A 55156-nucleotide genomic window follows, 5' to 3' on the forward strand; every position below is an offset into this window, starting at 1 on the left:
TAATTTTAAAAAGTTTCCTGGTTTCACCCGGAAACTACGTCTGACTGTTTACTTCCTCTACGTGGGTCCACCTGTCAAAATAATAGTATGAGTTACTTTTTACTATTCATATTTTATTCATATTTTCTAAATACATTTTAATTTAATCTATTATATAGATATAAGATAACAATCGACTAAATCCGAGTTGTCATCTCATGTTGAGTCATATATATCTGTTTTACATTGTTATGCGTAGGTTTATTTTGAAGGAGCAGAGCCGGATGTTTTATTGTCGCGGCTGCTAGGTGAAGAATGTCGTTTATCAGCTGTCCGGAAAAAAAGTTTGTTGTGAAATGGATTTTTGTGTCAGTGTAACTCTTCGATAGAGACAGAGACAAGGGCCATAGAGTTCCTAACAGTGAGGTATGTTTGTTTAATTCTTTATTTCATGAGCCGAACACCAACCTTGTTCGTTTACGACGTTTGTGTGTGGCTCGTTTGTTACATGCTGGAATAGCCTCTTAGCCTCTTAGCTAGCCACCAATGTTTGACTTGTCAAACGCGGTGTCTGCTGCACACACACGTTTTATAGGCCTTTTTAGTAAAGCAAAGACCATTTTGCAAGAAGAGTAGTGACGATCGTTGGTAAAACTATTGACACGGAAATGTTCCACAAATGAAGCAGTATTGTGTAGTTGGCAGTGAATCTGTCTAATTCCTTTGGTAAGCATCATGTGAACAATGCTTCCTCATTAGTGGCATATCTGCAAGCTCAGCTTTGTGCTGACATTTCCTCTGCAGTCGCTTTAGGTTTATGGTTCAGTCTCATGACTTTATCTGCGTGCATCATCATCATTCGTTTTTTTTTTTAACACGGCTAGTGGAGTTGTAGTTTGCAAAGCAGATGCTCACTTGAGATGAAAGTAATGATCAGTCAGTACAATGAGTCATTGCAAAAACACACGACTTTAGAAAACACGTGATAAATTACACACGGTGTGTTTTGAATTACCATGATACCAGCTACTTCCTTAACACACATCAGTTTGTTGAGGGTTAAATACGACTCATTGCTATGCAGGTGGGACTGATCTCAACCAGCTGCAGCAGAGAGGTTGGACCAGAACATGGCTTCACGCCAAACACAGTCTGTTTTGCACAAGTAAGCCTCATTCAACTTATTTCATCATAATGTCACAGTGATGTGTTTTAACTTTCACTTTAACTTTTATATTTCTTCTTTGCATTCACAGGTTCTGATTAACTCCTCCGCTCCTTTTTCTCTCATCTCTACCTTGTGAGTCTCCCTTATTCTGTCTGTGAAAATGGACGGCGCAGAACGTGTGTCGCCCAGTCTGAACTCCTCATATGTTCCAAATGCACCTGGTAACCACAACGTATCTGAGGATGAGGAGAGCGAGGACCAGAGTCCCTCTGCATCACTTCTGCCAAGACATTCCTCAGTGCCTCTGGCCGTACGCTACAGTCCACAGGACTCTTACTGTTTGGTGTACATGATCTTTTTTTTGTTGGGCATTGGCTCCCTGCTGCCGTGGAATTTCTTCATAACAGCCAAACATTACTGGCTTTACAAACTCAGTAACAAAACTCACAGCAACAATGCGGAGCAGCGTTCAGACCTCAGTGTGAGTTAAAAGAGTACTAAATACAAGTGTGCTATATATATTGTGCGTGTGTGAACACAGGAAGAAGCACATTTGTGCCATATCACGTCTTTCATTGAACTGTAAAAATACTGTGACAGATGTGAGCATAGTGTCCATTCACACAGAAATCCAGTGCAACACAATCGTACAATTAAATGTACTAAATTAGAGTTGGAGGATGTGAAAGATTCAAAGTAAAAAAAAAAAATTGATGGTTTTCAATATCTTTAACTGATACAGAAGTAATTCATGGTGACATACGGTGTGTTGTAATGGTTAAGCAACCAACAGTAAGTGTCTTTCCTCAGGATTTCAATTAATATTGACCTGTATTTGCTAAGACAAGAGAAACAACTGTTAAATCAGTTTGGATGAATTCTGGAGATGAATGTTTGCTTTGATTGAACTAAAAAATATAGCAAATGTATGTTGTTGTTTTTTTTACATTTCTACCATCTCCTTTCACTTCCTCTCACATCGTGTGAAACCCTATGTGAGTGTTACGTTCAAGCAAATGTTTTATCTTTTCTCTTTCAATTATTTTCAGGACTATTTTGAAAGTTATCTGTCCATTGCCTCCACCATTCCCTCTGTGCTGTGTCTGATCCTCAACTACATCCTAGTTAACAGGTTGAGTCCACATGCACACACACACACACACATACACATACACAAGCACAGTGAGAGCACACTTGTGTTTTTTTCTCGTGCCGACTTGCTCACTCTGTTAACTGTGATATGTCCTGTGTTTTATCTCAGGATGTTTTGATGTTGCAGTGACGTATTTGATTATATCTGCAGTATTATAATATGCATTACAGTAATATAATGTATCCTGTGACTTTAAAATCTGTGTGTCCATTTACATTCTGCCAATATTAGTCTGAAATAACTGAATTATTTGAACTCCTGCCTAAACCTAATGCATGCATTTTGTGGTGTTGATAGGTTGTCTTCAAATGTGCGGATTATTTCGTCACTCCTTGTGATCTTCTTGGTGTTTGTGGTGACCACGGTGCTGGTCAAGGTGGACACGTCAGATCAAACGGTGGAGTTTTTTGCTGTTACACTGGTCAGTGTGGCTGTCGTCAGTGGAGCCTCCAACCTCTTTTCTGGTAGTGTGTTTGGGATCAGTGGGCATTTTCCAATGAGGATCTCCCAGGCTCTGATAGCAGGTACCGTTCTCCTTAATGTTACTGTTTTCTTTTATTGTTTAATATATAATGTATTATTGTACAGATACGCCTTTTGTTGCCTTAAAATCCGAAAGTATGTACTGTTTAGCTGTATTCACTGTCTTAATGTAATGTAAACTTACATAACATCAACATTGTGAAGCACAGTATTGAATACATTTGCATATGAATTAAGTAGGACTAATACTGCTTTAAACACTGCATTTCCTTCTATATTTATTTTATGCCAGACCAGTATTGTGACATACACTCACTGGCCACTTTATTGGGTATACCTGTAAAATCTAATGCAGTCCAATGCTGCATCTCTGCCATTAATTCTACATTACAAGGTTATACTTTCTCAGTTTTTGCCAAAACTGTCACAAAAGTAATAATTCTACTATATGTTTATTATTAAAGTCATAGTGGGTGGTGTTTTACTGGAGCACACTATATTAGTAAGTTGGCCACCCTATTAAACATAATAAATGAGGGTAAGGATAAAGTAAGTTCATTGAATTAATGGGTTTTAACATGGATCTTACTAACCTAACATGTTAGAATTCTGCCTCTTGTTCATTGCAAAAGCATGATGAAAAAGCAATGAATAAGCAGAGACAGAAAATGAAGGAAGTCACAGGGCATGACTAACATTTCCAGGTCAGGTTTGGAAAACTTTTGCTACACATCACCCCACTCTCTCCATCAGGTTCTGGCAGTTCTCTGTTGTGTGTTCTAATAAAGTCACATTAAATATGGATTTATTAGTACATGTAACATATACAGTAGAATTAAACAGTGTGACATTTGGCAGCTTAACATGTTTTTCTTATTAACAATCTTCACAATAAACCAGTCACTTTGTGTTTGTGTCTCAGGCCAGGCCATGGGAGGCACGCTCAGTGCAATTGCATCAATAGTGGACCTGGCAGCAGCTAAGGATGTGACAGACAGTGCTCTGGCTTATTTCTTGACAGCTGATGTCTTCATCCTGCTCTGCCTTTTCACATATCTGCTGCTACCCAAGCTGGAATATTCAAGGTCAGTACTATCAGAGATATTCTGTTTACAAGATGGATACATTATGAAATGTAGGTGATTACATTTATAAAAAATCAACAGAACCAGGACACCATAGACTAAGACTTCTCTCCTCTTCTATTTTGCATACTACCCACTAGATGGTGTCAGTGACAGTCTAATAACATTACAGTTCAGAGGACAGGCTCAATTCGTGTTTTCAAAGTAGAGAAAATATTTCAAAAATTAGAGCTCAGTCTCACTGTCAAGATATTTAGAGATTATAGATGCATCTACTATTTTTAAACATGCTGAGTTCTGCTTTTCTTCTCTCTAGACACTACATGCCGACAGCAACATCTACCACTTCAGCAGTAATAAGCGAAGCTGGAGGCTCACAGAGTCGAGCCTCTGTGCCACCACTTAAGCCTATACTCAGGAAGACTTGGGTGCTGGGCCTGAGTGTCTTCTACGTCTTCTCTGTCTCTATCATGGTGTTCCCAGCAGTATCCTCAGGAATCCAGTCTGTAAACAAGGACAGTGGAAACCCATTGACAACAACTTACTTTGTGCCACTCACCAGTTTCCTCTTGTACAATGTAGCAGACTTCTGCGGCAGGCAGGCTACAGCGTGGCTGCAGGTCCCGGGCCCCACAAGCCGAGTCCTGCCTGCACTGGTTGTGTGTCGCTCCATCATGGTGCCACTTTTCATGTTCTGCAACTACCAACCAAGGAACCACCTTCACACAGTCCTGTTCACCCATGATGCGTATCCTGTGGTCTTTAACTGCCTTCTAGGCCTCTCTAATGGCTACCTAGGCACTCTACCAATGATTTATGGACCAAAGGTGGTACCTCGGGAGCTGGCAGAGGCCACAGGAGTTGTCATGTCCTTCTTCCTCACTCTGGGACTAGCTATGGGTTCTGCGTTCTCAGTGCTGATTGTGCACTGTATCTGATGAGGCTGCTAGACATAAACCAGTTATTTAAAGTAGTAGACAGTTGAGTCAGTGCGCCCCCTGCTGATGAATACCAGAGCCTCATCACTGTCATGCTACGTACACCTGTAAAACCTGTTTCAAGGAAATGTGCTGGTATTCTTGAAGAAAAAGCCTCAACTCTGGCATACCTCACATTGTGTTATGTTTACACCTCTGTGGCTTTGGGCTGAGTCTACCCAGACTTGGCCTCTACATAAGGAGGGGATTTTTTGGAGCATTTGCAATAAATGCAGTCTGTAAAGTATAATTGTATACTTGTTAAAACAAATACACTTTGTACAAGTTTTAGATTGGAAGGTGAAAATGTTTGGTACATATGGTGTAGGTGTTATTTTAGTTCAGTATTAATAAGCAGTTGGAAAAGACAAGTACATCTTGCTGAGGAACGAGTGGAAAAACTAATTTGATCAGTGAACATCTTGATTTGTCTGCTTTCTGTAAGCGCTAATCTTCATCAGACTAAACTGAAAATTTCCAGTAAGGTCACTTGTATGTCATTTTTTTGCACTTGAGCTGAAACTAAAAGTTTTAAAGGCTCTCTTATTTTACTTTTCTGCATACTAAACACATTCTCAAAAAAGGTCTTTACCTCCTCAGAACCTCAAATTCCCATAATAACTTGCTGAATTACTGATAACTTAAAGAATGCCCAGTCTTTTACATTTCTGAAAAACAGTTTAGTCATTTAGTATGACATAAGCACAATACTGACCTAACAGGTATTTTATCTAGACATACTGTAACAGCTCCTGGTCTGTAGAAATAGGAACCTTGTAACAAAGAGCCAGAACCGACATCAATTTTTACTCATCTAAATTAAATAATAAAACAGACTGTGGATTGGCATAATTGGGACAATTTTTAATTGTTAAAAATGTACAGATCAACTGACAATGGCTCAGGCCGTGAAGCAAACAAATCTTTTTGTACGTTGAAAACAGTGTTTTACAAACATTAAGAAGAGTGCAAAGAATGGGATGTAAGTGGAACGTAAACCCTCAGATTAATCTACTTACCTGCTCTTTAAAACAAAACATTTCTGCCTACAAAATAGTTCTTTATTTAGAAGATCAAATATATTGCTAAAAGTAATGCGGATCATTCTGTACATAAAGGTCTTCTGTCTGTATTCAGTTCCTCTGCAGAAGAGGAACTGAATATAGACCACAGCAACATCACAAAACATGTGAAATCTCAGTTCTTACATACACCACACCCAAGCAAGCAGGTTAGGCAAGTACAAAACTGCAAAGCGTGACACTGAAGCTCTGTGATATTTGCACATTTTAAATGAGTAATAGACTGAGCTGCAGGCCACTACACACTTATTTACTTCTCTCCTGCTGCCCTGAAAAAAGAAAAAAGTCCAGTCCCTTTCCATAATGACAATCAAAATATCAAAGTTAATTTAAACATAAATTGCAGTCATTTAATTCTATTTAATAAAAAGGAAAACAGGACAAATTAAAAGTGGGAAGCAGCACTACATTATTTTCTTTCGATTCCCTACAGGTCAGTTTTTGCAGATTGTCTTCCTCTATACCCACACATGGCGTCTGCAGTGCTCCACAGCCTGAAAGACACAAAAGGATAGGTCTCTCACAACAAATCTGAATCGCTTTTATTTAACGTAACTTTTATTATCAGTGTCAGTCTGTCTACACGGAACCATAAATTTGGAGAATCATTACAACCCTAAAGATTGTACTCTAAGACTACTCACATTGCACCGACTTGCTGTCTCCATGTTCTTGCACCAGAATGCAGGTCCCCAGCTGCACTGCTCTGTTCCAAGGAGCCTACGCACAGCTTCAGGGCAGGCTCCTAGTTTCTGTTACATACACATACAAACAAAGCTTAAGTACTAAACTGGGCTACAGACCTCTAGTGCATGTCACATTTCCTAGTTGCAGTCTATTATCAATTTACAGAAAAAGACTCAACTGACAGTAGCTGTTAAGTCAGAAACATTTTCTCTAAGGATCTCTAGGAGTAGGTGGGTAATTATTTATGGAACAATCATATGTCTTGACAACATGTTTCATTGTTACTAGGTAAATAAATCAGTTTGCTTTTTACCATACACACGAAGTCTGGGTCAAGCATCTGCAGCAGCAGCTGCACAAGCACCGGCTCATATTGTTCAATCATCTGGTCGCACTGTTGACACAGACGCACACAGGGGTTAATAAAAGGCAGTCACATGAGAATAGGTGAAAGTTAAGCTAAGAAGCTGCCACAACTTACTTCTGTCTGGAAAGCGTCAGGCAGGAAGTTGCACACTTTCCTCACAGCCTCCTCAATCTGAGCCTCAGTAGCATTCTTCTCCAGAATGCTGTCGATGTAAGTGACAGCCGCCTTGCACACTTCGCAGTACCCACCAGCTTTAAAGCGAGTCTGGTCAAGTGCAGCTGAAAAGAATGAAAGCAAATGAAAGCTTTATTACCCATGTGGAAATAAATACACCTATGGTAAATACACCATAGGTAGCACAACTTCCCAGCAGAACTAATTACAATTGAAACTGAGCAAATTATGTTCCAAGATTCTGGCAAGCGAGAGATCAAAGGTGACAATTGTTTTATTTTTTTCTCCCCAGAAACAAAAATGTTGAGCAAACATATCCACTTTGCATTGAAAAGTGAGAACTTACGGATATATGCACTCCTGGCTCCACTGCAGAGACCCAACACTGTGCAGACAGTCTTGGGGTCGGCCTCTTGCACCAGCAGTTCAATAATGGCCTCGCCATAGGTCTCAATCAGATCCTTACACTGGGCAGTTAGACTGGAAGGCAGAAATGTGCACACCTTCTCCACAGCATTCTTCACCTCCTCCTGAGACGAAGACAGATGGATCAGCTCGACATTGACAGTTTGGCATCATTTAGTTTTTATGACCATATTAAAAACACATATGCACACATCCTACCTCTGTTTCATGATCCTCCAACATAGTCTCCAGTTGTTTCATCACATACTCACAGATGGCACATGTTGGAGAATCACGAACACGCACCATTGGCTAGAAAACAAAGAGGTGATGTCAGAGGTCATGACAAGTACAATGCTGTGCCACATAACTGATTTTTATGCTATAGTACAATGAAGTGCTGTAGGAGTCAGCAAGTGCCCACTACAACTTACCTTTACAGATTTGTCAGCAGCAGGCTTCAGCTTGGTGGCAGGGAAAAGCTGGAGAGCAGGTACAGCTTTGGCAGCAGGTACCACCATGGCAGCCTCCAATGTCATCATGGGAATGGACTTTTTCATATCAGCACTACAGAAGCCACCCAAAGCGCAGATTTCCTTGGGTTGCTGAGGATTAAAACAGATAATTAGACATATACAGCCTATGGTTTGCAAGATTTGCCACATTGCATGCTGTTGGCATAAAACCACATTTCAAACCAATGTACTGTTCGGAAGCATTCCCACCCATGCAATATACTTTCTATGTTGCATCTAACACAGCCTTCTTTTCCCAGTGCCAAACACACATTCATATCGGCAAAATGTTTGTTTCTGCAGCTCTAAACTGTTTGTTAAAGAAAGAACAACCATGGAGTAGAATAAAGATTGTGCTTTTTATAGTGTTAAGACCAGTGTATCAGTGTACCAACATGTACAGTACACAGTAAGTCACAAGACCCAAGCACATATCATAACATCCAAGCGTACTTTAAATAACATAGCATTGTACGTGCATTTAATGGGAAAAACAGCAAAGAATGTGGCAATGTGGTCCTTTACTGCAGTGAACCAACAGGCACTTAAGTGTCAAGTCATTCGCCCAATGAGCCAAGTGCTCAAGTGAAGTAGTCTCACTGATGAGAGCTACAGTTCAGCTGAGTAGCGCTAGTGAAGTGGACAGCACAAGAAGCAGGAGCTAAGGGTTAAGAGGCTACAGGCTGAACACAGAGAGACCTACCTGTTCCTGAGAAGCAGCACACAAAACCCAGGGCAGGAGAAAACAGAGCAAGACAACATGAATGGAGAGAAAAGTAAAGAAGGAAAAACAGGCAAGAAAAAAAAAGAAAATAAAGAAGTAAGTGATTTAAAGATATGAATAAATTGCAGTCAGCAGAGCAGGTGATGACCTTTCAAAATGTACAAATTATCACAGTCATTAGTTTTGATGACCAGTTCATTTTTTTCCAGCATTCAAGTATAATCACCATTCACGTTAATGTGGATTACTAATAACCAAAACATAAAGAGGCTTTCTCACCATAGACATAAGCTGCTGGACAACAACGGGACCATACTGGCTGACATACTGCTTGCACTGCAAGGAAAACAAAAACTGTTAACATACATTTTGGGACATAAATATATGCACAAGTCCTCCATTTTGTGGGGCTCTCACCATATCAGCCATGCCTGGGCCCAGTTCGTCACACTTGCTCTCATAATTCGCTATGAGGGAGTCAACAAATGAGGAGTTGGCCTTAGCTTCCGCTTGAACAGAAGTAATAAAATTGATGCATTGCTGGCACACGTCACCACTTTCCTACAGAAAGAGACAAATAAAAAAAATATTTGTCAGAAACATGTGCTGCTGTTGGTCAAAGAAAATTTTTTTAAAGAACTAAACAGTATACCTGTTTTGGAGTTTCTTGTTTGGGGGCCTCTTCCTTGGGACTCTCCTGAGGATAGAGGAGCTCAGGCACATTGAGGAGGAAAGGAACCACTTGCTGGGAAAGGTCAACCTGGGGGATTTCATTGGACATAATCTGCTCCTGGGCTTGAACCTCAGCCAGGGCTGCCTGCTGAGACGTACACAGGCCCATGGCACCACAAGCCACACTAGGATCCTCCTTTTATTTAAAAACAAAAAATACACATTTTTAAGGTTAAGTTACCAGAATAATGGACACATTTTTTGTGATATTTAAATTAAAAAAAAAAAAAAAAAAAAGCTGCAAGTCCAAGTCGTGACCTCGCACACAGATAAATTATATTTGAAGTAATTAAATGACATTTATAGGCTCTGTGAAGAAACATTTGTTTGTCAAAGTTGATGTCAGCAGGTGAGAAAGAAAGAAACTACATCAAATGCTCTCCCAGTCACGAGGTTCAATATTACACAATGGCTGCTCTGTTCCCATTTAGACTTAGACTCACTTCCTCATCAATAGCCCTTATTCAGCTCACAGCCACTTCTGTTTTTTTTTTTTTTTTTTTTTAAACCAAGAGGCAGACAAAGAATTGAAATGTGTTAGATGAAGCTTAATGATAAATTAAAAAGCAAACCAAACATGAATTTGATTTCTGCTACACTTGTCTGTGGCTCATATCAAAGCACTGACATTAAACATTAAAAGACCCTGGAGTTTATCATACATCTACATTTAAACTGAAAAAAGGTTGAGATTTGGACAATGATGTTGACGGTGCTCACCAGTTCTCCAGTAAGGATTCCTATGATAATGGGGTAGTAGTTATCCACGATCTCCTTGCACTCTGCGGTCAAACCTTGGTCAGGGATCAGCTGGCAAGCCTTCTCCAGGTACCCAAGAACCTCAGACTGCAATAATGGAAATAACACCATCAACATCACTGTTGCAAATAAATGGACTGTAGTTGAAAGAACTCGTTTTTCTTAGCCAAGATATTTCCACATATAGGTATTTGTTTTCAAACTCACCTCAGTGGCATTATCCTTCAGAATCTGCTCAACCACCATCAACACCTCCTTGCACAAGTCACATGGCACAGTTTTCTGAAACCAGACACATTTATGCATGCATAGAAAGATTACACAAAGATGGCTTTTTATTTTTTTTAAAGACTGAAATGAAACAAAGCATTAATGAGACTTTCATGGGGGAAAAAAAAAAAAAAAAGCACTCTCACCATCTGGGGCTTGTTCCACACATTTTGCTGGCAGTGGGTCACAGCTCCACACAGAGATGCTGTCTTTACATTTTGGCACCAGTAGGGGGGGCCACGAGCACACTGCTCAGTGCCTAGCAGAGGAATTGCTACAGCTGCAAAGTGCATAAAAGTAAAATTTGTTACTTTTCAGGAAGCTTTGCTAAATTTATATCTGGTTATGTTACTACTGTTTGAAGAGGAAATTACACAACAAGCATAAGTTAAATGTATGTACAGATTAAAAGTTTCTTCCTCTTAGGAAGTTGAACAGCTATTGGTTTGTGGCTTGATCACTCTACAACAGACAGACAGACATTTTAAGTCATCTGAATCTCCAGACAGTCTAGTTTATCTGAAAGTGGAGCCTATGGTGTATCACAACTGTCATGTGAAGACCAGGAATTTCAAGGCGAACATACTTCCTCAAAACAAAGGAGGATGTTTTTTAAGATTTAACTTTCAACTGTGACACTGCATAACAGGTTTATCTTTTAATAACCCAGTGGAAAAAGAAGAGGTAAAAGGTCAACTCAAACAGTGTCAGCTGAGTTTTAAATATGTTTTGCTGATGACAGGCTATGCTGCATTTTTTTTTTTTTTTTTTACTGAATCATAACCGGTTGCCAAGTGTGATAAACATGAACAATGATCAGTTTTAATACAGATGTGCAGTCACCTGTCAGCCAAAGACAGGTTTTAATCATTTGTGTCTGGTCGTTCAAGCCTCTCTAAAACTGCAGAGTTAATGCTTGTTATAGGAGGAGGAATGTTTGCTCTGTGAAGCTAGAACTTGTTCAAACACTGACAACTTATAGGAAGATATCCTGCATAACTGCTTTATAAGTTGTAGCAGGGGAAAACACAATAAATCCTATTAGCTCAAATTGCTAAGTCGCATTACCATTTGCCTCTAAATCATTTTCCCACCATCAACCACCAAAACACAGCCTCAATACCAGGCAGAAAGCAACAGACCAGAAGAGACATCCATGGGGGTATTTGTTATTTACATATGATTTACACTTGCATACATGGGTGATTATTGGTTATTCACATAACATTTAGGGACAATGCAAAAAAGAGGTTCTTTAGTTCTCCAAATTACTGAAGTGGAAAAAGTGAGGTGGGAAATCACCTAATATTCTTGCAGTAACGTTTCCTGTTTTCTCTACTATATTCTTTTCCTTGCATTAAAAAACTGAAAGCAAATTAAAAAGGTGATTTTGAGATGAATGAGTCATTAACAGATGATAAAAACAAGTATAAACAGTTAACTCAGAACATGAACTGATTGGTATGCAAGCGCGTGAGCCAGCGGGCCCTTTGGTGATAACGGACGGGAATTGGCACAGCCGGTCAGCCTGAACTGACAAACATTCAATCACCCACCACTGTGAAACCCGCCCTGCTCACTCTTCATACCAACAGAGTTACAGGGCTGGCAGGGAACTCCCACGCTCCTGTTGAGTCACATGAGTCCAATAAGATAATAAGCCGTTTTCCACAGACTTCACCAATGAGGATGACAGGACAGGGCAGTAAACGCAGCATAATGTTTGCTGTACATTTGGTTTTATTTAAATGAGCTAAAGCAGAAAGAACAGGTTAGCAGTTTTACAAGAGGTCAGCCAAAAAGACGGGTTATTTTGGGCTCATTTTGTGAGGCCGGTTGTGAAACAGAAAAGCTCATCATATTTTGAGTGCATCAACATCACATGACGTAGTGAAGCACAAAGTGCTATAAACAGGATTCAGATTTCATTGTTCAGCAGCAGTAGGTGACCTGAAAAACAGTTTCAGTTTAGCAATCTACAAATTATTTTACTTAGCAAACAAAGATCAGCAGAAACGACCTGCTGAACAATGACTGCAGCAAACACATGCAACTATGTGGAAGTTAAAGTTTTAACTAGAAGACAAACTGACGATAGTGACTAAATCCACAAAGCACAAATGTCATGACTTTAGGGAATCAATATTGTCAGTGGACTCAAGAAACCACAGCTTCTCCCCCTGATAACAACCATTCAATTAACATCCATATTCCAAATGTCACAAGACCAAGCAGAGAGTGTGTATTGTGCATGCACATCATTGTGCATGCACATCATTGTACATGCACATCATTGTACATGCACATCATTACTTCAGCAAAAACAACGTCTGTTGATTTCAATGACCCAGTTTAATCTGGACACAAAGATAAGTCACCTAGACTATTAGTGGTTAAAGTACACATGACGAACAAACGACGGTGCGGGATTGATAGCTAAATAAATCCTGAGGAACAACAAGCGAAAACAAAACTTGAAAGTTAACGACATGTTACTGAAAAGCTGAAATGAAAGTTTCTAGTTGAGAGGATCTATCTAAACTTCCCTATTAAAAAAAACAAACCAAAGGTCAACAAAGGAGCGAGTACATGTGATGGTCAATGCATAGCAATGCTAATGTCAGGGTGTATCGGCACTAATTTAACGGATAACGCAAAACACGCTGAAATTTATAAACGAACTACAGCAGAAGTATCTATTACATAGTGTGCACATTGGTCTGTGTCTATACATGTTCAAAACAAATTTCGTCATGGCTGCTCTACATGGTACCTCCTGGAAGCTAAACTTACTGTAGTGTTTAGCTAGCTAACGAGCGTTAGCCGAGCCGTTGCTAACGAAAGTGAGGGCCAAACCTGACGCCTTTAAACCTCAAACACAGATTTATTTAAAGTAAAGTTTAATGAGGATATCCCGTAACTCGTAGTTGTAAAATAACAGAACAAGCTAAATTAAAATTAGCCGATGTTCTTCCTAAAGTTAACTTTGTCAAAACGTTTCCGCGTTGCTAAAACGCATTTCACGCTAACGCTAGCTTGTTACACAATCAACGAGCCTTTATTCAACTTAACAGTACCACCACGTACAACAGCACAAACACCAGTGTACTCCCAGTGTAAGGATTTTACCTGAAGACACGAAAAGCAGAGGTAGGAGCAGCATGACTCCGCTGTTTTCCGGCTCGTCTGGGTGTTGTTATTGTGGGAGAAACAGCCTCGTCAGTATCGAGCTCTGCAATGCAGACGGTGTGGCTGCTTGTTTCTTTTATGAAGTCTCTGTCAGCTGACTCCTCAAGACATGTGACTCTGACTCGGCCTTTGTGTGTCTGATGCGATCATTTAGTGAGGAGATCAAGAGGCGTTCAAAGGTGTTTTTGACTTTTAAATATAAACACACAACAGGCGTGTGACCCAAATAAGATAAGAGCGATTTTCGAAGGAAACATCTGGGTTAGTTATTTACAGCTTTATGTGTCAACACAAAACAAAAGGTTTATGTGCTGTTGCAGAGCAGTAGTTTCAGCAGTGTTTGGACAACACTTCTAAAGTCAATTTCATACAATAGCTACATTACACTTTATCAGAGTGAATACCAATTCCAATCTATTTCATTTAAACGGCTTCAAGTGACCCAATAAATATAAATGCAAGATGATTACTTTATGACTGGATTGAAATACAATTCCAGTCCAATAATAAAGATCAAAGATTAACAAAGATGAAATACCTGAAAAACAGTGGTAACTCTTCTTGATCTTGAAATCTTTGGATAAAGAACCAACTATGAACAAACACAAAAAAAGGAAGGGGAAGCATGTGTGATGTGTGATAATATAAACTAAATTAAAGGAAGATCCTGCTTCTGAACCCTTGTTTGTAAAGCTGGCCTAATTAAAATAATGCAAGGTTGTTTTTAACTTTAACTTTTCAAGTGACTGATTAAGGATGGATGGCTACCTTAACAATACTTAACCTTCAAATACACACAATTAAAATTCAACATTAAGTATTCAGTAAAATTCTGTTTAAAAATGGGGTATTCAGTTACAGATATATTTCTATGTATTAGTCCCATTACATTACTTTTAATTTCAACTTTGACAGTTTTAAAAAACTATTGACGACATGCAGACTGACACTGAAATGTCTAATCATTTAATTAAAATTCTCCATAAATGCATGATTACAGGGTGACTAAAATAAAGCATCTACAACTGAAGTAAAATAGCCATCACATTTTAAGCCTTAGCGTTATGTGTGCGAAAATGTGTCAACAAGATGTCAAAAAAAAAACAACCAAAAAAACATGCAAATATGATAGCAAAAAAGTTTATTATGACATAACATCCAAAGGCAGATCAACAACTTATGAAATGTTCATAGAGGGAGGCATCACACTGTACATCTTCTGGATATGAGCAGTGAAAACCTGTAAAGAAAAAGGAAACAACCATTACGTCAGGTTATGTTACAGCAGTCAGCAAAGCCAGCATAAAAGAAAAGATAAAGGACACTAACTGTATAAAAACAATTAAAGTCATTAGCCAAACTGTGGAGCCTGACTGATTCTGGATCACTGAAGATGGGTCATGAAATTTACCGTTTGAAATAATAAGGTTGACCTCTGGTGGACAAACTATTTAAAGGCAATTTATATTGTTGACTCCAATTTCTTGTGTCAACAGTGTCAGTATATTCATATAATGTCATGTGTCATAAATCAAGTAAAACAAGAGTTTGAGTGATGACAATGATACTGGTAGTTTTAATGTTGTGGTAAACAGAAGTCAGCATGTAAACAATTTTATGCTGGCCATCATTAACAGGTGTCAGAACACACAGTGTTGTTGTGTATGGAGTTTGAGGCCACAGACTGATCAGGCACATGCATGAATTTAGCCTTATCTGCAGCCTTAAATCCATAACCTTGGCACACAAGTGTGGATCAAAGCAGCACTCTTGCTCATACGCCAGTCGTGGGTTACATTCAACAGATACATTTGATTCACGCAAGGCCCTCCTTACATTCAGTCACTGCTGGGGGCCGCAGCAGGGTTTGCTGGAGACCTGGGCGTCCTTCTTCAGCACGGCGGGCCTCACGACGTCCACGTCACGGTGCAGGTGATCCAGTAAGCCTGTAAGGATGTTGGGCGCTGCGTAGAAATCGATCAGAAAGTAAGCCCCTCGGGTGTGTCTCTGGTTGTGTTTGGTTATCTTGTAGGGCAACAGTCTATCCCCAAGGTTCTCCAGGTTCCTCACCACCGCGCCCCGCTCCATCAAAGTCTCCATTGTCCGCCGGAGAGTCGCCGCAGTCTCCGGCCGCTGCATCGCCTTCAGGATTAGGGACAGCTCGTAACGAGGCATGCCGTCTCCGAGAAAAAACTCGATTCACACTTTTATTTGAGCTGACTCAAGGTGAATGTCAATGCATTAGTCAGTTCAAAGACGACCATGTTATGACATGTGGGACAGAAAAGGTCCTTGGTTATGACGTATAAAGCATGCGCCTGTATAATGACGACATGGTTAATACGAAAAATAAGACAAACCGACTATAAAATGTGGTGTCGAAACAGCAAAGTTATCAAATGTAATTATTTCAACGCTATAGTGATATAAATATATATCTATCTAATATATATCTTATTGTAAAAGGAACATTTTGAATGTTATGCGCCTGCGCGCATGCCCACAAGTTAGGGTCCTGGGCACTTCCGTCACTTTCTGAAGGAGCGTGGCGAAGATGGCGGCGCAAAAGTCGGTGCCAAGTGATCTTTACAAATGTGTCTATTCATTTCTGCTAGAGAACAAGTTCAGCAAGGCGGCTCAGCAGTTTCTGAAACAGACTAAAGTGGTAAGCGACTGTTGTTGTTTGTTGACGTGTTGTTTGTCTCCTGGTGCTGAGAGACACGGACTGCACGAGGAGTCCTAAGGCACAGCAGCCGGTGGAGTTAGCACGTGTAGCGGCACACGAGCAAGCTGTGTGTCAGCTGCCACTTGTTCAGTGTGACAAATAGTTATAACATTAACTATTAATAATAGTTAACAATACGTACTACATTGTTAATGGACGCCACAGTCTGCTGCGCATTGTAGCGAGATGCAGCCGTGTGTTAAATCGTCCCGTTACAGCCTCCTGAGGGTTGTTGGCTAACAGTTAAAGGTTCACGTGTTTCTCTACAGAATCCACAAGATCAAAATGAAGAAAGCCTCGTCAACATCTACAACTTCTGGGTCAAGTGAGTCATTTATTCATTCTATTTATTTCTTCTTTTTTTTTTGGTGGTTTATTTAGCATAAGTAAGAAAATGTGGGAAATCCAGCTCAAACATAACTTCTCAAAGGCGAAACTTTAAACTTGACTGATACCTGCTAACACTTGAACTGCTAACAATACGTGATACTCTGGTTTGTTAATCCTTGAAGTTGACTCCATATTCCCAAAATCCAAATAAAATTTATCCTAGTAGCTAAAGTATTCAATCACATTTATACTGATGCTGGTAATGAGTATTTTCCTTTTTAAAAGACATTTGTATAAGATAAGACACTTTAGCTGGCCAGTTTGTACCAGTGTTTATTCACTCTGCTAGCAGCTTCGCTACATTGTCGTTATTTGTGTTCATCTTGAGTAGAGAACAAATGGTATTCAAAAAATAAAATGTAAGCTGTCTATTTTACAAATGACACATTGTACTTTTTGGCTACAATCTCCTTTTAATATCACTATGGTTGTTCACAGGTCCCCTGAAGCTAAGAAACGAAAAGTGCCTGCTAGTCAGGCTGAAGCTACAAATGGTCCTTCAGCCAAGAAGGCAAAAACCAGTAAAGAGAGCTCCAGCAGTGAAGAGTCAAGCAGTGAGGATGAGAAACCAACTAAGGCAGCCCCTGCAGGTAATATCAATATGTTAATGTCTCAGTCTGAAATCTTCACTTCAGTTATTGGGGCATGCTTTTCTAAAATGTCTCTATAATCGATGTAATTTAGCTGCCAAGGTGGTGTCTGCTAAAGGTGCAGCAGCAGCAGCTGCTAAAGCTGCATCCAGCAGTAGTGAAGACTCCAGTGACTCTGAAGAGGAGAAAGCACCTGCAAAGGTAGAAGTAAACATCCAAATAATAAATGTATTAATTTTTTTATTGTTGTAAGGTTATGTTTTTAGCCTTATGCTCTTATTAAAATGTAGTTTCTGCCCTTAGGCTCCTGTGAAGCCTGCTGCTGCTGGCAGCACAAGGAAGAAAGACAGTAGCTCGAGCAGTGAAGAATCTGACTCTGAGGATGAGAAACCGGCTAAAGCTCCTGCATCAAGTGAGTTTATAGCCAGAAGTCAGTAATACTCATTCATGCAGCTGTCTTTAACTGTGACCTGTGTTAAAGTTGAACTCAAGATAAAAATGTGTTTTGTTTTGTTTTTTGTTTTTTTTTAATCTAATTTGCCTCTGATTAAAAGAAACTAAGCCAGGGACAGTCACACCCAAACCGGCTGTTCCCTCGAAAGGTGCAACTCAGAAAAAGCAGGAGAGCAGCAGTGAAGATAGTTCTTCAGATTCTGAAGAGGACAAACCAGCCAAGGTATTCTAAAGGGCCAAATGTTTTAATATAATTTTTGCCTTCATTTATGTAAGGTTTTGAATAATGTAGAGCAACTTCAATTAAAAACACACTGTAAGTGGATAAATGTGTAAAATAGTCTCTAACTGCTAATCTGTGTCCTGATAGGCTCCAGTCAAACCAGCCCCTGTCAAAGCAGCTGCCGCTGCAGAATCAAGTAGTGAAGACTCATCATCTGAAGATGAGGCTCCTCCCAGCAAAAAACCCAAACCAGGTGTGTTTTATACATCATATACATCTGCAGAAATACAACAGCTTCCACATACTACATAAGACAAAACTGCAATGTCTTGTTGTACTTGTAGTGGGTTCAGTGATCAGATTCACTGCTCAGTCAGTACTATGGGTAGTCCTTGTTCTGTGTTCTTTTCCTGTCCAGAACTACTCCGTGTTTTTCTGTTTTGTTTTGCCATCTCATCCAAAAAGAAAGTGAAAGCTTGCTTGCTTTTTGGTGTTGACGCATGGTCATAACTGTCCTCAATGTTTGTCCTGCCTGAAGAGAAGATGGGATCATCCGGTCCAATTTTTTCTGTTCTTAAATCAATTAAATGTTGTTTTTAATGATGCTGATCAGTTTCCTTTGTCTTGTAGGGGCATACAGTGCAGTTCCACCCCCTGCTTCAATCCAGAAAGGTCCAGCTGCACCAGCAGCAAACAAAAACAAGGGCAAGGACTCCTCAGAGAGCAGTGATGACAGCAGTGATGAAGAGGAAGAAAAGAAAATAGCTGGTAAGAGGTTGCCACCATTCTTATCGCGAACTGTCACTGTTTTTGAAGGCATGTCTAACAGCTTTGCAACCTTCACAGCAAAACCTGCACCAGTAAAGGCTGCTGCCGCCAAACCTGCTGCAAAGAAGCAAGAGTCTAGTTCTGAGAGCTCAGGTAACATTTAGGATTAAAATCTGTTGTTTTTTGCTTAACGTGTTAGGACGGTGAAATAATATTTTTGTGTGTTTCCAGATTCAAGCTCAGATGAAGAGGAGGTGCAGAAACCTGCAGTCAAAGCCACAGCAGCAAAAAAAACTCCAGTCAAACCTACCCCCGTCAAGGCTGCACCTGCTAAAGAGTCAGATGAAGACTCGAGTTCTGAGGAGGAAGCAGAGGTGAAAAAACCTGCAGCGAAGGTGACTCCAGCTAAGGCTGTCATAGCTAAAGCTCCACCTGCCAAAAAAGACTCATCAGCACCTGCAACTGCCAAGATTGCCCCAGCTAAAAAAGATGAGTCCTCAAGCTCTGGTAAGAGATGCCCAAAAAGAAAGTGAGCTCTGCATCTCTATTGTAAACCCCCTTGCTTTCAATTATTCATCTTTCTGCTTGTTTTTTTAGTTCATGCTGCGTCATACCATACACAGCATGAACTGTGTCATGTTTGGTGGTGAAGACGTTTTTGAAATGATTTTCTTTTATTTCAGATTCAGATAGCAGCTCTGAGGACGAGGCTCCAGCAAAACCCCCCACTAAAGCTGCAGCCCCAACTGCAGCTTCTAAAGCACCAGCCAAAACAGCAGAGAGCAGTTCTGAATCAGAGGACTCCTCTGATGAAGAAGAACCAACAAAGGCTAAGCCAGCAGCAACTAAACCAGCTGCATCAAAGCCTGCTACTCCTGCAGCTAAACCTGCAGCTAAACCTGCTGCTGCAGAAAGCAGCTCTGAGTCAGACTCCTCTTCTGAAGATGAAGAACCAGTCAAGGCAAAACCTGCAGCAGCTAAACCGGCTACCCCTGCATCAAAGCCTGCTACTCCTGCAGCTAAACCTGGTGCTAAACCTGCTGCTGCAGAAAGCAGCTCTGAGTCAGACTCATCTTCTGAAGATGAAGAACCAGTCAAGGCAAAACCTGCAGCAACCAAACCGGCTACCCCTGCATCAAAGCCTGCTACTCCTGCAGCTAAACCTGCTGCTGCAGAAAGCAGCTCTGAGTCGGACTCATCTTCTGAAGATGAAGAACCAGTCAAGGCAAAACCTGCAGCAGCTAAACCTGCAGCAACCAAACCGGCTACCCCTGCATCAAAGCCTGCTACTCCTGCAGCTAAACCTGCTGCTGCAGAAAGCAGCTCCGAGTCAGACTCATCTTCTGAAGATGAAGAACCAGTCAAGGCAAAACCTGCAGCAACCAAACCGGCTACCCCTGCATCAAAGCCTGCTACTCCCGCAGCTAAACCTGCAGCTAAACCTGCAGCTAAACCTGCTGCTGCAGAAAGCAGCTCCGAGTCAGACTCATCTTCTGAAGATGAAGAACCAGTTAAGGCAAAACCTGCAGCAACCAAACCGGCTACCCCTGCATCAAAGCCTGCTACTCCTGCCGCTAAACCTGCAGCTAAACCTGCTGCTGCAGAAAGTAGCTCTGATTCAGACAGCTCTTCTGAAGATGAAGAGCCATCAAAAGCCAAGCTGGCTGTAGCTAAACCTGCAGCGGCTAAACCTGCGACCTCTGCAAGTAAACCTGCAGCAGCAGAAAGCAGCACTGATTCAGACTCGTCTTCTGAGGATGAGGAAGAAGCAGTGAAGCCCAAACCAGCCACCCCAGCTTCAAAAGCCTCCACTCCTGCAGCAAAACCTGCGGCAGCAGCGAAGAGCAGCTCAGAGTCTGACAGTGACAGCTCTGAATCTGAGAATGAGGCAGTTAAACCTGCAGTCAAAAAAAAAGCTGCTACCCCTGCTGCAACAGCCAAGACAACCCCAGCAGCTAAATCTAAAGAAAGCAGCAGCTCCACAGACAGTTCATCAGATGAGGAGGAAGCACCACGCAAAGCTGCCACAGCACCCTCAACCCCGGCAACAAATAGTGAGTCTCATTTATGTCAAATTAAATATATTTGAGTGAACAGTGATTAGTAGGAAGGCCATGATTATCACATTTTGCGATGCCCAACACGTTTTGGTTTTTTTTTATTTTTTAATATGAGTGCATGTAACCGTTTCCACAATTAATGAAGGTTCCAATGGAAAGAGGAAAAATGACGAAGAATCGTCAGAAAGTGAAGAGGAGAAAACAGAAATCACAACACCAAAAAACAAGAAGGCAGCAACCACACCTCAGACTTTCCCCAAAGCCAATAAGAAGGTAAGAGACTGGAACTAAGTCATAAGCCTCTGTTTCACTGCCTGTTCAAGGCGGGAGTATTGTGCCATTTTTTTTCTAGCACCTCTTGACTTGGTGCTCAGTTTCTCCTTATTGTCTACCAACATAACGGGGACATTGTTGACTACTGGCACTAGCTGTAGTGATTGTCTGATTTGTCAGAGGGTCTGTGCAATGTTTTTTCTAGGTGTTATCAACACTGTGGTGGTGGTCAACATGTTAATGAGTACACTCAGATTTAGATTAGTAGCAAGCAATGTGTTAAGACATACTTTTGAGGAGAAACGGCAGGACTTGTAAAGGACTACTCCATCGTGCAAACAGATGGATAAAAATCAGCTAAACAAAGTGGTCTACTCCTTTTTTAGCCCAATTTTAGCTCGTGTTATGATTCTTAACTTGACCCCAACCTTGCCCAAACCTAACAAGGTGCCTCTGCCTATTCCTGACTTGAATGTTGTAGTGGTTCTTAAGAGTCTCTCTGTTTGTCTTCTACCTTGTATATTAAATGTCCCGGCTCAAACACCTGGATACCGGCATCTGTGTAAAAACGCCATGCTGCCAACTTTGAAAGTCTAGTGTAAATAAGCAAAGCTGTCACAAAGAAGCGTCAGCTTAACAGCAGTATGCCAGGGTGTCAACAGTAAATGTTTGGTTTTCTGAAACAAATCCAATCAAAAAATGTTGCTGGATTAAAGCGATTTAATTTAACTTGTCTTTCAGTCTGGCAACATACCATTCCGAAGAATAAGAGAGGAGGAGGTAAATGTGGATCCACGACTTGCAGACAACTCTTTCGACGCAAAGGTGAGTTCAGTAACTTTGAGCATCCTAACATTAAGAATGTATGGATGACAGAACATTGATCATGTTAATTTGACTTTCAATTCCAGTATGGAGCCAATGGGGACTGGGGACAGAAAGCTAACGATGTGCTCAAGTTCACAAAAGGCAAGTCATTCCGGCACGAAAAGACAAAGAAGAAGAGGGGAAGTTACCGCGGCGGAGCCATCTCCACTACAGTAAACTCTATCAAATTTGACAGTGATTAGAGACTTTCTCACTCTGGTCCCTCCCACCCTGAACTGTACTGTACCTGTGTGATCAGGACTCTCTCTCTCTGTGTATACAGTCGTCCCCACCCAGCAGCAGCACACTAACAAAGGAATGATCTGCAACTCTTTAGTTTTCTAACAGAGTATTGATTTGATCTCTGATCTGAAAGCATGAGTTAGTGGAGCTGTGGCAGTAGGAGACAGATGTTCCCAGCTGTACTGGTTGATGTTCATGTGACAAAAAATATACAGCGTATAGCCACTAGGTGGCTGCAGGCCACCTGTTGAAGGTAGAAGATGTAGAAAAATGCTTGTTTTTACTTTATTTTCAAATGACAAATGTCCTGAAATTCTTTTGTAACAAATTTTCATTTATCTATGTGAGACTGACAGCCATCCACCACGTGCTCTCTGATGTGTTTAAAAGGCTGATAATGGTTTTTAATCAATCATATGGTCTGTCAATTGTTTTTGTTTTGCTGCATTTGGATGTACAGGGGATGAGTGCTTGGGATTTTCCTCTTAATGTACTGTGTGTTAGGTTTATTCCATTTCAACATTTAGGACATTAGAATATTTTCTCATGATGTTTAAGCCAATTTACCTTTGAAACAGTTTGTGTTGGTGTTAGGATGCCCTGCAACTATCCCTCACTGCTCTTGTTGACGTAATTGAATTTATTTACAAACATAACTGAGAGCCATGTTTGTTTCAGTTATTTAATTTACTGTACGAATCTTTTTTCTTTTTTTTTTTACCAGTTCTTGTATCTGAAACTAAAGACCTAACAGATTAAATGTGTCTTCATTTAGAATAAGTACCCCTAGTCTCTAGTAGTATTCTACACAATTTAAGCTGCTTTGTGTATAATTTTATATTTACATATATCATTTTCAGTGGGCCTTTTCTGGAGCTAGCATAAGACTCTGTCCATTCACCAGGCTGCCCTGCTCTCTATGCTCCACTGAGCTGTTCAGGAACTATTCCATGTGAAATTTCAATAACATGAATTCTACATTTACAAGTCAAGCAGAATTCTGTAACTCCTCTGGTTTGAAGAGACGTTAAGAGTCTCACTCAAAAACCTTGTCATGGGAATATCTCTGCACTGCTGCAGAGTTTTTAATAAGTCTGTGACAGCACATTTTCACTTTAAGATAGCCATATTTCTATTTTCTAGAAAGCCAGATTGTTCCCTAAGTAATGGTCTTTATCCCTACAAATCCAAGAGAAATGCACTCGGCAGGAAAGACTCCCTTGTGAAATGAAAAAATGAGTCAGAAAATGTACATGAATATTTCGCCTACGCCTCTAGATGGCAGCCACACTGTAATCTTCAGCTGGAAAGGTGAACCTTGTAGTACTATACAGTTAATTTTAAATCATCGCTGAACAGTTTCTACCAGATATTCCACAGTTTTTGGCTTTCTGCTTTGAGCTGCGTTTAAAGTGACTAATGTTTGACTTTAATCAAGAAGTGAGGCTTGTTAGGTGGAGCGGTAACAGTACAGTAGAGCCACTGTGGCTCAGCGTGGCCCCACCTGTGGTGCGCCTTTTTTACATAACGGAAGTATCGTTCACACCTGGTTTAGGATATTGGCTAAAAGCCTTCCAGCCCATCGGCTGCCCGGTGGGTTTTATAGGTAGAAAAGCCAAATGGCTGCTCTGTGGGACTTCTAGTGTTAAAGGATGCCTCACCAGTGTAGCATTGCCCCTGGAAAACAAAAACACATTGAAAATAGGTCAAAATGCAGCAAAAGCTAAGATATCCTCACAAAGGCTGGATCGTACTCCTCCCAAATGTCCAATGCTAAGCAGCAACATGACTGATAGCACCACTATGACATCTCCAAGGTTATTTTCTCACTGTGGGTAGTTCTCTGTTCACCATGACAATGATGATTAATCCATATATATATATTCTGACTTGGCCTATTAATCTGTAAATCCAGTTATACTTTCACTGTTATTATCAGCTTGTAAAACCTGCCAGTCCGCAAGCAACTCTGCCTCAAAGACATTGAATCCTAAATGTCTCAAAACATGTTACAGCACTGCAGTGGTAAGTTTGAAATTATTTTAGCAGCTCCTGTCACTCGCTGTTCTTACAGTGTGGGGAGTTAAACCTGGTGGTTCCTGACAGTCACAGCAGCATCAGTGGAGAATACTTTTCCCCAGATGTCTTTAACTGAACATCTATTATTACTGCACATGCAGTAACTGGCAAGTACACACACAGTTTATTATTTTTGTATTAACTTATAATACACTCACTGCATTTAGTGTGAACACAAACCGTGTATACTTGAAGAACAGCACATACACAGAGCAAATGTTGTGCACATCTCTGTATTTGTGCATAAAGAACTGTTGACTTAAGTCTCCAAATATAGCCTCCACCCCAAGTCTGACAACTGTTAGCTACTGAGTGTGGCTTTACAGCTCAGCAAGCAGGGAAATCCGACAGAGCATGTGTGTTTGCTGCAGCACAGCTACTGTAGAGCTGCTCCTAGGTCATGTTTCAGTGCAGATGGACCTATTGTAGGGAGATATGATGCATTCTGAGGCAGTGTTGCTGCTTGGCTGCATGCTGTACTATACTCTATACTTCTATTAAATCCCTACAGGCCACGAAAACTTTTAAAACAAGGAGTTTTCTATGTTGATAGGGCTAAATTGTTAGTGTTGATAAGACAGCAGATACAATTTTGTATGCATAGAATAAGTTACTGTTGCTATTCAAATAAATCATAATCTGGTGATTCAGCATTTTTCTAAATGATGTTCCTTTAGAGGTTGAGCAAGATCACCTGCTTCTTAAGCTAAAGAGGCCATTTTTATGCCCAGTGGTTCAGCCTGAAAATGTGTTTCTCACAAAGCTGAGAACAAGGCTGCTTTCTGTTGACACAACAGCAGGAGCACAGGGTGTTATTTTACGTGCCTTTTGACTGTGATAGCAGAGTTAATTTCTGAAAAGAACTTGGCTGAGGAATACTGATGAGAGGCCCTGCAACCTAATCTCCTGTCTTGCCATCACTCCTCAGTACCACTGCCGTCTGTCAGTTGCAATGTGAGCAAGACAGCAAGCCAGCTTGTTTCAGGTCAGTGCAGTACAGTGTACGCGCTGAGGAGCTGCAGGACAATCCTTTAATGGGCAGCAGAAACCGAGGACTGTCCATCCCGTCAATTTCAATTAGGCAAAACTGCTGACTGCTCTTGCCCACACATAGGCACCACCCCCCCCACCCACAACACACACATTACCATCTTTTCTTGCAGTGGCACACACACTCTAAGCCACTGCATGCAATCAGCCGTGTATTTTGGTCTAAAAAATGTTACACTGCATTTCATTACAAATGACAAATGAGTCCTTGGAGTCTTATAGATTATTACTAATCCCGCACTGCGCTTTTCAGTCAAAGAGATAATTGGCGGGACAACAATCCAACTAACAAATCACATTTGTTTTACACCTCAATCTTACATTATTAAATCATCTTTAATAGAACTTTTTTTTTATACATCCGTTTTATATAAAGTATTTAAGTGAGCGGCAATGATTATAAGTGTACACACTGTGAGTTAAGACAAGCATTGTTGTTCTTTTACAGGACAAAGTAAGAGTAAACTAGCAGCTGGAGCTAGCAGCCTGAATGAAGAAGTGCTAACAAGATTACACACTTCTGCTCTCTGTCCCACTTGTCGCTACAGAACAGGCATAATGATATTGTAGCACTTATACAACTTGAAGGTCAAATAAGATTGGTTCCACATTTTGTCTTGCTTTTTGCAGTAAACATGTTAAATACAAATATAAAAGTGCTGTTTGTAGCGTTTAACAGAGGGTCACAGTGACCTGCTGACACGGCATTCCTCTACAGAATGTGGCAAAAATAAACATACAAACTTTTCTTGTATATTTTAAAATATACAAATATCCATGATGCCTTAGACAGGCACACCGGGGAAACCTTTAGTGACACAATAAGCTGCGTCAGCATGCTCCAGGCACTGTATTGATGGCCTGAAATACAGCAACATGCGTTAATGATTGACGATGCCCCTTAGAGCTGCAGTCCTAATGAGTTCATTGCATTAATTGTCCCTTTAATTTCTTGACACCTGTTGAATTGTTTTTGATGCTACTGGTGTTGTTACTTTGTTCGCACCCTTTTCTCTTCTCTCTGTTTACATGTTGCCTCTTGTCTCTATTGTGTCTTTGGTGTGGCAAAGTCCCAGGCGGTTTCCTGGGAACACTTCCACATGGCACGCACCAGCCGAGTGAAGCCCATGTCCTTAGGTTTCTCCAACCCACGCATTAGGCGCTGCTTCATGATGGCTATGAACTCCTTATTACTAAGCTCTCCATTTCCTGAAGAAGACACAAGGGGTGAGGAAAAGGGAGAGAGGGGTGACAGACAGGGGAGAGAGATGATGAGATAATACAGGAGGAATAAGTAAAAGGAGGAAAATACTTCTCTATTATTGACAATTTTCACATGAAGTTGAGTTCAATAAATATTTGTTAGTGGAGGCACACAGTAGAAAGGGCCTGCCAGTTTCTTACCATCACAGTCAAACAAAGCAAACACCACATCACAGACGTGATCCGACAGCTCCACCTTAGCCACCGTGCGAGCCACCTGCTTCATGGTAACTGAGAGACAGAGACAAGCACAGATAGAGAGATTGACCATTTGTACAGTTGCGAGTGGACACCTGAGCCAGCTCGTAAATGGCAAACGTGGAGGACATTGTGTGCCAGTCAGCCAAACTGCTTTGAATTGATTAGAGGCAGGGAGACTGATCTAGTAGACATAAGCAGGAGAGGAGGAGGAGCTGAAAACATCGGGGCAGAGAATGAGACTGGCAGAGAGGAATGAGAAAAAGATGGAGAGAGGATGAATGTATACAGAATATAGGAAGAGAGGAAAAAGACAAATAATTATGATTATAATTACAATTACAGTTATGCTCATTGAATTACAAGACTTCAAAGGCATACAAGTGGAGGACCAAAAGTAAATGGAAACAGAAGGACGCTGGTATGAAAAGAATTGTAGTTGAGTTATTTAAAAAAAAAAAGACAAGGTGCCGTTCCAGATAACCCACATACGATAAATCATCTTAAAAGTATGTGAAATCACCGGATTTGAGAGCAATGTGAAAAAGATTAAAGAATGGGGGGAAAGAGAAACAATATGGTGAATGGAAAGACAGAAAAACAAGTAGGAAGTAGGTTCCAATGCTTGACCAACAAGAGGATGGATATAATTTGACCAGGCACATGTCTGTCTGCTCTCCATGAGCCTAAATTAGCCTGATGCTCTTAATAACCACCACAACACACTGACACACACACACACACAGCTTGTCAATGTGCAGACATGCAGCTGAAACCATACATTAGGAACAAGCACCTCAGGGTAGACTGTGCTCTCCCTTAATGCAGCAGCTGCTTCATCAGTGAATGAGAATGAATAGAAGTACTGACAGAAAACATATAGCGGCCAACTGAAGGACTGACTCACTGCAACAAACGAAGGAAACATTGACTCATCAAACATTTATCATATTAAAAAAGGCTACAAGTCTTCATTGCTTGTGCTGCTCACACATTCAATTGATTTTCACTGTAGGGATCTGACAGACGAATGAGCTCAGTAAAAATTTATGTGTTGAGAAAGATAAAGGAAATAAGACTAATTTAAACACTGATTTGACAGTCAGTTATTAGTCTTCTTGATTAATCACTGTAGACACATTCTTCACAGAGAATACAGACAGTGGTTGACCCACAGTCAACTTTCCATCTGAAGTTGATTTGTGAGTCCTCCATCATCACACTGGATTCAAATAGCCGTCACACACATTTTAAAAGAAACAACGCGTGCATATAATCCAGCTTCTGTTTACTGTTCCATCTTTTTGTCTCTACACTTTACTTTTATTAATTACTGCCAATGCAAACAGAACATACAAAAATTGGAGCATCCCACTGACAAAACAAGGGATAGCTTTTAATTGTTCCCATGGGAAAGGCAGTGCAGTTGTTCACAGTGACTGGTGGACACAGTGCCTGTTTATCCAAAATGCATCTGGGTAGAGACTTTAACACCTTGGATTTATACAAAGGAGAAATGAAACAAAAAGGACCAGTAACAATGAGCTGTTAAATGAAGAGTGTTTAGTGACCGGCTGCACACCTCCAACTTCTGAGGAAGGTAGCCAACTTTACAGTGTCCTGCTGTTGTGTGGGACTAATGCTGCTCTGTGCAGCAAGAAATTGGAACACAGCTGTTCAGGGCACAAAGGGCAAAAGAACTGTTGACTGTTTTTTTTATTAAAACAATGCAAGATTTTTGGGTACTGGGACTGTAAACGTGCATACATCAGTCACTCTGCCGGTGTATTTCTGACAAAGAAAACAATTACATCATTATACTGGTTAAACTTCAGTTACCCACCATCCTGTAGTTACCACACCACTTCACAACTCAAACACGTCCTCCTGATAATTAGGAGGAGCAACCGTGCAATGATGGGACAACCCAGTCCCAACCCTTTTTATCTCCCTCCCCAAGTGTGTCAGTTGGTATCAGTAGACTGCTCTGTAAAGTAGGAAGTGCTCACAGACGTGTGTGAATGTTCGTGGTTGTTCCATTTAATCATGTGTTCCCCCGAAAGCCGGGAGGAGGCACTAGACGAATGAATGGATCAACAACTAGATGAGAAATAGCTGGGCTAGGATTAGGAGCGAAGCCAAAAAAAGAGAGATGTGTGAAGCTGATCTGGCTTGGTGGAGTGTTAACAGCTCTGAGACACAGAGAATAAAAGGGACAACTGTCTAAAGGGGAGTAATCAGGAGAAAAAAAGAATGTCAGAGAATAAAGGTGAATGTGGGTATACCTTTATCTATGGAGGCTCCAGCCATGTGGTAGAAACTCAGGGCTGTATCCACATCATTCACGTTCTTCAGGAAAGTAAAGAAATTCTCCACCTCCTCAAATGTGATACCCTGCACAAGAAAAAGGTGACCATTCAGAGTTTGAAAGGAACTTATCAATCAGCAGTTTTACTGCAATCCTGTGAAAAATCCACTAATAAGCCAAATACTGTCCAAAATTGATAAAAGTTCCACAATGACATTTTGGGAGAGCTCAGCTCAGCAATATAACACACATATCATATAAGGAAGTGGGCACAAGCAGTTAACACACACGGATGAACAGTACACTACAGGGGAACAGGTGGTCCAAGACACATATGTTCACACAACAACAGACAAGTAGTCACACAGCTGTCACACGGTTGATGAGCTCATTTGCTAAGAAAAGTGAGCAGCTGGTCTTAGGCAATAAATAACGCTTCTCATTTACGTTACAGGTAAGGCCAATGCTGAGAAACAGACAGCAGGATGGAAGAAGAGGGAGTAAACAGTGCAAGAGGGAAAGCGAGAGAGGAATGCTTACTGCAATTTAATTCCTTAGAGAAACACAACTGGCAGCACTCAGCTCATCTTTTTCCTCATGCCTGGGAGGAACGGCAGCTTCCCTGCTTTCTGTTTTCTTTTCTCTGCTAATTGCAGCATTTAACCATCAAACTTGCCTCATCATAGCTCAGTTTGACATCTATGGTGTTTTAATGTACACCAACAAGCTACTATGTGATGCTTGTGCTTGCTTAACTTTTTTTTTTTTTTTAAGGGCAGTATTGTGCTGCAACATCTCTGGGGATATAATAAAATATGCATGGGCGTAACTTCAGTCAACTGACTGATGGGGCTCATTACAGTGAAGCAAAACCAGCATGAAACCAAATTTCAAGTAAAGTGCTGAAAATAGGAAAGGAACAAGCACATACCGTAGTTGGACTCAAGTTACCTATTTCTTTACTTTTTTTTTTTTTTTAACATTTTTACATTTTTACCCTGTTAGTCCGTCCCAGTGGAGCCATGGTGCTTAAAGCAATGTGGCTTTTTGGTGAAACAGTGGCTGAGCAAAGGAAAAGTAAAACTCTTTTTTTATTAGAAACCTTGCACAGTGCACCTTGCTACACTAAACGGAATAAGAAATTGCTGATTGATAAAAAATGGGAACAAAAAGCCTGGAACAGAGTGCAAGGCTATAGTGCCACTAAAGGAGAAAAAGCTTATGGAAAAGATAGAGAGTTAGAGGACTAACTTATGTCTCCCTGCTGAGCACTGGCTGCTTTTTATCTGGTCACCACAAACAGAGATAGTGAAAGATAGAGAATTTAAGAAAGGCCGAGTCTCAGTAAGGCAGATAACATCAGGCTCTGAATGTGCTGTCCTCACCCAATGATGTATTACCTCTCATCCTGCCTCTCTCACACACTCACAATGTCCCAGAACCATCTCCTTTTCCCCTCAGGCACACACAGTCTGTCACATATTCTCGCATGTAGGACAATTAGTTAAAACATATCTAGCACCATAATTAACCAGAGTATCAATAAAGTATCTAAGAGTTTCATGCACGTCTTAATAAGGACAGACTGATTTATCTACCTGTGCATCCTTAAACATTTTCTTCAAGCCCTTTTGCATATGCTTGAGTTTTCGAGACTGGACGCCACTGTAGGCCAGAAGCATACCCCCAAACTGCCTCTCTGTGATTCTGCCATCCATAGGATCGTTCCTCTCAAACTGGAGGGAGGGAAGAGAGAGACAGATGAAAACTGACTGCTTACAAAGACTAGGAGGAGAACTGCTTCATTTTCAATAATGTGTAGAGCTGGCAGTGGTGACATTAGATTTGCATGTGTGTTTTAAAAGTGAGCCTTGGCAGTGTCGGGTCAATCCAGACAATTTACTGTATAAGTAAGTGAGGCTGCTTGACCTCTCAAAATGTTAATTTGTCACATTTGTGAGAGGAAGCTCATGAGTAAACCAGAATAAGCCTGGAGTAAAGATATGCTGTGGCCTGCCCATTCGTGCAACTGTGAAGTTTGTGCCTTTTCTGATGAGTTTTTGAATATTAGAGCATTGCTGTTAAACATGATATATGCCTTTAGTGAAGATAATTTCTGCATCTAGTACACCTATATGATTATCATGTGAAACCAGAGCAATTTCAGCTCTAGTGGGAAATTCATCAAACTAGGAATATTACATGAATTTCCAAAAAGGGAGACATGTAATAAAAATACATGGAGAAAAGGAGTTTCACACTGCCAGAAAAATGGCTACAGCTTGTGAAATATGGCACACGACAGGCCGCAACCTAAGAAATTAAAGAAAAAGAGCATACACATAAAGTAAGAATATCCATGTTAGAACAGTGTCAACTTCGTGGCGTCTGATTTCACTCTTGGGACATTTTGGTATAATTAAAACCTGACAGATAGTGCTTCTTTCTGCCAGATGCACTGATTCAAATCTTAATTCTTGGAACTGGATATAATGGCGCCCATTACAGTTCAGCCAGGCACGATTCACGCTAATTAAAAGAATAACCATATGCTCAACAACAGTGATCAGTTGCTGTAACTGTAGAGGCAGTGGAGGCAATAATATCTGCAGTTTTCGTTAATATTCAATCTTGTCTAATTCAATCTTGTCTAATAAACAGAATCTACAGACTCAACACACTCACTTATGCATATTTTAAACAAAATGAATTATTGTTGCACTTATTTTACATTATTTCATTGTAGTCATGGACCTCACAACAACAAATTTAAGAAGAAAAAGTTTAAACAAGGCCATTTCTGAGGTTTCAAAAGAATATCTTTTAGATCATCGTCAGCGGTGGAAACAACATATTTCCCATCCTCTGTTTGTCTTCTGTTGTATAATGAATCTTTCTCATCCTTTGAGTTGGAAAAAGGATAACTTTTAAGTGTATAAATAGCGATAATAGGTACAGAGGAGACTTATTATTACACAATATGACGGTAAACCAGTACATGACTATCCCCAATTGAACACTGTCTTCCTCTGATTAGTTACATTCTTCTTTCATTACCTCTAGTTTGAGCACATCATGCTGCAGTTTCCTCTGAAACTCAAGAAAACTGCCAATGGTGAGTTTCCCCTTCAGGTCTTCTCCGAAGAAGTAGGTGGTGAGAGCAGAGCTGCATCCTGCTGTCTTCAAGGTGTTTCCAGTTGTGGAGCGGTCGCGGTGTCGCATGCCCATACTGGTCTGGGAACGAATGATACTCTGGACCTGTGGAAATAGAGGGTGACATGTTAACTAGAATAAAGAGTTAGACTATTAACTTTCTGTACCATCTTTCTGCATCTATTTAATCAGACAATAAAAAAGCCTGTGAGATTTGTGTAAGATTAGCCTGATTTAGCAATTTACTTGATTGCTTCGCATTTCAAAGTAGTTAAATGTATTCACTTAGAAAATGAAGTGTAACCTTAGAGACCTCTATTAGAATAATACTGTATCTGCACTACTACATATAAAAAACCCCACTACATCCAGTGGTAGACTTCAACAATTCCAGGATATATCTTTATTGCCTGTCTTTGTGCATTACTGGTGACTGTATAGCAATAAGGAGCTAATACTGATAGAAAAGCATAGCTTAAACAAGTAGGGCTCTCTTTTAATATTCAGTTTTTTAAAGTGGCAGCGGTTTACGAGACGTGCTGCTGATCATAGCCTTACCTGTTCAAACTCCTCCAGGTCCACTTCTCCATCACCGTTAAGATCAAACATCTTGAAAGCAATTTCAAAGTTCCTTTGAGGAGCTGGACACAAACATACATACAGACATATTCACAAATCAATACAACAAAATATGAAAACAACACACCACACTAGATCAATCAAGACAAAAGCTGAAGAGCTCAATACTGACTCTGTTATTACATATCAAATGTGCAGCATATTCAGTCTTCATCTCACCCCCAAATGGTGCAACATGGGGAACTTCAGATATCTTTAATCTACCTGCTGCACTGTTTCTAAATACGTTCTGCACACCTTTTACAACAACAACTTTATTTTAATGGTCACCAGACCAGAATCAGAAAAAAGCACATACAGTCTAATGATTGAAGAAAAATAATGCATATATTTATACCATTATATTAAAGGTTTCTGGTTCATTAATGCCCTTTTATATCCTGGGTAATTATTCTGTCTTTTCTTTATTAACTTATCTAGCTCACTACTGATAAAATCAAAATAGTATTCAAAACAAAAGTAATATTTACTTTACACTAAATAAAACAATACATTATATATACAGTACTATTATATACCTACTAAAATAATTTATTGCTTCAACAATTCATCTCTATTAAGGGAATATTAAATATTAATCTTGTCTTATCTAACAAAGATTTCAGACTGCATGAAAGCAGTAAATACTGTATGTATCACTATGAGTCTGCTAGGCCATGTCCTCCTCTGTACTATTTTTGTGGCCGTGTTAAATGGATTGAAACCAACCATAAGGCATCCTGCCCTGTCTACTTAAAAATGTGTTGTCCTTGAGAACTTCCCCAGAGACTTTCTCCATATGAACGGATTATAATAAATGGCCAAGCTAAGCTGGGGATAAGAGTTTACAAGCCTTGGAGGAGGAAGTGCTTCATTTTCATAACCATGAACTCTGACATATTCTGAAATGTAAAATGTAGGCCCTATATAAACCATGAATGACAGACCCAGCTAAAACAAACAGATAACTTGGCAGATACACATTATTAACTCAGGACCAGAGATCAGACTCAATAAGTAGCATGTCCTGGCTAATGTGGTAATAGTGCAAAATTTCTCTCCTTTTCACTTTCCGTCTTAACTGAAACACCAAGAAAGTAAAGATCCCAGAACACAATGTAAAACAGTTGGTTTTGGGATTTTAAAACTTAGTCTGAATAAAAACTTTAGTATCCTGAGATTTTATTGTTAAAGGACAAGAAATATAAGCGCAGTGAGCAGTAAATACAGTTTAACAATGTTCTTACTGGACAGCACAGTAGTGAGGAAGATGTAGTCAGAGAAGGAGATAAGGCCACATTCTCCCAGTGTGTAAAATATGCTGTCCTCATCTGCAAACTTCTCCCTCTCCTGGGCGATCTTCTGCTCATTTAGACCAGGAAGAAAACAAAAATGAAAAGGTTACATTAAAAACATTTCATGTGGTTTAGCACAAGCTTTGTGACCTCTACAGCTGCCCCAGGTGTGGCTTTGTGAGTGTGTAAGCAATTGTGTGTGTGTGTGTATCTGAGAGCATACAGTAGATCAGAAACTGGCTAGGCTCAAACACAGAAACATACACACATACTGTACTTACAGACTCACAAATAGAGTCCCACTGCAGAAGGATGAAGTTGGTATGACTTTATAGACCGTTTATCACAATAACAGTCATGCAAGTGCTGCATACACATGAAGCCATACAAGTAGGTGAGCATGGTAGTGATGAACAATTAGTTTGTGATTAGTACAAAACACATTACCCACCAGAGGCTGTACTCACAGTGTGAAATTGACAAAAAGAGGGGAAACACCAAGAAAAACTGTAGTACAAACACACAAACTACACATTAACCATATCTGTAACACCATCCAAATGTATTAATTGTTAAAAACAACCTTACTTTTTTCTTTTAAAAGCACCAACGTTTTCCTGTTAGCATGTGTATATTCACAGCATTGCATGAAAGTGTGACTTAATCACATGCACACTACACACTTAGTGATAGAGACTTAAAAGACATTGTCCCACTAGTAGGGCTCTCCACTAAACAGAGTGGACAGACAGACAGAGCATGCCTAAGGAGCGGAGACTGGGCCACACTCAGCCCGTGAGGAGTTACCTCCGTCTGCTAGAGATCCGTTTCAGAGGAAGAGGAAGGAGGAGAAACAACTGTTAGAGAACAGCTTGGCCTCTGCTGTCTTTAGCAGGGCCTTGAACGACAAAGACACACACGTGCATTCATTTTGTTGCACACATGAGATCATACATATGCACACACACAAACAAAACATCTTGTTTAAAACAAGATAACTGGGGGGTACTGAAATTATGAATTCAATTATGTCTTCCGGTCTCTGCAGTCTCCAATTAAAATTTGCACACATCAACAATATCAGCCAAAACTTTGAAAGACAGTGATTTTCCCAAAATTCAAAATAGTGCAGCTGCACTAATAAGGCTTTAATAACATTCATTATCATTTCTACCTATTGTCTGTCTCGATTTTCCAACTTTCAAAAGAATGTCACTGCAAATGACTGCTGAGGGCACATAACAAATGAATGCCGTTCCATAGTCTTGCTTCAAAGGGACAGATTAACTGGGGAAAACACATCTGAATACAAATTTTTAGTGGCATCCCTCCAAAAAGTATAAAATTTAGATTATTTCCTGTTGAAGCAACTCCCTCCTTGTGAGACACAGACTGCATAATGGCAGCAAAAGACAACTGGTAATACAATGTATCACATTCTCCATTTCATGTCTATCTTGTCTCTTCATCTGTGATACAAAAATATAAAATGCTGTTTTTTTTGCTGTCACATTTATAATAAATATGGATATAGTTCCTTCACTTAAAGTATAATGGGAGAAATGCATGGAAGGGAGAGGGGAAAGTGAGTGACAAAAATTAAAAAGCTATTTTTTGGACTAAGGCTTGAGAAAGGAGACAGACAAAAAGGCAGAATTACAATTGCTGATGACATAAGAGTTAAAGGCTTTTTAAGTGTTTGCATGTTTAAAGGTGTGTGAGAATACTAAAAGGACATATATGAAAATATAGAGAGGAAAAAGAGCAAGAAGTAAAAGTGAGGAAAATGAAAGTAAAAGAGGTTGGTACTGGAACAATGACACACAGAGAAAGCTCTGTGGGGCCCGAGGTGATCCAGACTCCTAATGCCAGTCCACAAAAGACACACACTACACAACTACACAAGTGTGTATTTCAGTGGACAACCGTGCACCCATGCTCACACAGGCAGCTATGGAACTACGTACACCATACACACTAAACACACTGGGCCTCATTATCAAGATCAGAACAGCGGCACAGAGTACATTAGGCATGATAACCCACTTTTTTATTCATCATGAGTCAAAGACAAAAACAGTCCTAAAGAATAGCCAAAATGAAATTCCAGGAAAACACTGTAACTGCCAAAAAGTGGAACCAAACAGCGTAGTCAGCTCATAAAAGGAGAGTTCTCACAATGTTCAAAGGCCCATTAAGCATTAAACACAGAGCTTTTAGTCGACTCTGATGCAGCCTGTGTCCCAGTCAGAAGAGAACATGATTGTCTCTTTTAAAACTCACACTGTATATCACTTCTGACAATAAAGCTTTTACACGGTCTCTCCAACACATACATACTGTGTGTTCATACTGCACATCTCTCAAACATGTAATACAACAGACACTCATAACCAGACAGAGGTACAGTATGACACAGCTCTGCTGTAAGATCATCTCTTGTTCTCTGGATCATTGTCATCATCGTCCACACTCAAATTCTGATTATGGGTGATCCAGCAACAAACCATTCAGCAGTACAATATACATATTTTATATAAATATATATAAAAATAATATTGTTTTACTACAAGAGATACCTATAACATTGCATTGCACATGACAAACTTAAGCTGTGCCTTATCTTTTGTCTTTCATCTGTTTTGATTCTTTGGCTCAGAGAAAATTATATCCATAAAAGATGCTCTTGCAATCACTAAAAAGATTCCAACTACAGAGAAGATGATATCTGACTGATAAGCATTGATCTTCAAATTACTATAACTCTAGTTGCTCCAGTACTTAAGTTAATTAACAGCTAATGCCTTGATCAGCGTCCACTCTATAGCACTCTGTGTGTGGGATTTTTTTTTTTAAACCTCTGTCTTGAACCCTTTCATGTGTTCATATATACTGTATATCTTAATGCCTGTGAGCTGAGACAGAAACCTAGTGCTGACAGAGTGTCTGTCTGACAGTAGGGCACTCAAATGTATAGCTGTCATATTACACACAAACTGCAATGAGGGTTTGGACAGGACTAATCTCCCCGGTGCACCAGGCTATAGAGCAGCCCAATAGCTCCGTGGCCAATAAATCCAACAAATGAGACCCGTATAAGTCAAGTACAGACAGAGGCATGCAAAGGGTATGATTCTCCTCTTGCTCATTTCATATTAGTGATTACTTAGAATACCACTTCAAAAGTAATAATATAAAACTTGGACTGCATAATAAGTTTAGTATTCTGAGATTTTAATGTTAAATCTAAAAGAACACTTTTTATATCCTTAGCTTATATTGACTAGATCATCTACAAATGGCTAAAGCTCTCTTTATCTGCTCAGTTTGTTAGCTTTTTGTACTTCCAAACAAATTTACAATTATGTGATCAACCACATGGTTGCTTTGATAAGATCCATTATATCACAGCTGTGCAGATCAAAGACACATTTCTAATGCCCTGCATCAATCTGTCATAGTATGAGAAAACAGGCAGCTGTTAAAGTGACTGTGATTGTGATGAAACATAATTATGCTGCAGTCTTTTATCATGGACACTGGGATACCAAAATTATATAATAAGCCACCCATCCATTTTCTGAGAGCCTCACTTTTGTTATTTGCAATGCTCAACCAGCCCTGGAACTGTGTGGCCAGGCACTTGGCTTCGAAGCTGATGGCAGCTTAGACTTGGTCCTCTCTAAAACCACTGTACCGGCTGCAGTGCTTTTTTATTGATTAGATACGTGACCCTGGCCAACACTGCAGCTGTAGACAGCCCAGTAACAGAAGACAGGGAAGCAGATAATGAAGGAATGAAATATGAACCACATAGTTTGTGTTTAAGCTTTAAATGATTCATTATCACACAAAACACAAGTACATTTCTAAGATACCGTTATATGAGTCTGTCTATTGCACAGTCTACTGTGAGCAGCACAACAAAAAGATAAATTTACTGGTCCAGGCTGAGACCTGCCACTGAAGATGAAAAGCTCAGTCTGCAAAGAGAGGAAATCTGCTCCTGCTCTCTTTGTCTATGCATGAATGAGTGCAAAGTATGTATCTGCTTGAGAGATGCCCATCCCTGAGTGAACTCTTAGCTCTTGTACAGGTGAGTCCTATAGATAGAGCTTGATGTACAGAAGAGTTGCACCTGTGGGGATATGCTGATAAAAAAAAAAGTGCAGTGTGCCAGACATACAGCGCAAAGTGAAAAAGAGAGGGGGAATGGGGGATGTCAGTACCTTTGTGTAATTTGTGTTGCTTTGTGTGACGTGGCACCTCTGGCTTTAGTATCACTTTAGCAGGTACAATGAAAGTTTCAGGAGAAAGGTTATTGTGAATGACCTGCTTAAGGGGAACATCAACTGGGGAATGAGACTGACATTTCTGAATGGCGGCTAAAAGCACTAGCCCTGTACTGCAGTCTTTACAACTCAGGCTTCATCTAAGAGGCTACGCTATATAATTCTATAGAAAGTACTCATCATAAGAAACATAGCCACATAACCAAAGTGCATCCTTGACCATAAGAGTGGTGAATATTTTCTCCAGTTTACACCACATTCTGTAGGTAGGCAGGCAGGTGTGTGGGTGGAAAGAACATTCATGTATTAGCTCTCTACCTCTAGTCTCAGGGGTAAACTGCAGAGCAGGTGTACAGTTAATAACTCATAATTATTCTGGAAGCACATGCAGAATAATGGACCCTGGTGTGAAACGCTCAATAAACAAATTTCAGTCACTGAGGAATGGCAGCTGTCTCATATGAGCAGAGGGGCAATGAAATTATCTAACATGGTGTACAGGCAACCCAACCTCTTCTAGGTTAAGAGAGGAAAGACAGACAGAGAAAGATTTGCAGTATATGTGTGTGTGTGTGTGTGTGTGTGTGTGTGTGCGAGTGAGTGAGAGATTTTAGACAGTAAAAAAAAAACAAAACATACACTGCTCGTCAAAAAAAAAAGTCACCACCTGGATTTGACTAATCAAATAGGGAAGAGTCTCCCATTGGATAATTATCGCATGAATGATTATGTCTCAGTTGGTAACAAGTTATTTAACCCTAACTGAGTCTACTCAGTGAAGAGTTTACCCTGTTCCAGAGTGATGGGTCAAGTGATGCACCCATCATGCCTAGTGTCTATCGGACAAGCCCGTGGGGGCATTGCTATGATCTGGGGTTGCTGCAGTTGGTAAGGTCTGAGTTTAGCAACGTTATTTGTCTAAAGAATGAGGTCAGCTGAATATACTGAATGACCAGGTTATTCCATCAGAAGATCTTTCTTTCCTGATGGCATGGGCAAGATGACAATGCCAGGATTCATCAGGCTCAAATTGTGAAAGAGTGGTTCAGGGTGCATGACACATCATTTTCACACATGGATTGGACACCACAGAGTCCAGACCCTAACCCCATTGAGAACCGTTTGGATGTGCTAGAAGACTGGAGACGCAGTGGTCCAACTCTCCCATCATCAATACAAGATCTTGGCTAAAATTAATGCAACTCTGGACAGGAATAAATGTTGTAACTTTGCATATGCCTATCGAAATGATGCCACTGTGAATGTGTGTAGTAATCTAAGCTAAAGGCTTTTATGTGTGACTTTTTTTTGGAACAGGCAGTGTAGTTGCGATAGTCCACACAGCAGTCCTTTGGAGCTTCCTGTGAAATTAGAAACAGTAAACAGTGATGGCAACAGTTGGTGTGAAAAGATGTCATTTTCTTTGGAGCAAATCTCTCTGGACTCCCTCTGAGTGACAGGTGTTCGCTCTGAGTCCTAGTAGGTCACACAGCAGATGATGTGGCTTTGCATACAGAGAAGGCCACAGCATGTAGCAACAGTTTGGTACATTTTAAATGTACAGAACAAGTCCTGCCTTCAGTGACTCTAAACCATGCTCTACAGAAATCATGCAGCACTGACATTTGAACAATCTATAATGGATTTGTGAAGGCTTTCAAGCACATAAATACAGCCTCAATGTTAGCTAACAGAGCCATTTATTGGGTCCAATGACACCAAAATGATACCACCATGCGCAGAGAGGGGGCACCACCACCAGCTTTCTCTGTCAGACACAGGCAATAGAGCAGTGCATGCTGGGAAATAGGCTAGAGTGCAAAAGCATGAGGAAAGCTAGAGCTATTATTTCTCAGAAGATATGAAAGGATGTGGAGAAAGGGAGTGCAGGGGAACAGCACTGCTACGATTTGGTGTTTACCAATATAAGTTAAATATGTATGACTAATTTTTGCTAACCTTTGCATCTCAGCTTTGCAAGATTACATTCTTCTTCAAATTTGCTATGAACCTATGTAAACTTTGTGGCACCGATTACTTTGTGAATTATGTAGCATTGCTGCAATGTTTAATAATCCTTGTAGAGTCAAACCATAAGGGCTTCACTTAAATATTTTAGTAGGGAATTCAAGACATGCAGATGTCTCCAACAGGCTATACAAAGACCACTGGGGGGGGGGGGGGTCTCCAACAAAATGGGTGCACACACAATGGCTACTTCAGTTTGAGACGTGTTGTAATATGAACAGGCCATGACCTGGCCTTTCCTGTGCTTTGATCAGTCCACTTCATCTTGACTGACAGAGGCATTCAGACATGTTTTTCTACACTTTGTGACATAAATGTGTTTGGCTACTGTCCTATCCATGATGGTTGTTAAAGTAACTAAGGCTGGTTTCACACTTGCTGAAGCTGAGATGTGGCAAATACAGAGAAACTACTTACTAGCTGCTCCCCTGGACAAACAGTGAATAACTATGCCCTCCATATTACTACAGAGGAGTGTGACAGTGTGAGTAATACAAAGAAAGGAAAAAATAGTGAGACATAAGAGGAAGAAGACAAAAAGTATAAAGGAGAGGGAGGGAGTAGGTAGTGACTACAAAGTGCAGTTTTTCCATTCAAGTGCACACATGCTGCTCGGCACACACCCCATACCTGCCAGAAGTCCTGCAGAGAAGGAGGGGCAGAACGGTGAGTAGATGAGGAAGGAGAGTAACAGAAGAGGAGGACAAGACGAGGAGGGACGGGGATTTTGTGGATGGAGAAAGGGAATCAGTAGATGGAATGATTAGAGGGAGGAGACAGAGAAAAAGTGGGGATTTTGGGAGATGGGGAGTTGAGGTTGATGGTTATTCACGAGGAAGGGAAAAGAGAAAAATGGAGGGATTACTTGTTATATGAATGAGAGAGCATGGTTGATAAGAGCACGAGAGATTAATCAACTGTTAACAATGGCAATGCCAGGTCACACAACATAAGATTACGGCAGCTGGAAGCGTGCCCACATTATTTGAATAGGAGAAAAAAAAAATCACAGAGATGGAAAGAAATTGCAGTAAAACAACTGGTTCTGCAAACACATGCAATCTTATTTCAAGGCTTCAAAATAGTGCCACTAGACAGAAAAAAAATAAATAAACAAACAGGGCAAGTCAGTATGGACAGTTGTTAAAATCATATAGCATATAGGGCATATTTTTGTTACATACATACTAAACCTGGAACAAATTGGTCTCAGCAACAAAGGATGGGGTTGTAGTGCGAGTTTTCAAACATTTTAAATTAAACCATGAGAAGTAAAAAAGAGAGGTCTTTTAAAAGAGCTCTTATGTGACACTTAAACTATAGAGTACTACTCTCTGCCCAAAATGAAACAGCCCCTTTGAACTTAACTAAACCCTTTACTAACTTTATGATTGACACATTTTAGTTGTTGTACCACTATATTTGCAATGGTGGTTGCTTCTAAGTGCAATTCAGGACAGTTTTTTAAATTCAAATGAAAAATATTCCATGGCTTTTTAACAGGAAAGAGTATTTGCTTATTCCTCCTCCAGCTAACTCAAGGTGCTCATCAAGCCAATGAGGAACAGGCACGTGTCTCTCTGCACTCAGGCCACTGACCATGGCAAGAAAGACTCAGGGGAAAGCCAGACCTAAATACAGCATCAGAGAAAGCCATGTGTGCTGAGATTTTGAGAATGAAAGATAGGACCAACATTTTTATAAGCATATAAGAATAAGTCCAAAAATTAGTTTTTAGACTAGCATAGAATTTCTTTACTGTACTTTTTAGGTTACGTATTGCTCAGACTCTTAGTTAATACACTTTTAAAATATCAGTCAGTCAAAGGTATGTGGATTCTTTGACAAACATAAGTCTTGGCAAAACAGAAATGCAGAAAAAGCAGAAAAGGAAGTAAAGAAAGAAGTTGTGACAAAGAAACTGACAAATCAGTGAAGTAAAGCAATTATAAAAATAAAGATTTTGGTGATTCACATTAATGGGAGATTAGTTTCTTTTCATATCTGTTGCCATGGAGGTGTCTAGCCTGTCCAAGGTTCCCCTACAGGAAGTAGAGGAACTGAGCCTACTGACTCTGGACAGGTACCGCTTTACAATGTTTAGCTATTTTGATAAAGAGTCAGACTTTTCTAAGTTGGAATAACAAACTGAATAATTTGACACCAGCAAACAACAAAATTAACCCAGAAGAGTCAGCTTACTTTCTAAAATCTGTTTAAATGACTGTATTGTTTGAATTTTTCATTAATGTCTATGTCTTTGTTGACAAAGTGTAATCAACATTTTACTAATTGAACTACTTTCTACTTATAGATATTCTACTACATATGTTCATACCGTTTTTAAACCACTGAAAACTGAGAGGATTGAATTGACTAGAATATTGTTTCTGGGAACAGAAGTTACTGTCGAGCTCTTTCACATTCAAATTTTCAGTGCTTTAAGGTGCACAAACACCACTATGGCATGTTGGAGGCAGATATCCCTCTCTGCTAATAAAACGACTACTATCTGCATGTCCAGACACCACCATGGGTAACTATGTGTGTGTATGTTTTCTTTTTCCTTTTATTTTGTATTTTGGACATATTTCAGAAGTTATAAGCTTGTATTAACATTAGTCATTCTGGGGAATAAACCCCTCGAATAGACTTGAAAGTTCTGCTGTGGGAAATAAGCTCTAATATAAAATACCTTTTTAATGCAATACACACTAAGTTTTAGAAATACACAGTAAATCTACAAAACATCTATCTGTATCTACAGAAACCCAAAACTACTGATGACCTCCTGACAGCTAAGTTGACCTTCTATCCTCTTTACAACCAAGACACCCACTACTTACTTTCCCATCAAAGCGCTTCACAATGAACTGATCCAAGCCTAGATCTGAAAAAGATAAAGAGAGAGAAAAGAAACAAAGACATTAGGAGACAAGCATAACAAATGAGATGAGAGGCAAACTAGTTACACAGAAGGACATCAAGATTTATGCCTACACTTGAAGCAGAGCAAATGGATTCACTTGATGTCATTACTGAACCTCTGGTAATCACTGACATGTGTAAAAGATTAATAATAGTCATTAATAACACATTTCCATTTTGCCAATTCTTTAAAATAAACAATCATCAGCATTTAGCTTTAACCTTTCCGCTCATTATTTATAATAAAGTTCTCTCAGGGTTTATTTTATGAACCAAGATCAGCAACACAAATGTGATTATTATTTCAAAAGGTTTTGATTTGTGGGAAATTATTATAGTCAATGAATAATCATTTCAAGGAAGCCCACATTTACATATGTATGTATGAATGTACATATATATGAAAAAATAAGACGGTTTCACTGTTTCCTGCAAGTCTCTGTGTTTCTGTGTCATGTCTTTATAGGCAAGTCTGAATACAATTCTGCTCCTTGCAAAGGTGATATGAAATGTGATTCGTTTTACTACACAGTGGTTTGATCAATCCAGAGGCTGGATCTTTGACCTTAAACCTGCATTATTAGACCAAGGCTAAGAAAACTTGTCCTATATTGAAACTATTTCAAACACACCTGAAAAAGTCAGTTTGAAGAAATTTGAAGGAACACAACTGGTCTATCAATTTTTTTTTGGCTCTAATTAGTTTCCCATGATGTTTATTATGGACTTCCCTACGCATGAAAAGGAGTAATCATGTCATGATATCCATCCTGGTTTGAGGTTTAATGCACCTTTTACATTGGAACAACTACAAATTTTTATACCACTTTGAGATTTTCACCATTTCACCTATTATGTTTGGCTGTTACAGGTCTTTAGCTGTTATTTTAGTTATTTTATATTCTTATATATTAATATATATAATATTTGTCTTTCTCAGGTCTATTACAAAATGCATCTCAACCCTAATAAAAGTACATGAATAAATAAAGCTTAAATAAAAAAAACTGTTCGGTCTGCCATAATTAACTGAGACATTATCATTCCTTTTTTAACTGATATGAAGTAGGGAAGAGAAGTACTGGATCTAAGAAGGGAAAGCAATGCTAGGACAAGGTGGTTAACAAATGGAAATGCTGAGGTGAGCTGAAAATGAAACAAAGATGTGACAGACCCAGTTCAGTCCCAGCTTTGCCTGCTTAACTGTGGATGTAATAATTTTCACATACTGAGCATTCAACCATGTAAATGATGAATATTCTAACATACAATACAATTTTCAACTCTAACTGAATGTTAGTGTTGAATAACTGGGCATAAGACACCAGAGTGGTGTTGAAACATGCTTATGTTAGTTGCTAGTGGGCTACCTTGCTAATCATGCTTCTCATGGCTGAAGATCAAATATCTCTCACTGGCACCATGTGTGACGCCTGAGATCTGCTCTGGTTGGAAACCCGTTAATTGAAACACCAACTGCTGTGCTGCGATTCCCTTAACTCAGCTTGATCGAACTGATTTGTCACCCCCTCCCCCACCCCACCTACCTTCATACTTGTGAACACAGTCAGGGTCATAGAATGGGTCAGGGCTTGTTGGGTAATGGTTATGAGTTTTAGCAGTGCTGGAAATTGGCATTTTGTTTGCTGTATGTCACACAGCAGTCCATGATTTTAGCATTTTTGTTTGTTTTTTTGTCAACATTGACAGACAGGAATTGAAAGAACAGAACTATGGCCATAGGTATAAGATGGAACAAATCATAGCTGAAAACTAATCAGGTGGTAGAAGGAATGGGAGTAAACTTACTCTCAGGCTGCTTCTCATTAGGTGTGATGGAGCGTATGAAGTCCTGGGGCGTCATGTAAACTTCAGCATCTCCATGCTCACCGATGACCTTTAGCGTGGCAAAGTAGCGGAAAATCTTGTCTGGAGTTGAGTAAGCTCTTATCCGATTCTCATACTCCATCACCTCCCACCCAGAAAGAAGGCACAATTAATGACACAAAATTTCACACATTAGGCACCTCTCTAATTTTCAGTATCTAAACATCAACAGGATCAAAGAAAGAAAGAAAAGAATATTTCAATCCTGTGTATAGCAAGGTAAATATTCTCTGAAGCAGAGGGTGTGAAGGAGTGACCTGAATAAAAAGCAGGTAGCAGCAGGAAAACAAGCTCTCAGTCGTGATGGGGAGGTATTTAACCTCCTGACTCAACCACCACATAATGAAGACAGGAAATAAAGTGTTTTCAGGATCAGTCTGACTGACAGGTCAATATGAAGTGAGACTGCAAAAGCTAAACAAAGCTGTGGCAATGACACATATGTCTAATAGAACAGAATCAATAACTTACAGTCCAACATTTTTGGAAAAACAAAACAATTATCATAGACACATTAGTGCTTCAACAGATGCAGCATAACTGTGAAACTGACTGAGTGGTCTCTGTTAGCTGTACTTAGCTGTAATCTTCACAAGCAGTTATTTTAGAAGGACTGTGTACACTACACAAACACATTGTACAGAAAGTAAAACACATTACAGCCTCAATTTCTTTGAGGCAGCTATCCTTTATAGTTTGATGACAGAGTGAGAGTGAGGCAGAGAGCCAGAAATACACAGACTTTGATCAAACTAGATTCTCTTCTCAAGTCTGTGGCTATGATTAGGTGTTGTACATTAATGCTCAATATTGGTTCTTCCTCTTTAGCAGACCTTAATGCTCTTTGAGAAAATCCCCACCAGTGAGGCAACCATCAGTGTATGAAGGAGATGTTATAGGACCATCACATGGAAATGCCAGTCAGCATGGCTTATTGAAAGTTCATGATACGTGTCATGTCTCTCTAGCTCATTTGTCAGATTTTCAGGCTACTGATGTCAGCATCACACTCAACGTTGTTCTTTTGAGCTTTTAGCAATTTATCCTAGAAGCTATCTAAGCTTCCTTTCTCTATCACAAAAACAGCATACATACAACTAAGGTGTCGAAATTCAAGTCACGTCACTTATTCATTTTTTTTATAAATATTTGAGACAAGAGTGGTGAATCACTCACTCAATCAGAAAGGAGGTTAAAGCACTAGATTTCAAAACAAACAGAATGAAAATTACCTTCTGCTACAAAATTTAAATTATTACTCACTATCTGTCACATTGGAAAAAACAAAAAACACAAGGAAGGATCAAAACTCAAAATATAAGCTCTAAGACAAACCATGTTTTATATTTACATTCTTGCCACCATACACTATAAAATAACAATTTCAAGGGTAGTATTTGTCTGAAGTGCTGATATACATATGCATGAACATTTCCAAACAGACAGTGTTTTATGATCCTAGACTCTTCATCTGACATGGTGAGTGACCGGTCATCTATTGTCACCAACACACTAGTGAATCACGTCTTGCTGTGATTCATTAAAACAGTTGGGTGAAGTTCAGAACTCTTCTTTCCTTCTCCCTGATCCTCCAACAATATTATGCAGAGCTACAAACTCTGTTTATTTTGGCATCAAAGACCCGTTGTTTTTCTCCTGTTTGTCCTTTGTCTTCTACTGCCTAATTAACGACAATGAATTTTTACGAGTAGTACATTTCTGTTGTTTATGACAACCAAAATGCATGCTGATGAGCTATTTCCATAAAGCATTCTGTCAAAATATACTGTTGTTTGCATATTGGTTATTGATTGGGAGGGAGTTCAAAACACCATTCTCATAGTGAATTATATGAGACTGAATGAATGCGTGCATGTTTATTGTTTATTGATTACCTTGCGGTCACGAAATCCAGAGCGTGGCTTCTTTTTTTTCCCCTCACCACCTTCATCCTTTGCTTCTTCATCTCCACTGCTAGCCTCCACCGATTTCTCTGACTCTGCGTCTGAGTCTGCGTCCTTCGCAAAATCCGCTTCCTGTTCACCTGGTTGCTCAGAGTGTTTAACAGAAGGCCCTGCGGCTGCATGCGCTCTGGTTTTCACACAAAACAAAAACAAATTAATAGCAGACACATATTTTATCTATCAAGAAAGGTAAGTTTAGCAATTTCTCTTTGTGTTTTGCTCTGGGACCGAATTAAAATATGTATTTGGTTATGTTTCCTTGATAAACATGCACAAATAGAATTAAAACAGTGAGAGAGAATGAGAAAGATTATATGCTGCACAGTGTTTTGCTTGTCTGAGCAATGCAGAGATGTTGGTGATGGCAAACTCCCACTTGACCATTTTTCCTGACTAAATTGAAAATTGGAATAATAATAATAAATAGCTGGTTCTGTCGGGGCAGGCTGAATAATTCAGTTTAATGAGACACTAGGAGAATGAAGCCTGGGGTGAAGGCCTGGAACAGTCTCGTCCCATCAGTCTTAAATGCCCTGAGGCACCATCCATCATTCTGCCTGCTGCAGCGCAGTCACTCTGTCCCCACAGCTTTCACATGAAAACCCCCTCAACTGCTTTGCTTTAACTAAACACCAGCCTTTTTAGTACTGGATAACTATAAAACCATTGTGACACCCTTAATGTGATGGCTTGGAATGGCAACAGAAATGCACATATGCAAAGGGAGGAATCAAACTTGGCATGTCCTCAAAAGTTAACCTGCTGTGAAATACTGCACTGAAAACATTTTCTGTGTCCAATTTCAGGGGAATATCCTTTACAAGACTAGAAAACAAAGAAGGAGCCCAAAAGACACATCCAAAATGAAAATACTGTATTGTATAAATTCAGGCAAAGATACTGTTTTCAAACAGTATTCAAACAATACATTTAGAATATTTGTGTTTATAAAAGAATATGTTCCAGCATTCATCAGCATTCAATTAACCCTTGAGTTGAAGCATCATGGTCAACCAGCTAAAGCTCAGAAAGTGGGTGATGCCGCAGGACAATGACCCTAAACATCAAAGTAACTACAGAATAAAATCTGAGACAAAGGAAATCTGCTTTTGGAGTGGACAAGTCTGAGCCTTTGACCTGAACGTAAATGAGATGCTGTCAAATGACCTTGAGGCAACTGTTCAAACCAGACAGAAATATAGCATAATGTTAAATGGTCCAAAGCTCCTCTTGGATGTCGTATAAGCCTCATCCACTGCTAGAGAAAGCACTGGCTTGGGGTTATTGCTGCCAAAGGTGGCTCAACCAGATGATAAAAAAAAAGTTTCACTCACCTTTACTACCATCACTTTGTAGGTTTAATGGATTTGTTCAATAGTGATATGAAAGCTCATGTTTGTTTGTGTTATATCATGTTAGAAATATTGTCTTTGTGTGCAATTGTGACTCAGGTGAAGATCAGATCACATTTCATAACCAAAACATGCAGGAAAGGTTCACTTACATACATAGTAATGGGCTGTGTCCTACCTTTTCCAGAGAAGCCCAGCACTAGCAGTCATACCAGTCGCCCCAGCCAGGGCTGCCATCATGAGCCTCTTCTGGCCAGACCCTCGGACTGTCCCACTGTGGTAGTACCGGGACAACTGCACTAGCCCCACTGATACTGCGGACAATGCCCGCAAGCGGAACATCCTGCTGAGAAAGAAAAAAAAAGAGTAAAGTGCAATGAAAAATCTGACAATGTACAGATACAACAAATGCTCTTCAATTGATTCATTGATACAATTTTGTCCAACATATGGGATCTGTGTCTAATACTAATTGCTACTTCTGACAAACAAGGGCACAAAACTCCTTAAAATTACATATCAGGGCATTCTTTCTCCAGTCATAAGCTGTGGAAGTCTTAGGTAAGGATTTGGAGAATTTAACCAAAAAACTAATTAACATTCATCTCAGGAGGTAAAGCTTAGAACAATAGCAGCTCACTCTAGAGCTGTCTTCACCCAGCACTGCAGGCAAAACTGTACCTTCGACAGTCAATATATAAATGTCCTGGAACCCTCACACTTCAATTAATAAACAGAAAGCAAGGATAAAACTAATTGCCACCAGTGAAGCTAAGCTCCAGAACATCATTTTCAACTAGATTGTTGTTAATTCATCAGTGTCACAGAAAGATGATTAAGCAAGAGGCTACTGGTGTGTATCTGTAATTCTACTGTGTGCACTTTTCAAACTACAGGACAGAGAAGTTCACCCCACTGAGGTCTGAAGCTGCCATCTGTCAATATCCTATTAAAAATGCAAACACCAATTGTCAAACTGAGTCAGCAGAAAGAAAAAAAAAAGCAGATATGGCATATGCTAATTGGAGTCTTTAGCCAGCCATGGCCATGGGGACAGAGGGGAACAGAAAGGACGCTGCATGGAACTGGAGACTGGAGGCAAAATCTTGTGTAACACCTCAGGACATCCTGAATGATATTAGTACAGACATCTGCATAATTAAACACCAAACAACACGAACAATGTCTTGTATCTGTACAAATTAAAATAAAGAACTGAGGCAGTGTTTTCAGAATATTTTTTTCAAATGTTGAATTAAGAGAATTTATTTATGTCTATATAAGATTTGATTGAAGTCTGTTTTTTTTGGTTATTCGTTTGCCTGGAAAGACTTTTTCATCACTGTGCCACAAAATACAGGACATAAATATACCACATATGGCAGCCTAAATGCCAGCCTTAATTAGACTCCATAACAGAGTTTGTTTGTTGTGATCTCTTTGACTCTGAGGTGCCAGCTGAGGACTGTCCATTCAGGCTTGTATAATTAATGTTCCTCTGGGCCTTTGAAATATGTCTGATGAATTTAATTAAATGAACATTTTCAAGGTAAGTCCCATGAACTGTATAATCCCCAGCAAGGGCATTGAAGTTTGTGCAGACAAATGAGAAATAGCAATACTCTCTTTTTTCTCATCAACCTGTCTAACATTTTTGGCTAGAAAAGGGACACTTTAAATGTGAACTAAGCTAGGCAGTGAGTCACACTACAGCTATAAATCTGTCATTTGTACTATTCAGGAACAGAATATTGAAGCAGACCTTGCTGATACAAGTGCATGTAATTGCTGTAAGGGGTTTCTTAATAAGCAGTGTGTTGATCTCTGAACTGGGAAACTGCCCATATGATAACTCCTACAACAAAAGTCAGGCATGAGGTATTTTACTTTAAATGCAATGCTGCCCTACGAAAATATATATCAAGGAGATATTTAGATCTCATGTTGCACAGTTTAACAGTAAGCCAGGTGCCTTAGGACATTATTTTTTCTTATCTAACCATTCAATGTAGATGGCCCCCACAGCACAATAAAGAGTCAAATTCAGACCTTTAAATCTGGTGACAAGGTAAACTGGGAAATCATTTCAATATCACTCTTACTCATCAACATCTTCCACCACCCGACAGTAACACTTATTATGTGTGTGAACATTATTTGGTACATGACTGATCCCATCCTAATAAAAATCAGAAGGGAGAGAAACTGGGCAGTGTCACTCCTATAGACTGGGACACTAAAAATAAGGTATTATACACTTGGTTGAGACTAGTTATATGCATGTTTCCCAAATAATAGTAAGTAGGGCTAATTACTCTAACTAGGATGCTAAACTTTGTAGTTTCTCAATGTTATATTTCCTCTGATCAATCAACATAACAGAGAGGGATGTGATTACCACAAGCTTATATGAAGAAAATGATTCACATCTGAACATTGTAGCTAACATTCACGCTGGAAACGTGAAAAATGTAAGTAAATGTAAGTGTAAGTAGTAAAACCACCGAGTTGTTGATTAGATGCACACGGACCTCAGTGTTTTGTTTTTAGCCTTATGTTAATCTCGTTGAGACAGCATACAGTAATAATATGTTAGCTGTCTGCTAATAAAAATAACCTACGTGTTTTCTATGTCACACCTAAGTTTGTTGTCACTTGTTGTGGATAAATGACATGATTAACAACCGAGTCAGTCGGATCATTGTATCGTAGGACAGCTAACGCTAGCTAGCAGGCTAACAGGTAACGTTAAGAGAAACGTCTACTGTTAGCTAACAGAGCTGCTTTTACGTCATGTACACACTGTTAATCATAGAGCAGCTAGTAAGCGACACGGTTACTCACATTAGTGACAATATACAAACGCCAGTCACTCCGAAATGGCACTGTCTTTAGGGTTTCAGAGTACGTCTTCACTTCTTGTGTCTGCAGAGATGGAGCGGTGCACAAGCAGCAGTTCCGTGTTCACTACCCACCGCGCCGACGCCGGGGTGGGGCAACATGTCCGCACCCCGCCCCGCGCAGCGCAGCTCAGGCGGCCTCCCTCCCTCCGTCCACTGCTGGGGATGCAGTTACTATACTGTACCAAATGAAATGCCCATTTCATGTTTCCTCTTCAGCACATCACCTCAAAGCGAAGTTAAATATCCCGAATTAAAGGTCTCACCTAGAAGCAAAAGCAGCTCACATGAAGACAATCATGTCAGATCAGATCATTATTACATGTTAAATAGGACGCATGTGATTAGAAATTGGGAAAGCAGCTCCAAGTGGTTTGACTGAACAGATTAATGTGTGTAGGTTGTGAAACATACCCCGAATAGAGCTTGGGGAATTCTATTTCTGATTAAAAAAGCATTCGTTTTAATGACATACCTGAATTGAACTGGGAGCTAGGGAGTCTGTCAGTCAGGCATGCCTTAACAGAGCAGCAGCATAACAACATCAGAGCTAAATAACTTGCCTCTTCCAAGTTATAATTGTTGCCTTGAATACATACACCTTGGACTGAATGCATAATGTGAAGGAAAAAAAAAGCTGGGGAGCTGCTGAGCTGGCGGGGGATGTGTCACAGATTGATTGCATGTTGCTGGGGCCTCACATCCAATAAAAGTGCAGGTAAGAAGTCTGCTTAAAGTGACTGCGTATCCCCATCCAATCCAAAAAACACAAACTGAGATGTTTAATGTTAATATTTATATATGTACACTGTGCATAAAGGCCAAAACATCCTTGATAGATCTTCAGGCTCCTGATATTTCATTACGTGCCATGTTTTCAGAATGATAAGTGGCACCATGCAGTTATACTCCCAACTTAACCAGACCCAACCTCATAATCTTTACGCTTGAGCTCTTACCTAAATGTTATGACTGGACACACCTGGATACACAAATGAATCTTAAGTTAACACACAAATGTAAACGGACCAGTAAATGCACATTTCTGTAGTCTTAAACGCAGGAGGAGTCTTGTTGCTTGTCTGTTTACAGCCACATACCTTATTTGCTCACGGTGTGTCTGGGCCTTCACTTCTGCTTGTGCTATATTTAAAATAACACCACACTTTTTCCATCATTCACGTCCCAAATGGTGGTTTTACTTTGCATTACCTCTGCTGTATCAAATTGTTGAATTATTGTGACACTTCTTTTGTTAGGTGCAAAGCATAATGCAAGTTTTATTGGTGGAAATTAAACCAAATGTTTCCCCTTTGAACGGTTTGATATACACTATAATAATTATTTGTGATTTATCACAAATTGGAAATTGAACGCTTTCAATATATTGCTTAATCAGTATATTGCAACTATTATGGTCCTGTGATCAGAAAGATCAAGTGGCAGTGACAGTTTTATTTTAGCTTTGATAATGTACCCAGTATTTAAGTGACTGTTTTCAATAAAGTTTCAGTGAAGTTAAAGTTTTCATTGTATTGCTATAACAGTACTTTAATATCAAGTACACACACTCCAATGAATGTCACCAGTTACCCTCCCTATAAGAAATGATTATCTATACTAATCTCTTTGCCATGGCTTGTACAAGCAATTTTCAATACCTCCTTGTCCTCTCTCTCTTCTCTCTTCCTTTTTAATAAAGGGGGCTACTTAACTGTGCCGTCAGCCCTTCAATGAACACACAGTTCATTAGTGTGAGCAATATATCACAGGAACCTCACAATACATGTCAACTATTGAAATTTCCTATTGAACTTGAATAGCATCACGACAATAATAACATCAGCACAGCCTGTATCTCTACAATAAGAGAGCGTATTTCACTAATTCAAACTCATTTATCTCATTTACAAACACTGTCAGTGATTTTTATTAATTTCATAAATGTGCATAACACATTGTCCTTTGGAACCGCAGCCTTCTTTAAGTATACAACTAAATGTACACAATATGCTCATGAGCAATTCAAATAACATGCAAAAAACATAGTCTGCACTAGTTGGAAAGGAACAGCATTTAAAGTTCCACGCACCTAGTCATGTTGTAGGGTTCAGGGTCCTGCCCTATTATTTACTTTCTGACTCTAACATTTCCCATCAGTCTGATTTAATTCAAGTTAAACATTAAGCATCTAGGGTTTGTTTTTACCTAGCAGCCTTCGTGCTGCATGTCCCAGCATTATATGCAACAGCACTTAAAGGCACCCTTATTGTAGCAGTGCAAAGGTGAAGCAAGAGATAAGACACACAGAAGAGGCACCTCAGGTCTAATGTTTTTAGTCATTAACAATGGCGTTGCCACTACTAGCAATGGTGTTGCCACTACTGGCTGACTTCTGTTTGGTTTTAGGAGGGTGTCTCCCCCTCCTAAACCGGAGGGTTAAGGAGCCACAAGCTGTACCTCTGTAATTGTGAAAAATTGTTCAGGTGAAAACCTTCAGACAAACCCTGTCTCAAGTTTTAGCTGTCATATTGCTGTGTGGTTTCTGTGAGTCTTTGTGTATGAGATTAAACAAGAAAACAGACCACATATGCTGTCTAATTACAGAAGGTCTGCATTTACATTGTCTGCTACCTGACTGGTGATGTGATGACATACTAGCTACACACCCATGCATACTTGTTTGTCATACAATCATGGAAGGCGTTCTTTAATGCTGCTAGGAGACATTTCAGTCATGCACAGACATGCAGGCACACACACACAAACACGGAGGCATGCATACACACCTCATTTTGTACTCCACTCAATTCATCTATTTCTGACCTCGAGATATGGGTGGAGGGAGTTTTAAAAGCAGTCACTTCTGTCTCTTCTAAAGACACAGTTTTTTACAGTTGGTTAACAGCTGTGAAAAAAAGATTAGTGTCAGCCTAGATTATATGAAAATGTCATAAATCTTAATTTCGTCTGAATTTGTCACACCCACACTGAATCTCCTGATTCAGAACATTAATGCATTTGAAGCAGACGTTTAGAAGGCACAATTTAAAATGAAAATACATGTCTGGCCAAAATTAACTCTGGAGTATAACTGTTTCCTTTTGCTTGGAGGGACCTCTTACATATATTAAACATAAAATATATATTTAGGACTCTATGACATCTAAGAACAGCGGTGCCACTAGTTCTTGATCTTGCCGTTTTGTTATGCATATGCAGTATTACTTACTCTGACCTGCTGATTTTACATTTTATAGAACAAGAGTCAGGCAGTTGGTGTTGAATGTGGATAGACATTTAAATCCAACAAACTCAGACTGTGGGGTATGGTATACTTATAAATGTTGGTGATAACCCATCCTTTGGCTTCCATTTATAAAATAATCGCACTGATTGATGAAACCTAATATGTGCATGTATTTTTTACTTCACTGTTTACACTGCTGACACACCATGTGCAATGCAAATTGTCGTGGCACAATTACAGCAATACTGTA

At 39.8% G+C, this 55156-nt stretch overlaps 5 protein-coding genes across 9 annotated transcripts; 2 read left to right on the forward strand and 3 right to left on the reverse strand.

Moving 5' to 3' along the window:
- Window positions 1–282: 282 nt before the first annotated feature.
- Window positions 283–6085, forward strand: slc29a3 (solute carrier family 29 member 3). The gene is made up of 7 exons (XM_026356405.1): window positions 283–405; window positions 1064–1144; window positions 1236–1628; window positions 2197–2279; window positions 2598–2824; window positions 3706–3868; window positions 4185–6085. The coding sequence occupies exons 3-7, from the start codon at window positions 1308–1310 to the stop codon at window positions 4804–4806; spliced, it is 1416 nt and encodes a 471-aa protein (XP_026212190.1). The 5' UTR covers window positions 283–405; window positions 1064–1144; window positions 1236–1307; the 3' UTR covers window positions 4807–6085.
- On the reverse strand, window positions 5695–13846 carry psap (prosaposin). 2 transcript variants are annotated; one of them, XM_026356403.1, is made up of 15 exons: window positions 13690–13723; window positions 10707–10840; window positions 10498–10572; window positions 10252–10377; window positions 9452–9667; window positions 9217–9360; window positions 9079–9135; window positions 8779–8784; window positions 7995–8165; window positions 7780–7872; window positions 7502–7685; window positions 7096–7259; window positions 6928–7008; window positions 6572–6679; window positions 5695–6421 (listed from the first exon to the last, which is right to left on the reverse strand). In XM_026356403.1, exons 1-15 carry the CDS (start codon window positions 13721–13723, stop codon window positions 6386–6388), a joined length of 1629 nt encoding a protein of 542 aa, XP_026212188.1. In that variant the 3' UTR covers window positions 5695–6385. The 2 variants fall into 2 exon arrangements, with proteins under 2 accessions (XP_026212188.1, XP_026212189.1); XM_026356404.1 differs by lacking the exon at window positions 8779–8784 and having other exon boundaries at window positions 13690–13846.
- Window positions 13847–14873: 1027 nt separating this feature from the next.
- mrps6 (mitochondrial ribosomal protein S6) lies at window positions 14874–16058 on the reverse strand. The gene is made up of 2 exons (XM_026355662.2): window positions 15586–16058; window positions 14874–14989 (listed from the first exon to the last, which is right to left on the reverse strand). The coding sequence occupies exon 1, from the start codon at window positions 15922–15924 to the stop codon at window positions 15592–15594; it is 333 nt and encodes a 110-aa protein (XP_026211447.1). The 5' UTR covers window positions 15925–16058; the 3' UTR covers window positions 14874–14989; window positions 15586–15591.
- Window positions 16059–16277: 219 nt separating this feature from the next.
- Window positions 16278–23121, forward strand: nolc1 (nucleolar and coiled-body phosphoprotein 1). Its single transcript, XM_026355657.1, has 14 exons — window positions 16278–16414; window positions 16744–16799; window positions 17303–17454; window positions 17549–17655; window positions 17758–17866; window positions 18009–18130; window positions 18278–18383; window positions 18761–18898; window positions 18977–19051; window positions 19130–19405; window positions 19582–20952; window positions 21104–21231; window positions 21973–22056; window positions 22143–23121. The coding sequence occupies exons 1-14, from the start codon at window positions 16304–16306 to the stop codon at window positions 22299–22301; spliced, it is 2994 nt and encodes a 997-aa protein (XP_026211442.1). The 5' UTR covers window positions 16278–16303; the 3' UTR covers window positions 22302–23121.
- A 2647-nt stretch (window positions 23122–25768) lies between these two features.
- On the reverse strand, window positions 25769–51734 carry micu1 (mitochondrial calcium uptake 1). 4 transcript variants are annotated; one of them, XM_026355660.1, is made up of 13 exons: window positions 51601–51734; window positions 48935–49099; window positions 47336–47531; window positions 45363–45525; window positions 43472–43515; window positions 35113–35118; window positions 34258–34372; window positions 32951–33033; window positions 32297–32497; window positions 30838–30975; window positions 29217–29325; window positions 26875–26964; window positions 25769–26679 (listed from the first exon to the last, which is right to left on the reverse strand). In XM_026355660.1, coding segments are annotated over exons 1-13 (1476 nt in total). In that variant the 5' UTR covers window positions 51603–51734; the 3' UTR covers window positions 25769–26515. The 4 variants fall into 4 exon arrangements, with proteins under 4 accessions (XP_026211445.1, XP_026211443.1, XP_026211444.1 ...); XM_026355658.1 differs by having other exon boundaries at window positions 35113–35121; XM_026355659.1 differs by having other exon boundaries at window positions 35113–35121; window positions 48935–49102.
- Window positions 51735–55156: the final 3422 nt, after the last annotated feature.

This window comes from Anabas testudineus, chromosome 15 (genome assembly GCF_900324465.2).
Source record: "Anabas testudineus chromosome 15, fAnaTes1.2, whole genome shotgun sequence".
Classification (NCBI taxonomy): Eukaryota; Metazoa; Chordata; class Actinopteri; order Anabantiformes; family Anabantidae; genus Anabas; species Anabas testudineus.

Coding starts and splice junctions, on each gene's coding strand:
- slc29a3 (XM_026356405.1), top strand. CDS start 1,308: ATGGACGGCGCAGAACGTGTGTCGCCCAGTCTGAACTCCTCATATGTT. Junction 1,629..2,196: donor AGCAGCGTTCAGACCTCAGT/GTGAGTTAAAAG, acceptor AATTATTTTCAG/GACTATTTTGAAAGTTATCT. Junction 3,869..4,184: donor CCCAAGCTGGAATATTCAAG/GTCAGTACTATC, acceptor TCTTCTCTCTAG/ACACTACATGCCGACAGCAA.
- psap (XM_026356403.1), bottom strand. CDS start 13,723: ATGCTGCTCCTACCTCTGCTTTTCGTGTCTTCAG. Junction 7,873..7,994: donor CTGCTGACAAATCTGTAAAG/GTAAGTTGTAGT, acceptor TTTGTTTTCTAG/CCAATGGTGCGTGTTCGTGA. Junction 7,260..7,501: donor AGCCAGGAGTGCATATATCC/GTAAGTTCTCAC, acceptor CATTCTTTTCAG/CTGCACTTGACCAGACTCGC.
- mrps6 (XM_026355662.2), bottom strand. CDS start 15,924: ATGCCTCGTTACGAGCTGTCCCTAATCCTGAAGGCGATGCAGCGGCCG.
- nolc1 (XM_026355657.1), top strand. CDS start 16,304: ATGGCGGCGCAAAAGTCGGTGCCAAGTGATCTTTACAAATGTGTCTAT. Junction 16,800..17,302: donor ATCTACAACTTCTGGGTCAA/GTGAGTCATTTA, acceptor GGTTGTTCACAG/GTCCCCTGAAGCTAAGAAAC. Junction 20,953..21,103: donor CTCAACCCCGGCAACAAATA/GTGAGTCTCATT, acceptor CAATTAATGAAG/GTTCCAATGGAAAGAGGAAA.
- micu1 (XM_026355658.1), bottom strand. Junction 30,976..32,296: donor ATGATGTGCTCAAACTAGAG/GTAATGAAAGAA, acceptor CCCTCCCTCCAG/TTTGAGAGGAACGATCCTAT. Junction 29,326..30,837: donor AAATGTTTAAGGATGCACAG/GTAGATAAATCA, acceptor TTTCTTGTGCAG/GGTATCACATTTGAGGAGGT.